General features: G+C 42.0%; 12 protein-coding genes, 2 long non-coding RNA genes and 2 other non-coding genes across 21 annotated transcripts; 8 read left to right on the forward strand and 8 right to left on the reverse strand.

Annotated features, from left to right (window-relative positions):
- Window positions 1–596: 596 nt before the first annotated feature.
- LOC133152317 (immunoglobulin superfamily containing leucine-rich repeat protein 2-like) lies at window positions 597–4,255 on the forward strand. Its single transcript, XM_061275835.1, has 2 exons — window positions 597–725; window positions 1,338–4,255. Exon 2 carries the CDS (start codon window positions 1,347–1,349, stop codon window positions 3,378–3,380), a length of 2,034 nt encoding a protein of 677 aa, XP_061131819.1. The 5' UTR covers window positions 597–725; window positions 1,338–1,346; the 3' UTR covers window positions 3,381–4,255.
- Window positions 4,256–4,600: 345 nt separating this feature from the next.
- On the reverse strand, window positions 4,601–8,655 carry LOC133152359 (receptor for retinol uptake stra6-like). Its single transcript, XM_061275895.1, is given in 17 exon segments — window positions 4,601–4,854; window positions 5,154–5,291; window positions 5,410–5,573; window positions 5,635–5,736; window positions 5,807–5,924; window positions 6,024–6,157; window positions 6,307–6,382; window positions 6,468–6,630; window positions 6,668–6,783; window positions 6,857–6,936; window positions 7,119–7,189; window positions 7,488–7,595; window positions 7,657–7,823; window positions 7,905–8,044; window positions 8,117–8,202; window positions 8,314–8,380; window positions 8,482–8,655. Coding segments are annotated over 17 exon segments (2,085 nt in total). The 5' UTR covers window positions 8,583–8,655.
- Window positions 8,656–9,510: 855 nt separating this feature from the next.
- nr2e3 (nuclear receptor subfamily 2, group E, member 3) lies at window positions 9,511–12,351 on the reverse strand. The gene is made up of 8 exons (XM_061275878.1): window positions 12,114–12,351; window positions 11,700–11,850; window positions 11,352–11,455; window positions 10,982–11,275; window positions 10,676–10,854; window positions 10,332–10,572; window positions 10,001–10,106; window positions 9,511–9,889 (listed from the first exon to the last, which is right to left on the reverse strand). The coding sequence occupies exons 1-8, from the start codon at window positions 12,205–12,207 to the stop codon at window positions 9,757–9,759; spliced, it is 1,302 nt and encodes a 433-aa protein (XP_061131862.1). The 5' UTR covers window positions 12,208–12,351; the 3' UTR covers window positions 9,511–9,756.
- Window positions 12,352–20,964: 8,613 nt separating this feature from the next.
- On the forward strand, window positions 20,965–24,011 carry dhodh (dihydroorotate dehydrogenase). Of its 2 annotated transcripts, XM_061275846.1 has the most exons (10): window positions 21,002–21,082; window positions 21,180–21,387; window positions 21,476–21,688; window positions 21,764–21,963; window positions 22,250–22,332; window positions 22,397–22,584; window positions 22,707–22,820; window positions 22,908–23,061; window positions 23,128–23,287; window positions 23,364–24,011. In XM_061275846.1, the coding sequence occupies exons 2-10, from the start codon at window positions 21,385–21,387 to the stop codon at window positions 23,443–23,445; spliced, it is 1,197 nt and encodes a 398-aa protein (XP_061131830.1). In that variant the 5' UTR covers window positions 21,002–21,082; window positions 21,180–21,384; the 3' UTR covers window positions 23,446–24,011. The 2 variants fall into 2 exon arrangements, with proteins under 2 accessions (XP_061131829.1, XP_061131830.1); XM_061275845.1 differs by lacking the exon at window positions 21,180–21,387 and having other exon boundaries at window positions 20,965–21,082.
- A 72-nt stretch (window positions 24,012–24,083) lies between these two features.
- Window positions 24,084–26,132, forward strand: LOC133152318 (zinc finger protein OZF-like). The gene is made up of 2 exons (XM_061275836.1): window positions 24,084–24,449; window positions 24,611–26,132. The coding sequence occupies exons 1-2, from the start codon at window positions 24,359–24,361 to the stop codon at window positions 25,999–26,001; spliced, it is 1,482 nt and encodes a 493-aa protein (XP_061131820.1). The 5' UTR covers window positions 24,084–24,358; the 3' UTR covers window positions 26,002–26,132.
- A 461-nt stretch (window positions 26,133–26,593) lies between these two features.
- On the reverse strand, window positions 26,594–29,685 carry LOC133152335 (oocyte zinc finger protein XlCOF6.1-like). 2 transcript variants are annotated; one of them, XM_061275866.1, is made up of 2 exons: window positions 29,559–29,685; window positions 26,594–27,794 (listed from the first exon to the last, which is right to left on the reverse strand). In XM_061275866.1, exon 2 carries the CDS (start codon window positions 27,779–27,781, stop codon window positions 26,867–26,869), a length of 915 nt encoding a protein of 304 aa, XP_061131850.1. In that variant the 5' UTR covers window positions 27,782–27,794; window positions 29,559–29,685; the 3' UTR covers window positions 26,594–26,866. The 2 variants fall into 2 exon arrangements, with proteins under 2 accessions (XP_061131850.1, XP_061131849.1); XM_061275865.1 differs by lacking the exon at window positions 29,559–29,685 and adding an exon at window positions 27,959–28,357.
- On the reverse strand, window positions 28,540–30,532 carry LOC133152333 (gastrula zinc finger protein XlCGF8.2DB-like). The gene is made up of 2 exons (XM_061275864.1): window positions 30,221–30,532; window positions 28,540–29,835 (listed from the first exon to the last, which is right to left on the reverse strand). Exon 2 carries the CDS (start codon window positions 29,815–29,817, stop codon window positions 28,861–28,863), a length of 957 nt encoding a protein of 318 aa, XP_061131848.1. The 5' UTR covers window positions 29,818–29,835; window positions 30,221–30,532; the 3' UTR covers window positions 28,540–28,860.
- A 276-nt stretch (window positions 30,533–30,808) lies between these two features.
- On the reverse strand, window positions 30,809–32,876 carry LOC133152324 (zinc finger protein 501-like). Of its 2 annotated transcripts, XM_061275848.1 has the most exons (3): window positions 32,795–32,876; window positions 32,459–32,568; window positions 30,809–32,312 (listed from the first exon to the last, which is right to left on the reverse strand). In XM_061275848.1, the coding sequence occupies exons 1-3, from the start codon at window positions 32,863–32,865 to the stop codon at window positions 31,297–31,299; spliced, it is 1,197 nt and encodes a 398-aa protein (XP_061131832.1). In that variant the 5' UTR covers window positions 32,866–32,876; the 3' UTR covers window positions 30,809–31,296. The 2 variants fall into 2 exon arrangements, with proteins under 2 accessions (XP_061131832.1, XP_061131831.1); XM_061275847.1 differs by having other exon boundaries at window positions 32,459–32,876.
- A 304-nt stretch (window positions 32,877–33,180) lies between these two features.
- LOC133152365 (uncharacterized) lies at window positions 33,181–35,016 on the forward strand. Its single transcript, XR_009714110.1, has 4 exons — window positions 33,181–33,465; window positions 33,779–33,839; window positions 34,131–34,260; window positions 34,703–35,016. It is a non-coding gene; the product is annotated as an uncharacterized LOC133152365 (long non-coding RNA).
- LOC133153348 (small nucleolar RNA SNORA31) lies at window positions 33,929–34,063 on the forward strand. Its single transcript, XR_009714319.1, has one exon. It is a non-coding gene; the product is annotated as a small nucleolar RNA SNORA31 (small nucleolar RNA).
- LOC133153346 (small nucleolar RNA SNORA31) lies at window positions 34,441–34,574 on the forward strand. Its single transcript, XR_009714318.1, has one exon. It is a non-coding gene; the product is annotated as a small nucleolar RNA SNORA31 (small nucleolar RNA).
- On the reverse strand, window positions 34,838–37,798 carry LOC133152340 (general transcription factor IIF subunit 2-like). Of its 2 annotated transcripts, XM_061275871.1 has the most exons (9): window positions 37,633–37,798; window positions 37,228–37,301; window positions 37,092–37,116; window positions 36,853–36,991; window positions 36,243–36,302; window positions 35,897–35,978; window positions 35,646–35,745; window positions 35,320–35,463; window positions 34,838–35,230 (listed from the first exon to the last, which is right to left on the reverse strand). In XM_061275871.1, exons 1-9 carry the CDS (start codon window positions 37,699–37,701, stop codon window positions 35,108–35,110), a joined length of 816 nt encoding a protein of 271 aa, XP_061131855.1. In that variant the 5' UTR covers window positions 37,702–37,798; the 3' UTR covers window positions 34,838–35,107. The 2 variants fall into 2 exon arrangements, with proteins under 2 accessions (XP_061131855.1, XP_061131857.1); XM_061275873.1 differs by lacking the exon at window positions 36,243–36,302.
- Window positions 37,799–38,026: 228 nt separating this feature from the next.
- On the reverse strand, window positions 38,027–40,322 carry gpalpp1 (GPALPP motifs containing 1). Its single transcript, XM_061275858.1, has 7 exons — window positions 40,101–40,322; window positions 39,907–40,021; window positions 39,741–39,830; window positions 39,420–39,663; window positions 39,086–39,250; window positions 38,879–38,980; window positions 38,027–38,792 (listed from the first exon to the last, which is right to left on the reverse strand). Exons 1-7 carry the CDS (start codon window positions 40,177–40,179, stop codon window positions 38,574–38,576), a joined length of 1,014 nt encoding a protein of 337 aa, XP_061131842.1. The 5' UTR covers window positions 40,180–40,322; the 3' UTR covers window positions 38,027–38,573.
- Window positions 40,323–41,562: 1,240 nt separating this feature from the next.
- LOC133152315 (cytochrome P450 27C1) lies at window positions 41,563–47,682 on the forward strand. The gene is made up of 9 exons (XM_061275832.1): window positions 41,563–41,994; window positions 42,562–42,752; window positions 42,918–43,117; window positions 43,196–43,405; window positions 43,646–43,809; window positions 45,920–46,086; window positions 46,203–46,281; window positions 46,475–46,678; window positions 46,754–47,682. Exons 1-9 carry the CDS (start codon window positions 41,701–41,703, stop codon window positions 46,871–46,873), a joined length of 1,629 nt encoding a protein of 542 aa, XP_061131816.1. The 5' UTR covers window positions 41,563–41,700; the 3' UTR covers window positions 46,874–47,682.
- Window positions 42,470–46,333, reverse strand: LOC133152371 (uncharacterized). The gene is made up of 2 exons (XR_009714120.1): window positions 46,053–46,333; window positions 42,470–42,701 (listed from the first exon to the last, which is right to left on the reverse strand). It is a non-coding gene; the product is annotated as an uncharacterized LOC133152371 (long non-coding RNA).
- Window positions 47,683–47,938: 256 nt separating the features above from the next.
- rbm26 (RNA binding motif protein 26) lies at window positions 47,939–54,651 on the forward strand. Of its 2 annotated transcripts, none has more exons than XM_061276953.1 (22): window positions 47,939–48,386; window positions 48,585–48,703; window positions 48,789–48,907; window positions 49,099–49,190; window positions 49,265–49,536; window positions 49,629–49,904; window positions 49,984–50,223; window positions 50,340–50,480; window positions 50,572–50,712; window positions 50,827–50,935; window positions 51,009–51,168; window positions 51,529–51,723; window positions 51,828–51,929; window positions 52,018–52,086; window positions 52,168–52,266; window positions 52,538–52,612; window positions 52,725–52,907; window positions 53,028–53,132; window positions 53,250–53,453; window positions 53,663–53,749; window positions 53,853–53,966; window positions 54,197–54,651. In XM_061276953.1, exons 1-22 carry the CDS (start codon window positions 48,328–48,330, stop codon window positions 54,284–54,286), a joined length of 3,051 nt encoding a protein of 1,016 aa, XP_061132937.1. In that variant the 5' UTR covers window positions 47,939–48,327; the 3' UTR covers window positions 54,287–54,651. The 2 variants fall into 2 exon arrangements, with proteins under 2 accessions (XP_061132937.1, XP_061132938.1); XM_061276954.1 differs by having other exon boundaries at window positions 51,831–51,929.
- The last annotated feature ends 11,481 nt before the right edge of the window (window positions 54,652–66,132 follow it).

Raw genomic sequence — 66,132 nt, forward strand, 5'->3', positions numbered from 1 at the left:
TGTTATTCTTTCCTAATTCAGGCATCGGTTGCACATGATAAAAAAAATGTGTTCAACTACCATGGTTATATATTTTTTAGGTCAAGAGTAGAAAATGACATCAGTTCACCACATTTTAATCATGTGCAATTGATAAGTATTATTTCCACCCCTTCCTCCCTAATGATGCGGTTGTAATACTGGTTTTAATGTGCTGAGGTCACTATTGGTCCTGTGGGAACGCAACAATGGGAGCAAATTGGTCCACTTTCCATTCTTTAGTAACCAAACAATTTTAATTAAAAAAAAATAGCTCACATATTAGGACGGATTTTTTTTCCTTATTATATACGGTGTATATATTGATAGTTAGAATAAAGCATAATATTAATACTTAATAAGCACTCTCGGCACATAAGGAATTATCTCTGACTATGCCAAAATGTAACAATATTAAAAAAATATATAGAACAACTTTTCATCTTTGAGAACATGGAGCGTCGTCACATCTTTTAAACTGATGATGCGGTCGATTTGGCTTTAAGATTTTAGTTTTTTTTGGAGGGGGGGGCGTCGATGTATCTGCCTCGTTGGCGAGGGGGAGGTATGGGGGGGGGGGGGGGTCGAACTGCCGGCAGAAAACAGCAAGACGTGATTTCGTCGTCAGCCTTCCAACTTGGAATATTCAGGTGTTGTCTGGACTGGAAAAAAACGTCTGCAGATTTCGTCTGGACAAACGAAGGCAGGTAAGATGCAAAAACATATTTGCTTCTTCTAATCGACCATTATTAGTCCTTGATCGCCATCGTGACTGTCTCGGAATGCTCATTCATAGTTTGGAGGTTTTCCACCTTGCTGAGGTGAAAAGCAACCGGACGCTCAGGCATGCAGCTGATGCGGAGCCTTTTTTTTTTTTTTTTTTTCAAAACATCTGCCGTGCAGCTGCCTCCCTGCGCAAGGACGCGCATCTGAAGCGGCTATTGCGTCACAACCAGATTCTTCCCGAAATGTTTGTCATTTCACATTTGAAGACACATGCATGAGACTTGCCTTCAAACACTTCTATTGTTTTCCAGTCAGACTATTTTGGACCTTCTCTTTTGTTATGTCCTCCTGGTGTTGGGATAGACATGCCACAATATTGACAGCATACATTGTATAGCTGCACGGGATGCCCTTCTCAATGCCCTGTATGGACCGAATCATCTGTTCTATATATATCCACGTGCAGCAGTGACTCATCGTTCTCATCCTTTCTTCTTAATAGGATGTCACGTTGGCATGAAATGACTCCAAACTAAGCTTGATTAGTCCCGATTCATGTATCGATTGACTAAAAGGTTGTCTTTGTTTTACAGGAGCTGAAAATGGCTGTCCTGCTCTTAACGTTAGTGATTTCCACACTCTTCGCTGCCTCGCTTGGATGTCCGACGGTTTGCGCATGCTCAATCAAATATGGGGATTTGTTTGCCCAATGCGCCAACAAAGACTTGATCGAAATCCCAACAAGCTTGCCTCCTACTGTCAACGTTGTTAGTTTCTCAGCAAACAAGATCCGTTTGGTACCTCACGGCATTTTCCACAATGTCACCCAGATGATGTCGCTATGGATGGGCCACAATGAAATTATCTCCATCGAGCCAGGAAGCCTCACGCCCATGGTTCTTCTCCGTAACTTGGACATCAGCCATAATAAAATCATCAGTTTCCCATGGAGGGATCTGCAGGATCTCACTGGCTTGCAGTTACTTAAGCTGAACCACAACGAGTTGGTCAGTCTGCCCAGAGATGCCTTCATTCATCTCCAGAACTTGAAATCTCTTCGTCTTAACAATAACAAGTTCTTAACTGTAGCTGAGGGGACATTTGATTCTCTGATGTCCTTGTCCCATTTACAGATCTTCAACAATCCTTTTGCATGCACTTGTTCCATCACTTGGTTAAGAGATTGGCTCTCAACAACGACCATCTCCATCACTGAGCAGAATTTGATCACTTGTGCCACTCCAATCACACTTCAAGGAGAAACAATAATAAACGTGCCTGATATAAAATGCCCTCAACCAAAAGTCACAATACGGACCGAACCAAATATCGACGACACGACTTTGTACGAGGGCGATACTTTGGTCTTACATTGCGAGTATGACGGCAATCCAAAACCATTGGTCACGTGGCGTCGACGCGGTCAAGCGCAAGAACTGGACCTGACTTCTACAGAGGATCAATCAAGTGAAAGGTCCTCATTGCCAAATCATTCGGTGCGGATCTTTAATAACGGAACCCTCATCATCTCACACCTCAGCGCAGCGGCTGGAGGCAACTACAGCTGCTCCGCCTCCAATGAATTTGGCACCGCAGTAGATTCCCTTTCCGTCAAAGTGGTACCTTCATCAGAAGAAACATCTGCACAGGACGAGATCACGCCTGGTCTTGACAATGCAACACAACAACCGATGCAGTCCGTGACTGAAATATCTCATTTCGATTCTGTCTCCAACCCGGATTTGCCTACCACGGAAGCCAAACCTCAATCTTTTAAAACGCTAACCGGTGCATCTAAATGTGGACTGAACGCCAAAAAATTGCACATCTCCAGTCATTCCTTGAACGCCAGCGTGCATGACACAAATCATTACATGTTTGACTTTGGCGTCATCGCACTTTGGGTGTCAGAAACCGAGGCGACCATACGACTGAACCCGCTTCTTATCCCTAGACGGGCAAACCGAAGCGTCGTCTTTGTGGCAGCTTCGGAAAGTCACCGGAACGGCACGGGAAATCCCGATGAAAGAATCGCTTCGCCGGGACTCCATTTGTGTGTCACCGCCAACCACAAACACTCACCTGTTCTGTGGTCGCCGGTTAAAGAAGGTCTGGGAACTTACCTCCTCAGCGATTTGCGGCCTGGCACCAACTACTCCCTCTGTTTGACCTACAAGGGGGAAGACTGTGAGGTCCAAGTCCTCTTTGCCACCAAAAAGAAAGTCCCCAATCTGATCATCATCATCTCAGTCAGCATCTGCCTTCTGACTGTGTCCACGGTTCCTCTTCTAGGAGCCATGTGCTTCCACTTGGTGCATAAGTACCGCAGTAAAACCTACAAGTTGATCCTAAAAGCCAGAGACCAGTACCAAATGGAGAGGAGCCGGGCCACCAACATCAACATCCCACCACTGACTGAATCTCCGAAGAATATGAACGCCGAGCGACTGGATGAGGACGACGGGTCCACAGAGAGTCTGGACGGAGAGAAGGAGGCGGATACGGAAGACAGCATCATGACCGAGACTGGCACTTTGTCTCAGTCGAGAGGGAATTTGGACGAATGCGAGGTCGGATCGGACTTCAGCGACAGGCTCCCTTTGGGGGCCGAAGCTGTCAATATCGCAAGCGACTAGAAATACTCGCAACAAGTGCACTTGGTCAAATACTATGCTGCTTTTGTTTCACTTTGTGCCAGTGATGTCAGCGATGTTAGTCTTATGTGAATGTGCTCCAGTCTCAAGTGAGGGACCAAGACATTCGTCAATTTACCAAGCGAGCAACTAGCTAACTAACTCACTCACTCACTCACTCGTTAGACAATCGGCAATAATCGTAGGGTAGATGATGAGATAAGAGACACCTGATTAAAAAAAAAAAAATTGGTGTATTATAATAGCAGTTGTCATTGCTAACTTGCTAAGAGACATCATTCTTTGGGTAGCAATAAAGATTGGAAATTGCAAACATGTAGCAAATAATTAGCTAGCAGGAAAAAAGACAATGTACTATACGTGCTGTGGCGGAGCTACCAAATATTTTCCTTAGGGGGGGCAAGGGGTCGGGTATTATATTCAGTGATTTCATCGCATAACACTTCTCCAATCAGTTCTGTGTTTTGACAATGTCTTCAAACTTAATTTTTTGCTGACATCCACATTTTTTCTGTTTTGTTTTTGATAGAATGTGTCGTCAAATACAAAAACATACTGCGATTTTTTTTTATGAACATAGCTGTAAAACCAACCCCTTCTTGAATCCATTTTTTTTTCTTACTGCCTCTTTTCTATTGTGCATTCTGGCATTTAAAACAGCAGTTGTGTTTCGACGCAAGTTCTTTCACTATCTCGTTGAACATTGATTGCTTTTGAGACACGTGTTAGCTTTATCGTCAATAACCAAGATTCCATCTGCTGCTTACATACTGTGCCGGCCCAACTTAGCGACAAGCTTGCAGATGTGGTTTTGTACTTTGAACTACTTTGTTTTAACATGGCGTGTTTTTCCAAAAGTGGAACTCTGACCTCATTCATCCCGTTGTCATGCTGCAATTGATCAGTCCCGATCAATACATGTGCATGTCAATATGGAACCACCACAGGCCTGCACTAGCAGGACAAAAAATAATAATAAATCAAGATACTAGGTGCATCAAATCGGTTTATTGCAACAATAGACGGAAAAAAAGTACATCAATACTGTAGTATTTCATCTAAATTATGGTTGGCTAAAATGTTTACTTGTACAATGTAACAAAGTATTACAGAGATGTGCATTGCTAGCTTACTTCAACTTGTTGTGACAATAATAACATGTACGGTTTTAGTAAATCGATCTTGATGCTTGTAAGAAATTCTCAATCAGATTTATCTTGCTTCTCACTGGGAAGAACGGGCTCAGCGGACGGCGTCTTGACTGCTTCCCTCTTGCTGCTTGTCTGCTTGCTACGCTTTGGGCTGCCGTTGAGGACGCCCTCCAAACTCTGCGTTGTCTGGAAGTGCTTCCTGGAGCCCAGCAGGGAGGGATTGTTGACCAGCGTGTACACCAGCTGCCAGCGAGAACGAATCCTACGACTGCTGGTCGGCTTGCTTTGCGAGCTCTCCTGGATCCCTGCAAAGTCATTTCGCGTTACATATACCGTATTTTCCGCACTATAAAGCGCACCTAAACACCTCCAATTTTCTCAAAAGCCGACAGTGCGCCTTATAATCAGGTGCGCCTTATATATGGAGCCACTACAGCAGGCGTGTCCAAAGCCCGGCCCGCGGGCCAAATGTATATATCTTATATATGGACAAAGTTTTAAAATGGGCCGATCATTGAAGGTGCGCCTTATAATCCGGTGCGCCTTATAGTGCGGAAAATACGATACTCAATACGGGCATGAATTGCCAATGGTGTCATTTTACCTTCCTCGGCTTCTCGTATTTTCTGGCCCACTCGGCCACCTTCGACGATCAAGTCCAATAGTAGCCCGCAGAAAGCTTTCATCACCGGATGTGTCTGGCTTACCTCCACCTTCAGAAAGTGTGTGTAGTAGTGATATGCTGGGTGGGGTCAAAAGACACATGGGCACTGATCAATGACGTGAATATCTTCAAGCTTTATCTACTAACTGCGCTGTGTTGCTTGTCCTGACTGTTCTTTCTAGTCTTTCTACTTCACCTGGGTCGTAGGATTCGGCAGTACGGTGCAGTAGACTGATGTCGACCCGGCCGAGATGTAAAATGTTATACAACGCCGTGATGACCATTCGCCATATGGCCACTATCAGCCCCACCACGGTGTTGATGAGGAACAGCAGGTACGTCAGAAGGAACAAACTCTCCCTGGAAATTGAGTATGATTTAAAACTGGTCCCTTGAGGATCTCTACAAATGAACGACATACCTGTTATTTAAGTCTCTGGTGCCGGCGTCTTTTTTGACAAAGAAAAATTTGGCAACGACGTGTTGAAGCACCGTGATCAAGGTGATTGTGACCCACGCAGGCCTGAGACATCACACATAGGTGAAAAATGATTTTCAGGATGAAAACAATGCATCAATGTTTGCGGACTGACCAAGCCTTGCCAGCAATCTCAAAGGCCATTAGGTTACGTCCGTGGAAGATGGGGATGATAATAAGGAAGACCAGGAACAAGAAGCAGATGAAAAACACCACAGTCTGGATCACCATACCTGCCAGGATAGCACAAACATGTATATTTTCTCTTTTGCACATTTTTTTTTATGACCAAATAAGTGATTAGTAATTTATTTTTATTTTTTGGGCTTTACCCAGACAGACAATTGCAGCTTGGTATCCAGTCAAGCCCATCCAACAGACAACACCAGATTTCGATGGACGGAGGTTCTTCTGGCTCTTGTAGAGGTTGTAAATGTCTCCCTTGTACAGTCCCCTCAGGTTGGACCTTAAACACAGAGCACAAGGGCCATTTTCATCCACTGAGGCCATTTCACAAACCCATTTATTTACTGGTTCATGAAGCAAATTTGAGGCTTCATTTTCCCATCACTGGATACAATACAATAATTTCTTGGTAGATTAGAAATGTACTACCTGTGAAGCACCATGGTCCTCATGAGCATGACCAGACTGACCATGCAAGACAGGGTCATTGCACAAAGGTAGCAGACTGAAAAAAAACCACACAGGATTGATCAAAACGTAATTCGTCACCTCTAGCAATCGAGATGTAATTTCGTTAGAATGTCCCAAACCTTCCAGCAGCCAAGTATAGAAAGTGACAATTTTGACAACCTCCATTCTATCATCAGAGAGGATAATCCCAAATCCCAGTAAGAGGAAGGCGATGTTCTCATCAATACCGGCACGGACAATATGAAGAGTTGGGACAACCAATACAACTAATAAAAGGGCTGTCTGAAAGACAAAATGCTCGACTGTAAGGCAAACAGACTTTTAATCCCAAGTAACATTATAGAGAAATGTGTCATGATGTTAGCTCACTCACATGGTAGATGGCCACCAAAGCCACAAAGACTGACACAGCCAATTTTAGAGGAAAACGAAACACTGAAAGCGAGATAATAATAAACAAATTAGTTCAATAAAATGTTGCAGTATCTCTGAAGTGAAGGGTGCACACCTTTTTCTGGGATATAAATATAACTCTTAGCCACATCCAGCACTCTCCTCACCAGTGTTGCTTTGTCGGATGAGGACGAACTACACAATTAAAAAATAATAATAATAATTAATCACAGCTTTCCAAGTTTTTAACCAGCAATGTAGTGAATTTAAGGACAGCTGGTTTTATTTGGCCCTTGAAACGTCCATTCTGCCTTCAAATGGCAAAATCACATTTGGATCACTAAAATGCCGAACCAGCAAAAATGGTTTCCATTCACCTGATTGCTGCTGGCTTCTTCTTTTTGAGAAGACCTTTTACATAGTCACTGTAGTAACAGCTATCCAGGTCCTGGAAGAGAAATACTTTAAAACAATATTCTATTATCCTATCACTGTATGCTAGCAAAATTTGATGTTGAAACCATGTATTGATATTCTTAGCACATGTGAGGAAGAAAAAAAACATCAGAGGTCTTGGATAATCCCCTCAAAGATGCAGAGTTATGTTCACAAAAAGCTCTTTATCCTAATCATGAACGTGATGCCTAACGTTGCACAAATACATGTTGTTCAGCTTCGCGTTTTATGTCCCTTCTAGCTCATTGTTAGAAAAAGAGAAGGTGAGATTTGAGCCAAACATTTCTCACCTCTTCAGTCTTTGTTCCTCTGATAAACAGCAAAGCAAAGTGGACGCAAAGATACGCCAGGCAAGCTAGCTGAGGCAAAGCTGCTAGCAAAGAATAGAACTTATACAGCTGGAAAAGAAACAAATTGATCAGATGGTGAACATAAATAAATATACTGAATGCAAATTACCTCTGGAGTCTTTGGGCAGTCCAATTTTTGCCACAACTGGACACCAAAATGGCCGCCGGAGAGTAAAACCCCAAACGCATAACCGGCCTTATGCTGTAGAGTGCTACAAACCATCAGAGGGTAGTAGAGAACCGGATAGTAGAAGATGGCTGTTATCTTCATGAACTCTGAACAAATATGGAGATGAAATCAATGTATCCTTTCTTGTTTCAGGTTTGTCCACTTGAGATTTTGATGTTTCTGGGCACCTTTGATTTCAGCCGGAGTGTCCTTGGAGAAGGGCAACGGATCGGGCGCAATCACCAGCACGGCCAGTTTGCTGAACAGAAGTCCAAAGACTGCCATCGCCACACCTTTGCTCTGTGTCTGGTCCAGGAAGTTGGTTGGACTACGAGATGATACGGCAGCCCATGTCACGTAAACGTTATCGGAATCAGAAATAAACCACTGCGGATCTCACCTCAAGATACTGGACGATCCTCTTGTGAATCCCTGGCAGAGTTTGTTTCTCCTGGTTAGAACTGCCAGAATTAGCAGAATCACCAGCTAGAATCAGGAGGACATGTTAACAGATTCTGGTGTTTCCACTTTGGGTTCACCTTTTTTAGTTTAAATCAGTTGATGAGTAATATTGTCGCCAGATTCGCCATAACTTACAGACGCCGAGAGTATGCATATGTGAAAAATTGCATCATTGGCCGTTGGGTCACACGGTAAAATGACTCTGTGGAAGACATGCAAGCAAAATTGGAACTGATGTTGATCAAAATGTATTATTGGAAAAAATAATTTTCGAACTTGAAGCTCAGGGACGGTGGTACTTACTCTTTGGGAGGTTTTGTAGGCTCTGGGTTATTAGAATACCAGTCTGAATAATCATAATACGAATATTCAAAAGGTTCAGATTCATCCTTGCTGTGGTTCATTGCGCCTGCTTGGTGAAGTCCAATAAAGCTCCCGTTCCGCTTTCAATTCAGCGGGTCGGATCCGTTGATGCGATGTTGCGACCGAATGCATTCCAGTAAGCGTTAAGAATTAAACACAGTAGATTAGCTGCTGCACATGGGGGGCGTGGAAAAACTAGAAGAACATTTTGACCTAAGGTGAACCCTGATTAACCACTTCATCCGTCTCGTCAACGAAACTGACACTGAACTTGCATTTTTTGGCATTAGCTGATTGATAAGGTCGATCATTCATTTATTTTATTTTTTTTCTGGACTTCTTCTATTGGCTCCATTCTCTGATTTTGAGCCCAGGCCACAGCTCCATATAATACATGATTGTTGACAGCAAGGAACTATGTTGAGATGGGTTGAAGAGCTTCATGTCGTGTTTTCCCACAAGCTAATGGCGTTCAAAGGCATTTAGAAACCATTTGGGGTCGCGTCACTGACGGTTTGTTATCTCTTGTTATACTTTTTGACAAAACCAAACCCTATTATATAACACCACCTCAACAACCTATAATATTGTGAATATGTGATTTAGCGTTAAAAGTGGTTAATGTCATTTTCATGCCGCTATGTGGAATTAACTTTCATCCTCGTTCTGCCTGTTATTGACGAGACTAATCCCATCTCGGCTCTAAACAAAGGGAACGTTTGTTTGCCTTGGGAGAAAAGTTTTAACTCTTAAATGACAGATTACATTGATTCTTTTAGACAGTGTGGAAATGGTGCTGTTGTTTATCTGAAAAAATAATTTTGGTGCGGTTGTTGCTTTTCTGTGATGGACTGAGCTATTTGGATTTATAATGAGCGGATATTCTTTTATTTATTTCACAAACCCAACAAAATGGAAAATGATTCTGTTTCTTTATCAAGGCAGGACACATGGATACACACTCACACCAATATTGATTATACAGTCCATCTATCAACCCAGCAAACAAATCATCCATGGAAGAAGAGAACTGAGAAATATTTGCAAACGAGCCGCTTGACACAAAAATAATATACAAGCAAGACGAGACTGAATTACCTGGCGTGGCAAGAGCAAACTGTGACCTTAAATTTAACCTTAAAAGCTTTAACAAAAGCAGCAATCTGCCAATACTGGTAATAAAATGAAGACTGCACACGTTTTTCGCCAACAGAATCAGTTTTTAAACATGTCGCAAAGTAGTTTCTCCATGGGAGTGTTTCCGATGGTTCTGTGAAAGAACAGCAGCTCGATGCGCTCGGAGTTGACGAAACGTAACGACGGCAGAAGTAGCAGCAGCTTTCCAAACCTGAAAAAATAAACAATAGGTATCTTTGCTACACACTTTTGTGACATTCACATTTAATCATTCCATTTTCATGTTTTTTCTATTGTATTAAAAAGAGAGCCAAGATGTTACCTGGCCGCTTGACTGGGGTAGTGCGAGCGGATATGTTGTCCCAGCATTACGTGCGACTGATCCTGAAGGTTCTCCACTTGTTCTGGATCTTTTAGACCACGGGTCTCTGAGGACAACAAGAAGGAGTCGTGTGAGTGAGATGTACTTCTTAAATTCACCGAAATGAGAAATTAGTTTTTGGCTTAAAAAAACAAAAATGAGTAAAAAGCTTTATTTTAGAATTGATTTCTTCATGGTCTTACTTTGAACACCCCATTCAGGAATTTTAATACAAAATTATATTATTTCACCTGGGAAAAAAAAAAATCTATTTACAGCTACAGTTCCTCACCAGGCTTAAAGAGCACAATGGCCTTGAGGCAAGCGAACTCCGTGGGGTCGACGGCGAGTGCCTTAAAGCGGCTGAAGACCTCCTGGAGGAGTCTCAGGTCCAGGCTGGTGTAGCTGGTCTTGCCCTGCATACCCGGGCACAGGTCTGGCAAGGAGAGCAAGGGGCAGCTGTCCAGCGGCAGAGACCACTGGACTGCACACAAGAGGAAGAGCTCGCTCCATGCCTCCTCGAGTAGGATCACCTGAAAGGGTAAAAGCCAGACCGCCGATGATTCACCCTTCCGTTTCAAACTCGCAGAGCATCAAATATTATTTCAGTGAATGTGACAATGTGGGAAGTCACACCTGGTCTCTGAAGGGCAGGTTGGAAAATACTGGCAGGTTCTTGGCCCACTTGACCGATACAAAGAGAAGTCTGGCCGAAGTCTCGTAGATATTTTCTGAGGTGGATGGGTAAAGTGCCATGTGGTACTCCGAAGACGCCCGCTCCGGTTCATTGCTGGTCACGTCAATGTTCTCGTCAACTGGGATAAAGGAGGAGATATTACAGTCTGCTGATGATGACCATGCTGGTATCATTTGAAGTTCTTGGTGCATTTTTAATTCTCACAGAATTGCAACCTAAACAACGTTCCTGTGATTTCTCCTCACCGTCCTCAGGTTCCAGCTTGGCGCAAGTCTCGGCCGTCATGAGGCTGGCCATGAAGCGGTGGTTGTTATGCGGGCTGACGCAGCGTTGCGGGGGCACCGAGGAGGTGATGGCGACGGACGAGGTGATGTGGGGCCACGTGATGACCGAGCCACTTGAGGAGGAGGACGAGGAAGAGGAGGAAGAGGAACAGGTGGGCTCTCGCGTGGTAGCCAGGTGCTCCTTCTCGTGATCCACATCCATGGAGTCCAAACGCACCTGAGCTGTGCTGCGGGGTTGCCGCTCATTCTGCACAGCTATGGAAGAGTTGGTTTGATTGACTTGCAACGTTTCAATGGTCAGGAAGTTCACATGCTCCTCAAACTCATTTACCGTCTTTATTCATGCCCGCCTGCAGGCACTTTTTCAGCCGGCACGCCTGGCACTGGTTGCGATGGGCTTTGTCTACTGGACACATGCCCGTGCCCGCCTGACACCTGCGAACCAAGAACCACATCAGTTTTTGCAAGACGAGAAACATTTTTCTACTTTTCTGAAGATAGCTTTTTGATTTTAAGAAGATGTGGATTATTGCGTTTATATTTGACATAGCCATAGAGGTGTCTAATAATTACAATGAATGATCATTTTATCCCCAAATTATTATAAAAGTTTAATTTACATAAAAGTAAGAACATTTCCAATTTTATTAGCGATAAAAATATTGTTGTGTAATCCTACCTGTAAATGAGTCTCCTCCTCACGCTGCGTTTGAAGAAACCACTGCAGCCGTTACAGGCGTAAATGCCGTAGTGTTTTCCACTGCTGGTGTCTCCGCACACTTTGCAGACCAGAGCTGGGCTGAGGGCTTTGCCGGGGGCCGGGCTCCTGGCTGAGGGTCAAACCCACCAGGAGGTTAGTACAGTTGCATTCATTCAGCGATAAACTGTCATGCACTATGGGACTGCCATCTGTGATGTGACTTGACTCAGTCTAACGAAATATTGCAATACCTTAGTGGATAGTTCTCAACTTAATGAATAACTGGGAACACGTAAGTTAGATCAACTGAAATGAATTCAAATAATGAAATAAAATGAGCCGACAATCCTTGGAGTACACCTGTTGCTTCTAAAGCTGAAATACGGCTCTCACCTCCTCTGCTGTCGTCCATCCCGCCGCTTCCGCTAGACTCGGTGGGCGAACACGACGGAGCCATGGACATCTTTGTCAGGTGAGCCTCCATCATTTTCACAATTTTTGCTTTTTCTTGAACAAAGGGGATATAAATGTCCCCGATCCTGAAACTGTATCTGGTATCCACCAGCGCGGAGGGGGAAAAAAAAGGGGGCCCGCTACAGCTCCCAATGTGCAGATGGCAACCTGAGTCCCCTGCAGAGTCTTTCAACTGGCTGCAGCTTCTGGTGTGGAGATGCAAACTCAAGCTTACGCACAGGTTGTATGTCCGTCACTGTCTGTGGGGGCTCCTCGGTGGCACCTCCTCAAAAGAGAACCGAGGGGCAGGGGGCGGAGGGGAGGGGGGGGTGCCGGGGATTAGCCCCAAGTGCTGTGTAAGCAGCATGCTTATTTGTCATCCTCTTAATCTTTACTGTTCATCTAGTGGATCAATCAGTCACATTGCCCGAATATTGGTGATGCACAAAATGTGATGACCTCTGAAAGTCTCGTCGGTGCATCACTGCTTTTCGGTCCATGCATTAAATCGGGAGGGGACAACCTCACATGATGATATTTACACGTCTCTTCGATTTGAGTGAGACACGTCATATATTTAATCTGTGTGATTGCCTCTAAATGAGTGTTTGCTCAGGGGGTTCCTATTAACTTCCATTTTGCTTTTTTGGATAAAATGCATATCACCTGCTTCCAGGGGGGGGGGGACTCATAAAAATTGGATGTGAATTTACCTCATAGGGATGTTCTTGAGTTGGAATGTGCCCAGTCCAAAGCAACTACTAATTAGCTCATCGGAACTTTTCATGAATGAAATTCCCGGGAGACAATCAATGAATGAATAAGTGTGCGGTCGCCATATTTGTTGACTTTCAAACGATTGATTGGTGCCGCTTCAAATCCCGCTTTCATCGACAGCAAAGCCAACTGTTGACGGGTGGAATCCGTCTGGATTTGTCCAGTTTGTGCTTATTGCTCAAATCACTTATAAAACCTGCATGGGAGAGCAAATTTATTGTCAATGGCAGCGTTTTGCAACAACAACAAGGATGGGAAAGAAACAAAAAATGTCCAAAACAAGGTGGAAAGCAGTTAAGTAGATTAGGGTTTGACCACATTTTGTCTGCCCGAACACTAGTCACAGTCAATAAGAGACTGGGGGGACACAATTAGCTCAAAAGATTAAAAGAGCAGCAAAGACACACTTGTTGAGGGCATCTTTTGCCATATGGTGACTACTCTTTTCATCCTTGGCTGCCACTTTGGTGACCTTTGTAAGATTTACCGGTTAATTAGTCCTCGGAGGTCCGAATTCTAAAGACTTTCTGCTTGGATTCACCTAATCGCACACTGATTACCTGGATATGGAATTATTTACGTTTTGAGGGGAAGGGGAGGGGGTTTATTTTTTGCCCCACTACAATAAATCCGAAAATGTTTTCCCAAAGATGCCGCACGGTAACAAAAATCTATTTTTTGTGCAAGTCTTTTTCTTTGGGGATTATTATAAACAACAGCAGCGACATACACTACCGTTCAAAAGTTTGGGGTCACAAAATTGTTTGTATATATTTATTTAGATAATTATTTATAGATTATATATATAATCTTCTGTGTAGAAAATCTTATAATATATATGTATACTTATATTCATAGATTATATATAATCTTATACAAATATAAGATATAATTTATAATATTTAATTCATAATATTTTATTATAATAATATTTACACTACCGTTCAAAAGTTTGGGGTCACCCAAACAATTTTGTGACCCCAAACTTTTGAACGGTTGTGTACATAATTTCAAATTGTGATGTAACTTTGGATCAAAGTTTCCATAAAACATAGACCATAAAAATAAAAGCCACAACAAAATCACAGTCCATGCGATTAAAAGAGGCCATATTTCCCTCCGGCAGTTTTTCCATCTTCAAAATAGAGTCTCTGGAGTCATATATTATGCAGCAATAATTTACCTAATATTTACTGGCCATGCCTTTTAATATCCTGTTGTCATGAATGATCAAAGAACTGCTTTAATATTCATTAAAACCACCTTTCAAATATTATGAGCTTTGTAATCTTTGTTTGAGGATATCAAATGGGCATTCATAGGATAAATATCTTTATCATAAGCATGATGATGTCATACTGTTGGTGTGCTTATTTAAAAAGTACATTTGCATATTTTTCGGGGGATGATTTTGTTTCTGTGGTCCCAGACAGGTCCTGACACCGTGTGGATAATAATCTGGCGTTTTAGGTGAAGACATGCTTACATGCGCAGGCCATAGATTATGCCAAGACAAATAGATTAGCATGGGAGCAGTCTAATATTAGGATTCAAAGAATGATTAGAGGAGCGGTGTTATGTAATGATGAAAGATTCATAGCCGACTTTGAAAACAACAACAATATACTGGACATCGCTCGCAACTGTTCTGCCTCGCAACAAGAAAAATTCAAATATCTGTCACTTCATTAATTTTTTACATTCCAGGGCATTCCATGGACATTGGTCTTCCCAAAAGACGTTCTCCAATTTAGAGTGTCGCCAGGAGCATGGAGGGAATTCAAGGATGATTGTGTGGAGATGAAGGCGGGGGGGTAAATCTGATCTGACCAGTGCTGACGGCAGCATTGTGACATCCTCGCATCAGCCCCGTCTGTGTGTTTGTGTGTGTGTGTGTTATATAACACTATGATAAATCTTCCTTTGGGATCTGACTGTGAAAACCGAGCCGCTTACCTGTATGTCAGGTGTGTCTGACAGCGGATCTTAATCTTATACATCAATCGGCTCACTGTATGTTGACATGAGCAGACACACGCAGTATTTTTGAATGATGACTATTATTATTACCGTATTTTCCGGCCTATAAGGCGCACCGGACTATAAGGCGCACCTTCAATGAATGGCCCATTTTAAAACTTTATCCTTATATAAGGCGCACCGGACTATAAGGCGCACTGTTGGTTTTTGAGAAAATTTTAGGTTTTTAGGTGCGCCTTATAGGGCGGAAAACACGGTAAATGTATTTCTTGTATTCAAAGAGGAAGGGAAATCCAACTGGGATCTTTTTGTTCACAACAGACAAAATCATAATGATTTAATGATGCTTTATTTGGAAAGCCTCATGTAACATTAAAGTGGCAAATTCAGCAAACTGCCCTTTGAAAAACAACCAAATTTACAATAAAAAAGACATACCTCTTGATAAAATAAGTAACCTTACCGTAATTGGTAAGTAAGGCACTTATTTGAAGCGGACCACAAATTTCTCACTCGGAGGCTATGATTTGACCCAAATTTAAAATTACAGATCTAAAAATAGGAGAGGAAGTATGTCAAAGTCACAATTAGCCTGCCCTGCCATCTTGGCAGCTGGAGAGAAAACGGATGGGTGCAGCGAGTAATAAACGAGGAGGAAAATTGATGTAGCCTCGCTCTGACCTTGAATGGTCACCGGCAAATTTCACAATCGTCACATTTGTCATTGAGGGTCGCCAAAAGGAAAGACAGTATCACGATTGACGCAATTAAGCATCCTGTTGTTTAATAATCCCTGTAACGTTCCGTGGCTCACTTCCAGCTCTGTGCCCCGCCATCATCAAGTGGCCCACAACAGTGCCAGGGGCCAGCATGTCAGTGTTGGCGTTGGAGCCGGGCCCGCCTTTTCGCGACCAACTCTCCCTGTCCTGACCTAGATCTCTGACAGTGAACAGCTGCGTCCTAAAGCGACGTGGTGCTGCCATCAGCAAAACAGCCAGGAGAGATAAATGTCAGATTGGACCTCAGCTGAGCCTCTTGATGCAGCTCAGTGCCCTGTGGTTTGTTTAGACCATTCGCAAACACTTGCCAGTTGACTACTGCTGCTGTTGTGGGATTATTTAAGCTTCTCCTGTTGTTGTCTTTTTTTTTTTTTGTCATCAGAAGAATGTCTGTGTTCACAACTTTTGCCCAACACAAACCCAAATGAGGACAAGCAGTATATAAAATATGGACTGGTATTTTTCTTGCAAGGATAAATTTTCCATGCACAAAAGCTCTGACTGCTTAATAAATGAATTAAAAATTTAAAAAATGAAATGTCATATTCTTAGTTTGTTTAGTTGTGATTTGTTTTTTCTTGTCCCTTCTATCAATGATATGTTTTCCTGGTGTTCACCTGTTTTCATTAGCCCCGCCCCCTTTGCGTCTTCCAATCAGCTCCCTCGGCCGCTTATGTCTTGTCCAGGTATTCCTTGTTATCTCGTCAACTTGTCTATATTAAGCTCCCTTCTTTCTGTTCAGTCTTTGTTTGGCTGTTGTCCTATGTGCTGTGCTGTCTGCTGTTCATGCTAACGTTTGTTTTTTTTGTTTTATTGCTTTATTGCTTCTGTTAAATTTGTCCATGTTTTGCTCTTTTGTTTCATTTATATGACTCCTGCAGCGTTTCCATGCGTTTGGGTCCTCAATCCCGTACACTGCACACGTGTTCTATCATCAGAGTGGTTTCATCCTAATTCAGTTCAGACATTCCTTTGAATGTCAAGTGCTGGCAAAAATTAAAATGATGACCGCTTAACACCACGACAATGGAACAATATCAAAACCAATCTAATTGAATGTACGTCTATATTATTGTTTGCGCCGTCAAAACATCTCTGGGTCGTGTCCTACAAGAAACATTACGTTTGAATTGACACCTATCTACATCATAGCTAAGTAAAACAAACCAATTAAGCACACGTGTGGCAGATGGCGATCACAAGACCTAATTTACCTCGAGCAGCGGCACCACTGTTGCTGCGGCAGATTAACGGCCATGACTTTAGATTAGATTGGGGGCCCTTGTGGAAATGCACAGAAAGCAAGAAGATTACGACCAATGAGGTACCTCAAGCCAAGTGTTATATTTCTCTAAGCTACAGATATGTAGCTGTTTATCTGCTTTGTTTCAACAGATGGGAGCACTTTGGTGGGCAGTATATTGCTAACTAGTGTGTCTTTTAGTAGTTTGGGATTAAGGGGAGGTGGGGGAGTCTTTTGAGGCCACTGTGGTGGAAAATTGTCATTTTTCAGATGCATGTGAGGAAAAAAGACTGGAAATAGCATGAGGAGAGCATGTAAGAAAGCAGAATTATGAATTGATTATTCAAATGAAATGAATAAAAACATTATTGTGCATATTTTTGTTGAAATAATGGTAAATTTACGATGTTTTCCATTCATTCTTTTCTGAACAATAAGAACCACTTGCTTTCAATAGTGCTCTAATACCTCCCTGTACACACACACACACACACACCCTCTGGCTCATCTAGTGACTGCTGACACAGCCATTACTCACCAGTTTAAAGCAGCTCTTTGGCTGTGCAGCTCAGCCGCTTCGTTAAGGTTTTTGGGGAGGGCTTGAGTGCAAAGGGTCAGGCCATTGGGCATCTGGGATTACCACCGGCCAGCCATCTGCCATTCACAAAATAATCAGAGGGAAGAAATCAATTGCCTGGGTAAATATCGTACCCAGTTAAAGACCAGTTAACTTCTTTCATGCTTGTACAATAAATTAGAGCTGATCGATGAGGTGAACGTGTCAAGAAACATTTGAATAACAATGCCTTCTTGCTATTGACACGTCTCAGTACTGCATTTGGTTCTGGTGATCAATATATACTGCATGAGGTACTACAAAACTACTACTTACAAAATAAGGACTACTTTGTCTCAATTAGGAGTCTGAATAAACAAAAATTACATGTGGAGTTCCACAAGGATCCATTCTTGAACCCCTTCTATTTAATTTCTACATGAAGCCCATTGCTCAGATTATCAAACAATATCTCTCATACTTATGTGTTAAATATACTGCCTTGGTGAATAATATTTATTGATGTAGATCTCATGGGGCTAATCCATATCAAAGCAATAAAACCATATGAGATTACATCTCATTAGATTAGGCTCTAAATAGTATTTGGTGCTTTGTTGCAAATACAACACATTGTTAAATAATTACATCAGCCATTATGACAAAAGTATTCACATCCTCTTTTTTTTTTATCTTCTATTCAAACCCAAAACTGCCTTAATCCTGAAAAAAAAAAAGACTTTGGCCTAAAAACAGTCTGTTGACAGACAGCAGCCGATCTGGCTACCCAAAGACAAATAAAATCCCGATTGAAACTGGGAAAGCCGGCGGCCTGTCTGAGGTCATTGCGGTGGTCATTTATTGTCTACTTGGCGAGTGTAATGCTCCAAAGAGGCGTCAGTGAGGGATTAGACACAAGCGGCACATGTCAGGGAGTGAGAGTGTGTGCCCAAGCGTGCTCGTCACTGAGCTCAATCCAAGCGCAGCTCGCTTATCGCAGCAGACAGATTATAATTCCACGCAGGCACATGAAACGCTCACCTGCAATCATGTGATGGCTACAAAGCGAACAACATTGGCGCTGATTAAACAAATGAGATTTTAAAAATAGAAGTCAATAAAGAAGCGTGCCAATTTTGGACGGGAATGGAATCTTCTCAAATTCAAGATGGCCACCAGGGTTACAAGATCTGTCTTTGATTTTAATATTTGTTAATTTATTTGGTTCAGAAATGAATCTATAATCACCTATAATATACACTACCGTTCAAAAGTTTGGGGTCACAAAATTGTTTGGGTGACCCCAAACTTTTGAACGGTTGTGTATATATTTATTTAGATAATTATTTATAGATTATATATATAATCTTCTGTGTAAAAAATCATATAATATATATGTATACTTATATTCATAGATTATATATAATCTTATACAAATATAAGATATAATTTATAATATTTAATTCATAATATTTTATTATAATAATATTTACACTACCGTTCAAAAGTTTGGGGTCACCCAAACAATTTTGTGACCCCAAACCTTTGAACGGTAGTGTATAAGAGAGACTTTTTTTTTTCTGTTGAGGCTCGCAATGAAACTGGGTGAAGTTCACCCTTCACAGTTCCTGAATAATCCCAACCACAATTAAAGTTAAGACAGTCCGCTTCGCCTTCCACCATTTCAGATCCGTGTTGGATTTTAGCAAGCAGTGTCCTCAGCTGGCGAGCAGGTAGGCCGAAGGGCAAGCTGCTGCCATGTAATCGGGGTAGGGAACTTGAGCTGTGTCTCACCAGGTCGGCGTGGCCCCACTATCATCACGTTAGCGTATCTCCTATTGTAACCTACTGTAATTCCCCTGCTCATGATTGATGATGTCGCTGTCTGATTACACCAAGACAAAACACCGCCAAGATCATCTTTCCGCCTTGTATCCAACTCCGCGGACTCCGTGAGGTCCACAGTGGGAGGCTGATGGCTTTCTGTCACATGCACACCAGCAAAGAAACCACACAAACTCGATTTTAAAACAAATCAGGGGGAAAAGATGGGATGGTTATACTTTTGAATTTACTATACACACACAGGTATGATTGTGATTATGGGACACACCATCATGCTTAAGCTCACAGTGCTGCTGTTCCAATCCATGTAGTTGCAAACACAAACATGTAGATATGGTGGGAACATATTTAATAAGATTACAATTGATCAGATCTGATAAGTATAACAAGTGCAATCAATCATTTAGGCGGATGGGTCCGATGCTTTTGAGCCTGTCTTTGGGCTGACAAATCAGGCAGGTAACTTGTGCTCTTTTTCCATTGAAACAGTGAGCCTCACTTCTCTATGAAGTACATGAAGACAGATGCCTCATTATCCATGCCAAGCGGGACAAAACAAGTCCTGCCCCCCCCCCCCTTGCCCCCCAGTAGGCATTTAGTTTCATGTGCACCAACACAAGGCAACCTGCACCAACGCCGAGCCGGGCTCATCTCTGACCTTAGAGTGCAGGTCGCTCACAGAGTCACATGAAACATTGAGTGGATCCAAAGGTCCCCACCAGCAGTGTTAACAGCAGCATTGTCCTTCCTCCCCCCCCTGACTCCACTCACTTGTAACAAGGCACCCCCTCCAGTGGTCAGGGCCACCCCACTGGAGGCACAGATACAGTGACAGACTTGAAATCCATTTATCTGCGCTTTGTGATGTGGACTGAAAATCACAATTTAATATCGAAGCCAACAATTGTTTCTTTTGAAGAAAAAAGTATTGGGGCTCAAGTTTGAATGTTAATTCAATTTAAACGTAGGCATCTCGTTGTGAGAACATTAGACTGGCCATGAATAAAAAGAACCATGCTGAAGCGACCCTCACCTAATTTCGGTCTGTGTGATTTATTTTATTCCCCTCTTTTCAAAGCACAAGGGGGCTTCGTGACATCTGTTTCAAACAATAACTCTGACATCACACACCGCTGACCCCCTACTGTGAAAATACTGTCATACAATAATTATCTGGGATTAGTTGTATTATTGTTAAATGAGAGTCCTTTGGGTAAATAATGAGGCACCTGCTCCCGAATATATGACGTCAGGTCAATATGTTGTAGTTTGGCAGATAAATGCGTAAGTAAACTGGAACATGAATAATACCACAAACATTCAGAGGCATATACTGCCCACTAAGCATTTTCCGGTTTAAAAGACCTATTTTAAACAATATTACTGCGTTTTCATACCTTACTGTAAATGTGTACTTGTAAAAAAAGCCCTTTTTATGAAATTACAATGCCAGCTGCACGTTTGTAACAAATCAATTCGCGTTAAAATCGGTAAATAATTCAATTTGTTATCATGAATATCGGATGGCCGAGGATTGCAGTATCCCAAGCGCGCTCAAGCGTCCGAGGCGCCCTCTAGTGGTTATATTTATATGGTCTTTCAGACGAGGAACAGGGCGGGTGGAAATATCGCGAGATGATGACGCGTCCACGCACGTTTGCGTAACATGATGGTGACTTGTGTCCTTTCATACTGAATAAGAGTGGGACCCATGGCGGCACATTTGAAGGTAAAATGACACTTTATAATATCACAGACATGACGGTAAAGTTCTTAAACCACACTAATTTGCTGGGTTTGTTTTGTTTACTCTTTGTTTCTTGCAGTCATTCGTTAGGTTGGAGTTGCCACTTTGAGTGTCCTGAATTTGATTCTCAGTGATCTTCTCCTTCTTGTTTTCATAAAATAGCAATGAGAAAATGCCAATCAAAATTAGAATGACGAAATTGCTTGCACTCTACTTTGTTCTTCATAACTTGCAAACGACAGGAGAGACAAAATAGCAAGAGTTTATGCATACTGAAGATTATAATGGTATATAATCCAAATCTTGTTAATGTCTCTGTCAACTTGCATGTTTGTGACCTTTGCCTCTTTGTGATCTTTTCTCCTCTTTGTACAGAAGCAGCTAAAAGAGGCAGTGAAGGTCATTAGCTCAGGTAGCTTCCTCTTTGCTTCCTACCTCACAGTGGTGGGAGATGAGCGTTTCTATGCCAACCAGCTGATGCCCCTGCTGCAAAGGCTAGTGGGGGCAGAGACAGCTCACGTGCTAGCCATAAAAATGATTAGTCTGGGTTTAGTTCCTGTCAATCGCTACCAGGACCCCGACTCACTGGTGAGTTGATCTTTTTACCGTCCAAGAGACAAAACTGTATCCTTGAAAACCGTGTGGATGCTCTGATGCGTGCAGGAAATTAACGTCCTGGGCCTGAAGTTCAAAAACCCCGTCGGGATCGCGGCAGGCTTTGATAAGCACGGGGAAGCGGTGGACGGTTTGTACAAGATGGGCTTCGGCTTTGTCGAAGTTGGGACCATCACCCCGAAACCGCAGGATGGCAACCCCAAACCGCGCGTGTTCCGACTGGCAGCAGACCGTGCCGTCATCAACAGGTACGTCATTATTTAGGAACGCCACCGTTATTATTATATTTTTGTTTGAACAGTGACAAAACAATCATGAAGTTTAGAAGTAGGTGTTTAGTGCAACAATGGCACAAAAACCACACGTGCATGTTCCAGCAAAAAGCAAACATTACACGAGTGTCATCAGCATAAGTCAACACAATATGCAGAATCATGTTTGCGAGGCAACTGTCTCAATTGTTGTGTAATGCAGAAAGTTGACATCCCTCATTGCAATTTATTTTAAAATAGGAGATGTTTCATTGTGTTCTAGATACGGTTTCAACAGTTGTGGTATTCTCCAAGCACAGCAGAGGTTGAAGGCCCGAGAGGCAGCTCAACAGGAGCAAACAAAAGGTTTGTTTTATTTGTAATGCTTTTTTAATTTTGCCTCGATGATGCCGATTATTTTTCTTTCTAGCCGGCTTTCCCCTGGGAATTAACCTGGGCAAGAACAAGGAGTCCTGGGATGCAAAGGCAGATTACTTGGAGGGGATGACGGCGATGGCCCCGCTGGCCGACTACCTTGTGGTAAATGTCAGCAGTCCCAATACGCCGGGTCTGCGTGACCTGCAGGGCAAAGCGGAGCTCCGACGGCTCTTGCATACGGTTTGTTGAAACATCCGTTCGTTGCTCGCCTTCATGTAGTCTTATTTTAGAATAGAAATCGAAAACCAGTTTTGTTTCTCCCACCTCTTGTTCTCATGTGCTGCTATGAATGTTTTTTTCAGGTATTGAAAAAGCGAGATGGCATGCAGGGAAGACACAAGCCTCCCGTCCTGGTTAAGATCGCGCCAGACCTCAGCGCTCAGGACAAACGGGACATCGCTGATGTTGTGACTGAGGTCTGACGTTTGAGTTCAAACTAATTTGGATTTGACGTCAGGCCCTCCCAAACACACACGGAGATGTTTTTTTTTTTTTTTCTGTAGCTTGGCGTGGATGGCTTAATGGTATCCAACACCACTGTGTCCCGGCCGGAAGCTCTACAAGATCCTCAAAAGTGTGAGACTGGCGGGCTGAGTGGGCAGCCCCTCAAAGACATGTCCACAAATGTCGTTAGAGAAATGTACAGACTCACCAAAGGTACATTACACGCCTTTATTTTATTTTTTTTTCTCTCCCACTGCAAGTGTGTTAATGTTTTCTTAGGGAAAGTGACAATAGTCGGAATTGGGGGCGTGGCCAGCGGACAGGACGCCATGGATAAAATCCGTGCCGGTGCATCATTGGTTCAGCTTTACACAGCTTTGACCTACCAGGGCCCGCCCGTAGTCACCAAGATAAAGCGGGAATTGGAACAGCTTCTGAAGTGAGACATTTGGACGTTTGTCAGATTTAACAGACTTTTTCCTTCATGTTTGTTGCTTCCCTTCCACTTTTTGCAGGGAACAAGGATTTAGCAGTGTTTCTGAGGCCGTCGGCGCAGATCACAAGGGATCGGACGGAGCCGCTCGCAAAGAAAGCTGATGTCTCCGTCGTTCTTCCAGCTGGGCAGAAGTTCATCTTTTGTTACAGTGTAACAGCGATTAGCAAAACGCTAATACAAACATACTCGACACTACAGACGCCTCAGTTGAGCGTTCTCGTTGTGCAACATGAATGCTAATTAAGGTTCTGCTGCGCTCCTCTTGTGAACAGCATTGATTTATACTGTGTATATTTTATCTTCTAGGTTTATGAAAGAGGTTAACGCTTCATACAAGAACATACACTGGTGCTAAGTTTGTGGTTGGGGGAAAAGAGTCGCTCCAATGAGAACTTTAATAATACACACAAAAGCAAAGTAGTCAAATATGGGATCATCACCCCTCTTCAGATTGTTTTTGCCAAGTTACTTTCATTTTCTTACCCCATTGAACCAACGTGACCCAATGGCCTTTTGTTTTAAGTGTGCTATGAAAAAAAGCTGCAATTATGTCATTTTATTATCAAGAAAAAAAATGTACCCTGGACCCCTGCAAAAAAATGCAAATGTGGTGTAATGTATGAAGTAAACTGATTTCATTTCTAACATATTGAAGCACAGTTAAAAAGTTCAAGTTGCGTGCGTTTATGAAAATCCAATAATTCTGTCCTATTGGAGTTGCCGTAGCTGGCTCCCCCTCCCTTTCTTAAAAAAATGGCCGATTCGTTGCGCATGCGCACTAAGCCACAGTTTGAAGACTCTTCCATCAAATATTTGTTTCAGAAAGGAGGATTGAACAAACTAAAACCTCGACACACAACCTGCATCATCGACCAAAAGAATCATTTTAAATGTCGTGTCCGGGCGTTGAAGCTTCTATGATTAATTTAGCATAACTTGCTCGCGGCTAACAAAGGGACGTGTTTGACAGCAACACATCGACAAAATGCAAAGTGTTCTGATTGTCGCTTGAAAATGTGCGCAAGAAAGACAGCAGAGTGCGACGAGGACCTTTGTGGACCTTCGCGTTTCAAATTGGAGCCTCGAACTGTGCTGTTCAGTGCAGGTTTGTTCTCTGTAACTGTCTGTCAAATATATTCCGACGTTGTTTTTATTGACTGTTTACGTCGGTTCTTGCACAAAAGCATGTCTTCACGTCTATTACTCAAATAGATGATTGAACACGTGGTGAGAAAAGGTTGACTTTTGTTTTCTTGTGTCCTGCAGTCCTCAATGAAGATCTTACTGAGCATCAAATTAAAAAAGAGGAGGAGTCAGAGTGTTCTCAAATGAAAGAGGAGGAGCCAGAGTATGTCCAAATGAAAGCAGAAGAGGGGAAGTCAAAACATCCTCACATTAAAGAAGAGGAGCAGGAGGACGAAATCACAAAGTTCCTTTTGACTGGTGTGAAGAATGAAGCGGGTGACTGCGGAGGAACACAAACACACAACCTCTTCGCTCCACTTTCCGAAGGAGACAACATCACATCTTCTGACACTGATAATCGTGATGATAACGATGACGAACACCCCAAAGGTGATACGACGCGTCGCACGGAAAACAAACAATTGAAATGTTCCCAGTGTGACAAAACGTTTGTCTACAAGTCGTCCTTGAAAAGACACACAAGAATACACACGGGGGAATCTTTTGCCTGCTCACTTTGTGGGAGAAGATTCATTCAAAGAAGCACTTTAATAGCTCACACGAGAAGACACACTGGAGAAAAACCTTTTGCCTGTTCCATTTGCGGGAAAAGCTATTCTCTAAAGCAAAGCTTAATATGTCACACTAGAACACACACTGGGTTAAAACCTTTTGTCTGCTCCGATTGCGGTAAAGAATTTTCGACAAAGGGAGAATTAACAGTTCACACAAGAACGCACACTGGAGAAAAACCATTTGCCTGTTCAGTTTGTAGTAAAACATTTTCGCTAAAGGAAAGCTTAATAATACATACAAGAACACACACTGGGGAAAAACCTTTTGCCTGCTCAGTTTGCGGGAAAAGTTACGCTAGAAAAGGGCGATTAAGCAATCACTTAAAAACACACACTGGGGAAAAACCGTTTGCCTGCTCGGATTGCGGCAAAAGATTCTCTTCAAAGGCATATTTGACAAGACACACAAGAAGACACAATGCGGAAAAATCTTTTGTCTGCTCAGAATGCGGTAAAAGATTTTCTAGAAATGCAGATTTACGGGTTCACGCAAGAACGCACACAGGGGAGAAGCCTTTTACTTGCTCCGTTTGTGAGAAAACGTTTTCTCTAAAGGAAAGCTTAATCAGACACACAAGAACACACACTGGGGAAAAACCTTTTGCCTGCTCAATATGTGGTAAAGGGTTTAGGATGAAGATCGAATTACAAATACACACGAGAACACACACTGGGGAAAAACCGTTTGAATGTTCATTTTGTGGGAGACGATTCAGACAAAAGGGACATTTGAAAGCACACAGGAGAAGACATACTGGAGAAAAACCTTTTGGCTGCTCACTATGTGAACGAGGGTTCACGCTAAAGAAACTTTTAAAAGCACACACATGCGCACTGGCGAAAAACCCTTTGCCTGGGCAGATTGTGTCGCAAAATTCTCTCGAGGGAAAAAAATAATTTTAATCTGATGTTTTTTCTTTGTGTGTGATGTTCTTAATATGCCTTGAGCGTTGAATTGTGGCATTCTCATTCTATTTAATGTCAAATGTTTCATGATGAATAAATAAAAGTGTAATTAAAAATAAAAACATCTTGTCCTAGTGTACTACTTTGAAACCTAATACACCTTTTTTCATAACGTTTTCATTTTCTCAGAAAATAGGCAACTTTTTAAATGAATATGGCATTTAGGAGTAGATGTAAAGATGTTTATTTGGCCTTGGTATGATGAGGGCATTCTTGGAAAGTTTCTGATTCTTGACTCGGAAATTTGAGAACCCTACCTTACAAATGTCAACATGTCGAAAAAAAAAAATTCAAGGCCTGATTTTTTTTGTGGTGCAGTTTACATCACTTACCAGTAAAGTTGAAGGTGCACAACAGTTTCTCACGTCATGGTGCCGGTAATATTCCTTTCACTTACTCAAACAGGCTTCAATAACTATTATGGCATCATGCCATTGAAATCTTCCTCGAGTTTACGTGTAAAGGAAACCATCCCATTGTGTAAGAGTCAAACGTTTGGAAACACAATTTACTTGCACATGCGACGAATGTAAATTTGGTTTTATTGCAGTCCAACCCATTTTGGATACATTAGTCTTCATTGTAAACATGTGAAGACATGCAGTACAACCAATGACGTCATGGACTCCATCACATCATCCCAAACTATGATACATAATCTAAATACTATGCTTGTGAACTTGATTTGAGATGATAGTGTTGTATTTAATGAAGAGCGGAATTAATGTTAAAAAATGAGTATTGTGTCGAATAAAAAATCGGGTGACTCATTAAGAAATGAACTCACAGCAACACATCACATCCCTCCAGTGTGCGTTCGAATGTGTGTTATCAAACTTCCCTTAACAGAGAAACGTTTGTCACAAAAAGGGCAAGTAAACGGTTTTTCCCCAGTGTGCGTTCTCATATGATTTTTTAGGTGCGTCTTTTGAGAGAATTTCGTGCCACAGTCTGAGCATGCAAAAGGTTTCTCACCCGTGTGCGTTCTCATGTGCTGAACCAACGTGGACCGAACGGTAAAACTGGTTTTGCAGACAGCGCATGTAAAAGGTTTCTCTCCTGTGTGTGTCCGTGTGTGAGTTCTCAGATTTTCCCTGCGGGGGAAACTTTTCCCACAAATTGAGCAAGTAAAAGGTTTCTCCCCAGTGTGTGTTCTCTGGTGAACGACCCACGCCGAGCGATCGCAAAATATTTTATCGCAAATCGAGCAGGAAAATGGCTTTTCCCCGGTGTGTGTTCTCGTGTGTGTTGTCAAATGGGCCTTCTCGTAGAATGCTTGGGCGCAGAATGAGCAGACAAATGGTTTTTCCCCCGTGTGATATCTCATGTGCCTTTTCAGATTCTTTTTGTGGCCAAACGTTTTGTCGCACTGAGAACATTTCAAGGGTTTGTTCACGTCTTCTTTGGAGTGTTCATCGTCAGTGTCGGGATAGCGTGACGTTGCGTCGTCGCTATCTAATAGCGGAGTTAGCGGTCTGTCAGCTGTGGATCTTCCGCAGTGATCTGCTGTCAAGCTGCTACTCGGAGGTTCGGTCCCTCTGTTGTGCTCACTTCTGTCTTCGTCATCTTCACTCTTTACGATGACACGGATCACCGGGAAGTCCTGCCCTTGAAGCTGCTCGCCCTCCTGACTGATGAAGCGCTGCTCCTCTTCTTCTTTGACGCTAAAGGGCTGCGGAAAGCAGAGCCCGATTCCGCCACCGTCATCCATTGTGTGTGTGTGGCTGCAAAAGATGGGAAATTTCGAAATTAAAACGACTATTGGTTAAATGTAAAATATTGAAATCGGGGAAGAAAAATCATGTAGGGCAGATAAGGTTAGCACTTAACAATCAAACAAACAAAAACAGAAAGCTACTATATAAGTGAAAGTCAAGATTGCTCAAACCTGCTGCAACACAACTTCCGTCCGGGAGTTGACGTTATCGCTCGTTTGTTCGAGAAAGTTCAGAATGCCTATTTCGCACTTTTAAACATCTACTCTCGTTATTTCAAAGAATTGCACACTCTAATTGATTGCGATTAGCGCTGTGTTGCTAACTTCTGCGTCGCTTTGAAAGCAGATACCAAGCTAAGCTAAACCGGAGATCCTCGAAAGTGATCACATACCAGTTTAAATGGCGCCTGGTAATTGCTAAGTTACGGTCACCCCGTTATGTGATAGAATTGAAAACTAAAATGAGATTATTATTATAACGCAAAACTAAACTAATTCGATGGCAGTTAGGCGTACACTGTGCAACGCATTGGCTACGGCGACCCTGTTTGGACAAACTACTCTTAAAAGGAACGCTTTCATTTTATGTATGTCCGGGTGGCAAAAGGCTGCCCACCCAAAGGTTCCGGTGGATTTATTTTGTATTTTTAATGAAAATAAAAATAATAATCCACAATTTACGGTATTATATCGACTTCAAACGCCAGACGTTTTGACATCATTTTCTCTTTCAAGGAGAAAATACCAAAGACTTCGTGATGCATTTATATTTCGAAAACACAACATTCATTATTATTTGTTTCATATATTATGACAAATTGTGAGTATCTACAACAGTCTCGATACATTTTCATTTCAAGAAAAAGAATGTCATGTCATGTCTTTTCATGTCAAAAGAAAAATCAGGCATATGAAATTTGTTTTCCATAAAGAACACAATGCGGTAAAGAACGATATCCAATACTGCAATATGGTTTCTGTAAGTCACTATGGCGACATGGAAATTTGTAAACCCTTACAATGTAGAGAACACTTTTGAATATAGCTATCACCCAATCTTAATATAGACATTGTTACTTACTGTGTGTTCTCATGTGATTATTCAAAGAGGAATGATAACTAAAGCTTGTTTGACAAATTGAGCAGGTAAAAGGTTTTTCTCCAGTGTGTGATCTTGAGTGCGTCATCAAATTTGTCCTTTGAGTGAACCGTTTGCCACATTCTGAGCAGGCAAAAGGTTTCTCTCCTGTGTGCGTTCTCATGTGCTGAACCAATCCTGACTGAACTCGGAAATTTGCATTGCAGACTGTGCAAGAAAATGGCTTCTCTCCAGTGTGTGTTCTTGAGTGCGTTCTCAAATTTCCCTTTCGGGAGAATCTCTGGCCACACTCTGAGCAGGCAAACGGTTTCTCACCTGTATGTGTTTGCATATGCGTTATCATGGATTCCTTTCGAGAAAATCTTCTTTCGCAGATTGGGCAAGAATAAGGTTTCTCCCCAGTGTGCGTCCTCATGTGTTTGACCAACAATGCACGCACTCGAAAACTTGTGTTACAGATTGAGCAGGGAAAAGGTTTTTCTCCAGTGTGTGTTCTTGTGTGCGCTATCAACGTTGTCATTTCACAAAACCCTTTCCCGCAAAATGAGCATACAAAAGGTTTCTCTCCTGTGTGAATCCTCATGTGTCTTTTCAAATTCCTCTTGTTGACAAACACTTTGTCACATTCAGAACATGTCAAGCGTGTGTCGACAGTGCGACATGTCCCATCACCTTTGGCGTGTTCATCATCACTGTCATCGTTATCTGACATTGGAGCGACGAGGCTGCCAGCTTTGGATCTCTGCTCACAAAGCTCATCTTCATCATCTTCACTCTTTACAATGACACAAATCACCGGGAAGTCCACTGCGGGAAGCTGCTCTCCACCCTGACTAATGCTGTGTTCATCTTCTTCCACTTTAATATGCGATGGCTCCGGCTCCTCGGGCGGAAGCTGGATTTCTACTGCTCTCATCCCTCCGATGTCCATTGATGGTATGATATCAAACTGGAATGATCAGAGAAATGATCACTATCATCAGGAGGATTCATGACTACTAATACTATCTATGGGAAAGGTCACGAGGTACAATAGCAGTGCAAGAGATTTAAAAGCATGCACAGAAGTGAAAGAAGCATCTGACATCGAGTTGAGCAGAGCCACGGACTTTGTGATTGTGACGTGAAACCAAACGGTAGCCAATCAGGGAGCTGTCTGAAACTGGAGAGCAAATAAGACTTTTTGACCTACTAACGTTTTGGGGAAACGGTGTAGATCATCTTCAATTGGGGAAAACGTGTTGATAATCTCCAATTGGAAAAAATCGCTCTTTGCACACGTACTTTTAATGATAGGAGAAATATGAATGTTTGAGTTAGAGAAGTAGGCAAACCTGTTATGTGCAATGCAACTTGAGACTTCCTGAAACTAGATTCCAGTCCGTTTCCGCTCTTTTGGATCGAAAAAGTCCCTCGTCGTACTCTTGGTATGTTTTGCAACTTCCGCGTCTCTTTGTTTACAGAGAGCGAGAAAGAGAAACGTAGGACTGCACCGAGGCTAGTTTCTCCAAAAGAGTAGAGTTACTGACGTTCAAATAGTTACATGAAATATTTTCTGGGTGGACAAAATCAGCGTAGTCATGAACGATTTGACAATAACACCAGTCTTTCTTCTGGTAACCGGATGTGAAGCTGAGTCGTTTCAATCTACGGCAGGCCACTTGGACAAAATTCTTTACTCACAAGCGATGCCTCTGCGAGGAATGAGGGCACATATCGGCGAAGCGGTTTCATTAATTATGTTTTACGTGGTGTGTTTGTGTCACAAATAACATGTTATAATCGTAATATAAATTTTTAATTAGTTACTGTACGGAACAATGCAACCACTCGTTAAAAACTGCAACGGGGGACACCTACTGGTCAGAACGGTGTAGCATTAAAGCGCATGCAAAATACATTCAGCTGGAAAAAAAAACATGTTTATTTTTAATTAGTTCAGTGTTTATTATGGATGTCCAGAAGCGACCCGGCATGTTGTAGACGCGCAACTGTAATTCGTTTAGTTTCGTTTATTTATTATTTATTTAATAACCTAGTAAACGGCACCCCGAGTAGTGTTCAAACTAATTCACTACTACATACACGTCACAATATTGTGCAGTGATTATCAACTGAATCGAGCGCGTCTACAGAAATCACTAATCAGTTCGAATATCAATATGCATTTATTAAATTAGTTTCATTTTTTCCCCTAGTCGAAACATGACATTTGACTACACGCAGATTACACACTATAAAACCCTAAACAAAAAGTTTCACATTTGTGTCCTCGAGTTCAATCTGCGGGCGTTTTGGAAACATTTATTGCAGTTAGAAGGTAGGTTGAAAAATATAATCTCTACATATTGAAATGTTGAGGGATCGATTTATGAAAGAGCCTTCAAGTTTTCCATTCATTTCCAGTCCTTCACTGACTGCTGCTGTTCTCACCAGCACACTTGTGTCTGTCAACTTGAAATTTGTGAGCAAATCTTTTATCACACACACTGCAGCCAAAAACTTTCTCCCCGGTGTGTGTTTTCATGTGCGTTGCCAATGCTGAACGAACCCGGAAATTTTTATTGCACACTGAGCAGGTGTATGGTCTCTCTCCAGTGTGCGTTCTTGTGTGTATGATCAAGCTTCCTTTTTGAGTGAACCTTTTGCCGCAAACGGAGCATTCGAAAGGTTTTTCCCCCGTGTGCGTTCGCATGTGTATCATCATCACCGAGTGCACCCTAAAACTCGTGTTGCACACCGAGCAGGTGAAAGGCTTCTCCCCAGTGTGTGTCCTCGTGTGCGATATCAAATGGCCTTTGTGAGCAAATCTTTTCTCGCAAAATGGGCATGTAAAAGGTTTCTCCCCGGTGTGCGTCCGCATGTGCGTCGCTAGTGCGGAATTATCGCGAAAGCCTTTGGTGCAGAGTGAGCATGTATAAGGTCTTTCTCCTGTGTGTGTTCTCATATGTGCCACTAAACTTGCCCTCTGAGAGAACTTTTTGACACACAGTGAGCAGGCAAAAGGTTTTTCTCCCGTGTGACAGCGCCGATGTCTTTTCAACGTTGAGTTGTCACTAAACGTTTTGTCGCAATCTGTACATTTAAGATGTCCACTGTCCGTCTGACTCCTCGCATCACCTTTAGGCTCATCAGCATCGGGAAGGTGCGGCAGCGCATTATTGTTGTCTGGTAATGAAGCTGAGAGACCTTCTCGTCTCTTTTTGCTTTGAATACGTTGTGAGGAGTGAGGCTTGTCTTCGTCTTCACTCTTTACGTGGACGACAGTCAATGGGAACTTGGCGACGTCAGCTTCCTCCTCTTCTTCTTTAATGCAAGTTTCTTCGAGCTCCTCCCTGGGGCTCCACTCTTGCTCAGGGACAAGATTATCTTTGCTGCAACTTTTTGCAGGTCTACCTTCACCAACGTCCTCCATTGTTTGTGTGTCTGCAGAAAAAGAACCCAATTGGCGCTGAGAGGAAAATTAATCATTCGAATTTATGAGCCAATTTTGCTGATACGTGGTGTGTCTTAAAATAAATCGTGTCAGGTTCTGGAAAAACATATTTCAAAAGTGAAAGAAGTGAACAAACCTGCGCTGTTCAATCCAAACTGAGGCTTGAAACCAGCGTTCAATATTTGACGCTGTCGCTCGTTCTCTGCTTTTGTACGACAAAGCTCCTCCTCGTATTCCGCTATCGTTCTTTGGAAGACGACAAATACTTCGTCAACAGCCGCACTCAGTCGCTGATTCAGCAACGCTCTCAACATTTGCACTTTGCACATTTTTCACACGGCAATCACAACACTTGACACACTCGATCTTTGCTTCCACGTCTCTTTGTTTGCAGCCAACAAGCGAGGCCTATTTGAGGCGAGTTTATCCAAGCAGTAAAAACAACAACGATGTTTTTTTTACATATACATACAAAAGAAACGACGCATTAACCGGTACAACAACCACGCCAGCTTGTTTGGGTGTGTTGATGCTAATGTTCATCCTCAGTCCTTTTTTTCTTGTCCTTTTTTGGCGTTTTACAAACTGGATTAGGACATTACTGCCACCCATTGATTTGCAATGATTACTGCTTTGCCTTGCTAAATTGATAATCGATATTAAAGATAAAAAAAAAAATACACCAAATGCAATTAAAAAAACCGAATATCTTTAATTACTTTGTGTGACTGTACTCAAAAATTTAAAATTTAAATGCGTCAATCACGCCAAGGTGCCGTGTTTAAAGAGGCGGAAAGGAGCACCCGTGACGTCAGATAATAGGTCCGGTGGTACGTCACTTCCTGCGTAGTACCGCAGCCATTTTGTGGATCGAGAAGTACCCGAGCAGAAGCTTCTCCGACGGCGAGCTCCGTTAGCAGCATAGTTTTCGACAAAATAGTTAAAAAAAACAACGCTCTTTACCATGCCGAGGAGCTGCTGCGTCATCGGTTGTTCTGCCAGCAAAGCAATGCAGCCGGAGAAGAAATTTGACACAAAACGTTTTCTTTTATCGGCTCCTCCGCAAATAACGAGTTGGAACCAACCCGTTCCGCGCGACACGTGAAGTTAGAATCGTCGCCATGGGTTCTTCCTTGCTTTATGGTTCGTATCTCCTCTTGCAGTCGCAAGCCTTATATTTAACTGCGTGATCGTGCAATATTGTAGATATTCTAAGTACGGCGCGACAGCTTTGCTGCTAAAGTGATCTGAACCTCCTTCGTGGCCGTCATGGGCTCGTGTGGCTAATGCTAACCCTCGTGTGAAGACTAATTACTCGAGCAAAATTGGAATATTTTCTTAAGTAATGTCAGAATTGCGTTGCGTTTTGGCTTCGTCGGCTTGGCCCAAACTCTAAAAAGTTGTGTATAAAGCAAAGTTGTGAAAATACCAATTTATTTTATGTCTACCCCTCCAGATGTTCACAGGCCATTTGAACACGTGGACACACACTTCTGATGGTGGATGACATTTCGCCTGTAAGTGTCGAATATCATTAAAAACCTGATTATTACAGAATGTCCGTGTTACTCTACTTTGGTATGTTGTAGTATGGTGGGGACCGTAGCTGCATCTTTGACAGCCTGGGCACTCCTGTTGTGAGAGATTCTGGGTTTTATTATTTCAGATGCAATAATAACTGTCCCTGCGCTTTCTGCACACCCGTCTCATGGTGACTCGGATTGAATAAGGGACTACATATGAAATATGACACTGAAAATAATGTGTGTAGCAAACTTGCATGCCAAAATTATCATCTTTTTGCTCAGGGTTAAGCAAGAAGAGAAACAGGATGAACCGCCTCATCTGCTGGCCATGATGGACAAAGTCGACATGCCACTAAGAAGAGCGATCACTCATGTTTGCCTGAGGGAAAACAAATGTTTTAGAAGGCTGCCGGTGAGCTGTACATTGATTTTGTTTGGTGAATTACAAATATACACCTATAAAGTAAAGTTCCCATCGTGTAAATATTTTCCCCTTGATCAAAATGGCAGCGACTCGTTTACATCAGACACTTTGTAATGAAGCCAGGTCGACCAGTTCACGTCAGTGCTGGTTGTGGTCCCATGCGTCGCGATGCATCCACTGATAGACCCGAAACAAGTTGCATTGGTTTCTGGGTTTGCAAAGAGATGCAAAACTAAACTTTCCTCTCGCTTTCTGACTGCTACTCTAACTTGGCAGCGCAGTTTGAATTGGGGAATACATATCAAGCATTGTCTTTGTGTCGCTTGCTTTCTTGCCATCTACAGTCAGTTTGATTTCAATTGGGAAAGAATCTAATATTATATATGAGGTTTATGTAATTGGTTATTCATAGCTTGTGTTTTTCTTTCAGGAGTAAAATGTCTCACGGCAGGACAGTCGACGTTACCTGTGGCAACAAAATCTGCCAGGACTTGGATTCAGTGAAGCTGAAAACTCATTTTGCATTACTGTATCATGGATAATCATTAAAAAAAATCACATGACATTTAATCAAAATCTTATTTATTACAGATGATTTTCATACTGTATTTAGAAAATATTTCAATGGGTGGAGATGAAGGAAATGCTAAGAAAGAAAATCACAAAAATAAGGCATAAAACTATGATGCAGTCTGTCATCATGCTTTTGTAAACACGCTATTAAAACTTATACCCCACACATGATCCACAAATATTTACAGTTTGTTTGACACTAATTTCCAAGTGTTTGCAAATCGAGGTTCCACGGCACACCATCACATCAAACTATCTCGTCCTATTCATCTACTTTTTCCTCGCCTTGATAATGTCGATACTCGGGCTTTAGCTCCCACGTGTTCTTATGCGTCCCTTTCACATTGTAGATGCCGATGTCGCGCAGGATTTCCTTGAGATAAATCTGTGAACGAGTCCGAAAATGTTGCAATCAACATATATACTCTGAAAGCAACATTCGAATAACCCTGTAAACTCAAAGAGCTGTCTCACCACGGGCTGTTTGGTAATGTCCACCAGGTCTTTGATGTTGTAGTATTGGTGCTTCTCAAAAGCAGAAAATAACATGTCCAACACCTGCTGCTTGTCCGCTCTAGCTCTCTTGCCTTCTTCCTTCTTTTTCCTCTCGTACTCAATCTGATAGACATAAAGCAGAGAAAACCTGAATTGTGATCCACAACATGCTGACCAAATAGTAATATGAACGATTAATACAGTAAGAAATTTATACACTTGTTAGCGACATGAGGTATGTCGCTAACAGATTGTACAACATGAATGAGAAGATCTGAAAGCGGACTAATGTGAGCTGTGCTTACGTTGTACGCATGGTCGGCCTTGGGTTTGAAGTTGTTGGTGACCGGTTTTGCTAACTGCTGCGACAGCCGGATCGGCTTGGTGGACTCTTCGATTTGTAACCTGTTTCAAAATAAACATGAGCATTTTTAGGTTTGTGGCAAAAATACAATTGCAGTCTGAGCAAAATATTTCACGGTTCTCAATGCAGTGGTAGACTTGTCAAAATACAATTCTTAAACTTGTCGAAACGAGTTTCGCTTAAGTCTCTCACCTCTTAAGCTTCATATAGCCTTCACTTACAGCCGGCCTGCAATCTGCTCTCTGCACCACAACTCCCTCCAAAGCAATTTTATCTGGAGGGGGGGAAATGCATATCACAATAAGTATTTGTAAAATATTTGCATTATCAAAGCCCGCAAATCGACAGATTCAGAGCAAAATGTTGACTTTCAATCACCCAATAATCCACTTAAGGTACCTCGTATCGAAATATTTAAATCAAGAAGCTACCGTTCTGGTGTTTGCATCTTCCAGGGCACAACCAAAAAAAATGTCGGCATCTTCGGATGACGAGAAACTATCACTTGTGTGTGATTCACCTAACAAGGTGAACTCACCTGGACCAGCCCCTGCCCCCGAACCTGAGCTGCCACCATCAGATCTCTCTTCTGATTGGCCTACAGGGGGGGAGGGAGGGATGGTCAAATAAAAAATAGATATGTGGGGTGGAAAATAGAGGGAGGAGGAGGAATCCACAATCAGAGCCACTCCCAGGGTTTAGTTGCACACTTATCACCGGGGGAAATGAATTCAAGCCAACGCTATTGAACACGTGAGCGCGCGTGCACACCAGCAAAGCAAGAAAGCTCTCACGAGCAGCGAGCAGAGAAAACCTGACCCACCACCACAAACACAACAACCACAAACGACGGCGCTGCCCAAGTTCACACAAGGCACGCTCACTGGCCACAACATCGAGTCAGAGCATTTTTTTTTCTTTGTATCATAATAAAACCTTTCGGATGATTGTTTTGAAAGCGCTCTGACTAACAACACTTGTGCTTGCTTCCGTTTCTCACAAGCAGAACCAAAAAAACGTACAAGTTCTCCAAAATATTGCTCACTAATGTCCAAATCTATTGGTGATCTCTTTCTCAATATTTGAGACAGTAGAACAACCCAGCATTCCCACGTAGAGCTCAAAGATGAGGGGGGAAAAATACTCACCCGATGTCATCTCTGTGAATACTGCCAATGTCTGACCTCCCACCGTCTGCATTGTCAACGGATGTTCCCGAGGTGCAGACACTGTCTTGTCTTCTATCCCATCAATAGTAGTCAACTCTTCATTTAAAGTAAAAGACACCTGTAAGGAATAATGACTAAGATGAAGGTCAACATATTACAGCATAACTAATTACCATAATGGCAGATAGTGCTAGCTGATATACCGTACTAGTTCTTACCTCTGGTTTCCCTAGATTACCTTTCCTTAAAAGAAAAAAAGACAGTGTCAACAAACTGGAATAACAAAATAATGAATGGTAATAAACCATAATAACATAATAATTAATGGTAATAAACCATAATAACAAAACATACTTGGCGATTCTGAGTTTCCCGACTTCGCCTCTTCCTGTGGCTTTTGCCCATTGATGAGAGAGGTACTTGGGCACCTGAAGAATCAGAAGTTTATTTGTTTAAAGGATGTATTTTGGGAAAAGCTCCACCTACCACAATAAACAGTCTTGTATCAAATATGGTCAAACCTTGCTGTTATGCAGAACAACTTCCTCAAATGAGCACAATGGGAACCACGATCACGAAGGAGAATCGTTTAGCTCAATTATTTTTTTTTATCGTTCTCGTTGTGTGTTGCAAAGACAACGATTGAAGTTGATTTTGAAAAAAAAAATACTGCAATCGAAATATTGTAGAAGCGATCGTTAGCCGAGTTAGCTAACCGTTGAGTGTTCATATTTCGAATATTTAAATACGTGTACATACCTTTACAAGCCAAACGCCTGTATTTAGTTTAGCACCGGTTAAATCTACTTCTCCTGCTTTCTCCGTCATTGTAACTTTGTTGTATTTAAAATCTTGCAATGAAGCTTTTTGTTCTAAGTATTTCGCGCATGCGTACTGTAAGACGGTGCCTTAGAAGGTACAAAAATATTGAGGGCGTTTGTCTTTTATATTTCATGCCCATTCGCAGTTGTACATTGTAAATATAATTAGTGATTATAATTTATTTTTACCCCGCTTATGACTATCCAATCATGCACTGAATAGTGAGGTTGACATTTACTCTGACACAAAACACCTTTTTAGGAAAAACATTTAAAAATTGTTACATTACATTAGAAAAGGTTTTACATTAGAGAAGAAAATAATGTGAATCTAATTTCACAATACAATGAACACTTTATTTTCTTACAAAAAATAATAAACAGATAATCTCTGAAACACAACATAAAGAGACGTATTTGGGTCTGTTGCAGATTTTTTTGCGGTAGATATAATTTCACTAGTTCGTGTTTTCCAGAGTTCCCTTGGGCAACAGCATTAGTTCAATGGTAAATTTTCTTATCGAATTAAAAAAATAAAATGTTTTTTATGTATAGTATAAAATGACATTGAAGCGCAGCAATAACATCACGAGCATTTACAGAAGTTACATTGAGTGTACATTACTTTATAACAATATGAAACGATTGTTTACTATTTCTTACTGACAGCAGAAAAAAATAAAACTACATTTACAATGTTTCCATTTTAAGGAATGGCATGGGAAGAAATGTTACTTAGTCATAACATTTTTACACTGACTAGATTAAACTAATCTCCTAGAAAAAAATGCAAACCCCGCCTCTCGGCCCTCATCTTCCAAATAATTGTCCATTTCCGTGTTTTATTTGGTGGACAACATTTGACTATAAACACAGTCTTTAAAGGAACATCTTATCATTGCTGTGGGAGAAGCGCGTGTTCAGTTCCTGAGATTTCTTCAGCAGGCGCTGCTTCTGTGCATCATCGAAGCGATTGACCTTCAGGTCAGTTTCCCGATCAAACGCTCTTCTCTCCACCGGCTTGTCTTCCACCTGCTTTGCTTTCTCCTTCAGGTTCTTCGCATGCAAACTCAGCAGAGACTCTGAGCGTTTCGTTTTCTTTAATAAAGAAAAATAAGGATGATTGTGAACATATTGCTTGTCAAGTAAAGGGTTAGACAGTAAGAAGATTGATTACCACTTACATTATATTTGGACACTTTGTCCGCCATTTCCAAATCCGTTCGAGAGATTTGTGGAGCAGAATCTTTCTCAGTCTCCCCTGTCTTTTTTTTCTCGAGGCGCTCCTATTGTTCAAGAAGAAACTCATAATGATTGTTTTTTTATGACTTTAAATGATGCTGCAAATATCATACCAGATGCCAATAAGCCAATAATGACAATTTTCTTACCCTGGCCTTGCGCTCTGTGTCTGCAGGTGTGTCGGTCCAAATGGAGCGGTCACCCTTCTCCGGACCTGACTTCTTCTTGAAAGTGCGAGCCCCCAAACCGATATGTTGTAGTTCTGGTGGAAGCTCTGTCATCCAAGTGTCTCGGGTTGGCGCCTCTGGAACATCCTAGAAATTATTTAATTATTCCTTATTACACTTGCACCAATGCACATCAGAAAAATCAATTACTAGAGTTTTTTTTTTTTCCTCGACCAACACTTCACACGAAAATAAGAAGGTATGGTAGATGTTAAAAAATACTTATGGAAAAGCTATAAGAAAAGCTTCGACTCACAACTTTAGTCAGCTTGTCTTTCATTATTCGTGCTCTGCGTTCAATGTCCAGAGCCACTGTATTTTGAACTGGACCGTCGGATGGCATGGGTCCAATAATCAAGTCATCCTCCTCCTCGCTACTGAGGGAGTCCGCCTTGTAGCCGGGTGGCAAGGCAGGCCCAGAGAAACCCTCTTCATCCTCGTCGTCATCATTCACTGCACGGCGGAACCCTGGAGGCAAAACTGGTCCCAGCACAGGTGGCCTGCAAGAAAATTTCAACAACTTTTAGCCCAGAACAATGAATGATCCAAATCGTTTGCTTTCCATGCATTCTGTCACCTTTCTGGCGAGCTCTGTTTCTTGCAAAAACCTGGTGGCAATGCTGGTCCAAAGAAGCCATCGTCATCTTCTGCTTTTGTCTTCTCCACTCTGTTCAAATAACAGATGTTATGATTGTGTTTATGTATAGTTCACATTTATGAATAGCATGCACTTATTTACATACTCTGCATGCTTGTCTTCAGACGTCTTGAGTCTTTTGACGATCACTTCTTCATTTTCATCTGACGAGCTGGACTGTTCTCTTCGTTTGTAACCAGGAGGCAAAGCGGGACCAGCAACTAATCACAGATATATGATGGATATGACACTTAAACGTGATTTAGTATCGTAATATTTCGAAATGTAAATTATACTCACAGTCACGTTCATCATCAGAATCGTCCGCGTTTTTAAAGTTGGGGGGCAAAGCAGGTCCTATTGAGTTTTGGGAGGCCATACTGGCAGCGGTTAGCACAAACCACGTTTACTTGTTTTCTAAAATGTGTTTTGTCATTGCGATCCATGGAAAACATTACATTTCGCTCTTCACCCAGGACGACATTTTGAACAGGGCTGCGCATGCTCTGTTGTAGTTCACCCCGATACAGGAAGTAACCTACAAAAATATAATCTAATAATTTGTATTCATTGTGATTATTACGGTTGTAGTTCAGTTACGATCAGGTTACTGTACCTGCTTCGGATACATGTATATTTTTTCGCTCTTTGTTTGAAGTTTGCGCGTGGAAGGAAAACTTTATTTTGAAGGGTACAACCGGAAATTGTATTTTCCATCTTCCCTTCGTTTTTTAATCTCAAACTAATGATTTTTTCATACCTTTTTTGTGAGGATTAGTGGCAGATTAGAAGGTTTTAGAGCCATACAAAAATGTTGACACAACTTTCTGATGATGGAAATTACAATTAATTTGGTTTTAGCTCTCTATTAAGCAAGACCAGCCAATTTCATCATTTTGATTTTAACAGGTGGATTAACCCTGTTTTAGTATTGGGGAAAAAACATTTGAATCTTAGCAGACAAAGGCTGATACATAAAAACGATATACGTAAGTCAAACCGTAACGGTAACACGCAATTTTGTAAAATGCTGTAAAAACACATGCAAAATATTCAATAAAATTCACATACTACTTTTTATACTAGCATTTCATCGGTAGCATTGGCCCTCTTTTTTCATGTTTTTACAAGGTTTATCAAAGTTCCAATTTATTCTTAGCCTATCAATGTTCAAGGTGCGAAATTCTTTGGGTGACAAAAGGCAATGTTTATTTTCACTGGAAGTATAAGGGAACGTTTGGGACGAGATTTGGGGGTTGTACTTTTTGCTTTTAAAGTCAAGAGAATTTGCTCCAATAGAACTTCAAGAATGGCATTTCGCGTCTCGTGCATTGTGCAGCGTGCCAAAGAAGTGAGCGTGGGAAAGTGTCCACCTTCGTCCATTCAAATTTGTTCTCTGTGAATCATGTTTTTGTGTCCTGCCTCCTAACACTTGAGGCCACTTGGTTCGGGAATGAAGTGATGAGAACTATTTGAATTAATATCTGCATAGATGCATCACCGCGCGTAATAATCGTGGTCATGTAATTGACTGTATGTTGGTTTTGTGCGCGTTTGTGTGCATTCGCTGTGTTTGCGGGTTCACGACATGCCGATTGATTGAAGTGACGTAACAGAGTTTTGGGGGGCATGTTGTAATACCTCTCCCCTCCTTTTCTCAAAGAAAGGATGGACCAGAAGTCTTTTTAAGGGGGGGCGTAAGGAAACGCCCACATCCGTATACAGAGGTCTCCCGAAGCAAACATCCAATCCTCGTCTTTCATCGCACAAGGCACCGTTTAAAAGGGTTTCACAACACAAGCGCACCAACTTCACGTAACCGTACCACGGAGGACGAGCACGTGCTCCATGTAAACGCTGCGGAGGTTGATTTTACGCACGGGAGGGAGTCACAAAAAAAATGGCCCTGTTCAGTCATTTTACGGGAACTTGCTGGAAATATTTGCACGGGGACCATCTGAATAAGATGGTGGTCACATTGCGGGCATTGCACAAGTCGGCACCCAGCGAGGCTTTTGGGATCCCCGCGTCAACAGACGAGGACAGCGTCTCCCCGGGTCTCATCACAGCGGCGCAAATCGGAGACAAGAACATCAAAGTTAAGAGTTTGAAAGAGATGCCCGGACCCAGCACGACGTCCAACCTCGTCGAATTTTTCTGGAGGGACGGTTTTAGTAGAATTCATCAAATCCAGGTAAAAATTGATTAAATGCCTCTGGATGGAAGCGCATCACGGCAATTGTCCGTTTTAGTATTCCCAAATCACTGTGCGTAAACCAAAGTAACTTATTTTTTTATCACAATATGCTCATCGTTTAATTTTGAGTGTATGCACCTGATCAAGATTGTATATATTGTAGATTTTTTTTCACCATGGCCCGTGCATTGTTTTGATTTACGCAGCTAGTGATTAATAATCACCCCACCAATCCAGGTACTTGCTCCAGGATTTTTTTCCAGGTTCCAAAATAAACCCCAATTATATTTTAAAATCCATCCATCCATATTCAATACCGCATATCCTTTTCATGGTCGCGGGGGTGCTAATAAAATACTGCAGGATGCAGCACCATCCATCCATGCTCTTCAGAATTGTCTTATTACAATCTTCACAAAAATTCTAAATCGTGTGTGAGACACTCAAATATTTGCACAGGTAGTCCGTGAAGTATTGTTACAGATCATTTATACAACATCTTAAATAAAGAGGAGCAAACGAGAACATCGTCAACATCTGTTAATGGTTGCCGATGTGTGATAGATGGAGCACAGCAAGAAATACGGGAACATTTTTAAATCCCGTTTTGGGCCTCAACTGGTGGTCTCCATCGCCGGTCGTGATCTGGTGGCTGAGGTGCTGAGGGCTGAAGGTGTGGCCCCTCAGAGAGCCAACATGGAGTCCTGGAAAGAGTACAGAGACATGAGGGGACGTTCCACAGGTCTCATCTCCGCGTGAGTAGTTTTTATTTCAATAAAGTGGCATGGCTAATAGATTAGGGGCAGTACATATTGCCGGGTTAAGCAGAAATTAATAATTGTATCGGAACAATTGGCCATCACTCACATCGCTCTCTATTGATTGAAAGTCATTCATACAAAGCATGAAATTTTCTACAGGGAGGGAGAGCATTGGCTGCAAATGCGAAGTGTCCTTAGGCAGCTCATCATGCGCCCCCGGGATGTGGCGGTCTTCTCCGAAGATATTAACAACGTGGTAGATGACCTGATCAAGAGAGTTTGCATTGTGCGTAGTCAGACTGCGGATGGAGTAACTGTGCCCAACGTGAATGACCTCTTCTTCAAATACGCCATGGAAGGTTCGTAAAAGACAACGTCGCTTTGTGATGAGTGGAACGAGCCAGCCATTATGCAATCTTTCTCTTTTGTCTTTGCAGGCATCGCGGCCATTTTGTACGAGTGTCGTTTAGGCTGTCTGGAAAATGAGATCCCCAAAGAAACTCAAGATTACATCAACGCACTGCACCTCATGTTCAGTTCCTTCAAGACTACCATGTATGCCGGAGCCATCCCTAAGTGGCTTCGGCCCATCATCCCAAAACCTTGGGAGGAGTTCTGCTTCTCTTGGGACGGCCTCTTCAAATTCAGTAAGATGGCCGACGTCATTTAACGTTGTACTGTAAATTCGTGCAAAATGTCCAAGGTAGCTACAATTTGAGATTATTTCTAAAAGGCTCTCCTTTTCCCAAACTTCAAAAATGGTGAAATCTTTAGTTTGTGTGACTTCCGTTTCTTACATAACCTGCTCTTTCATTTCTTTTCTTTCTTTCACTACCCTTTCCCCCCCCTCTATTCATCCCACCTTCTCTGTGTGTGTCTGCTCCCAGGCGTTATTCACATTGATAAGAGGCTCAGTGAGATCAAGGCCCAGCTTGAGCGGGGAGAGGAGGTGAAGGGAGGACTGCTCACACACATGCTCGTCACCAAGGAGATGAGCATGGAGGAAATCTACGCCAATGCGACCGAGATGTTACTCGCAGGGGTTGACACGGTGTGTGATCGGCTCTCGAGGAATGCGGCGGTGCGCTGGATGTGTGTTTTAGCAGCCGATGAAGGAATCCCACGTGTGTGTGTGCGTATGTGTGTGTGACTAAGTCCGTGTTAGGTTTCAAGGATGGCGTTTCTGCCGCCTGTGTAGTTGTGCCAGCGTCAGGTCAGGGAAGTCAACGGGTTGTCCCGAAGAACCCTAGCAGACATCTGTGTTTGGATTTTGTGTGCTTCTACATGAAGCCATAGAGCACAGGTGTCAAACTCAAGGCCCGGGGGCCAGATACGGCCCGCCGCATCATTTGATGAGGCCCAAGAAGACAAATTGTGTATCAAATTTGTGTCATTACTAGAATTGCAAATTGTCGTTATTTTTAATATCTTTTTTTTCGTAAATATTTGACCAGTTTTTACTCGTCCGATTTGAAAACGAGTTACCGTAATCTTCGGACTATAAATCGCGTTTTTTTTTCATCGTTTGGGTGGGGGGGCGACTTATACTCAGGAGGGACTTATATACATATATATGTTTTTTTTTCTTCACTTTTTTGGGCCTTTTATGGCTGGTGCGACTTATACTCCGGTGCGACTTATAGTCCGAAAATTACGGTATTTGTCGGTTTGTTTTGTAGCTTTTACTGTATATGATATGAGGTGCTCATACTTTTATTTGGGTTGACAGTCATAACGGCCCTCCGAAAGAAGCTATGACTCCAATGCGGCCCGCCAAAAAAATGTGTTTGACACCCCTACCATAAACACTTGCAGTGATACAATTATTATATCAAGGAATTTTCTTAACATTATTTGATGGATGAAAGAAAAATCATTCATCAGATCTGAGATGTTTTTTTTTTTCTTTCCGATGAATTACATTTATTTTCGAAAAATATGCAACAATACAAATTGAAGTCATCTCTTTTCAACAGCCATTTCTGGAGAACAACTAGGAATGGGAACATCTGCACAGCTACCGCCTAATTTGTTCGCCGTGTACCCTAAGTGTTTTGTGCTCATCTGCGGGCCGCAACATGAAAGGGTGTGTGTTTTTGTTGAACTTGTAGCAACGGCCATGTGCTGGTAGGGGGTGGATTTAGCTGTGCTGTTCCTTTACTCGGCAAACACAGGGGCTGTCAAGACACGTTAGCCACAGTTAGAGTTATGGCACAAACTGGCCAGAGGTGAGCTGGCTTAGTGGGAACGGAGCGGGACAGATTCTCTCTAGCAACCATTCTTTTTAATAGTGGGGGGGGGGGAGTAAAAATGATCCTGGGTGTAAAATGGATGCAGGAAAATCTGAGATTGTGGGGGATGGAGTGAAAGGAAGGTCTTTTAAGAGGAGTTTGGATGAGCCTATGTTATATGATTCCTCTTGGCCTTTGTCGCAGGTGTTGCAAGTGTCCGCCAACTGGTCTCGATGATCAGTAAGGGTGCGAAATGGGGGGGGACATTTTGGAAGGGCCACACTGGAAGGCTCCCAAACAAAAAACAATGGGCTGGATAAAGGTTTGTTTGTTCATTGTTCAGATAGTGATCCCTTACTGATCTCCTGGGTCTATTCACGGTGACTAATACGTAAGCGTCATGAAATACTTGAGTGGGAAAGTCACAAGAAGGCTGAATGGAAAGAGGGAGTGAGATGTGAGTTGGTCATCCGAGGCGAACTGACAGTATGCGGAGATGACACATATGTGAGAGTAAATTTCTTTCTGTTGGAATTTGGGGCAATGTTGTATAATATAAATGATGTCGGGTGTTTTTGTCAGAGGAAACTGTGAATTTAAATCATGACTATTTTATTTCCAGCAGTGGAACAAAATGCATGGCTAGATTTAGCACATCTAATTAAGGTATATGCTTAATAATGGCAAGCGGGCTAAAGGACAAGACTGCAGCTGGTGTCTGCTCAGCACATGGAAAAAAAAGACCCCCCTCACCCCTCACTCAAAAGCCCCCCCACACTCTCTGAACACTTATGCAACGTGATAGAAACTCTTATGTCAGCTCACTCCAGGCACTGCTCACAAAACCCGTTCTCACAAATTTAATAAAACACTCCCCGCTTCAAAACCGATTTCTTAACGTGATGAGCTCTCTGTATATTTCTTTTCCAGACATCCTTCACCCTATCATGGGCTAGCTACCTATTAGCACGGCACCCCCGAATCCAAGAACAAATCCACATGGAGGTGGAGAGGACTTTAGGACCTCGAACTGTCCCCGTAGCCGAAGACGTAACTCGCTTACCTCTAATCAGAGGCCTGGTGAAAGAAACCCTCAGGTGAACATTGCATGCTACAAATAACAGTTATTGTTTGCTTGAATAGGATTATTGTAAAAGCATTAATCTTGAATGGTGCTGATTAACAGTCTTTGTGCGCTCCTCCCTGAGAGCAGGCTTTTTCCAGTTCTCCCAGGCAATGGACGGATTACCCAGGATGACTTGATAGTGGGCGGATACTACATCCCCAAAGGGGTACGTCTTGTGTGGACATTCAACATGTGTGTCTTGTTTGGTGAGCACGTGCTCGAAGAAAATGGAGTCTTTTTTTTTTTTTTCTTTTAATATACAGTGCAGCCAGTTGTAATGCGATCCGGCATTACTCATGCATCTTTGTTGTACCGCTGCAGTACAGTTGTTCTCAATAGCCCATTCTCCATTTTGCTAGACTCAGTTGGCTCTTTGTCACTACTCCACTTCCTTGGACGAGGAGAACTTTGCCGATGCTTTAGACTTCCGTCCGGATCGTTGGATAAGAAAAGATTCCTCGGATCGTGTCGACAACTTTGGCTCCATTCCGTTCGGCTACGGCATCAGGAGCTGCATCGGCAGGAGAATAGCCGAATTAGAAATGCATCTGGTTCTGACGCGGGTAAAAAAATAAACCCGGTGTTGACAAGGAACTATTTAAACGATGCAAATGATTCACTCTTGTCTTGTTTTACAGCTCATCCAAAGGTTTCACATTTGCACGTCTTCTGTCACCGATGAAGTGCAGGCCAAAACTCACGGCCTTCTCTGCCCTGCAAGCCCGATCCACCTGCAGTTTATTGACAGAGAAAACTAGGTGAAAGTTTCTGTCTGTAACATCTACTGTATTGTACATTTTTCATCTATATTTTTTAAATTCTCACAAGACTGCTTTGTGCACATCGTCCAGTGTTTCTACTGAGGTTTTACTCGGGCAGCAAAGGAAGGACACGAATCTTACTGGACCAATGATATAAAGTAAAATACTGTAGCTCATTTTATGTTTTGCCTGTTTTAGATCAAACCACTGTATTTTATTGCTAGAGATGGGACTCCTGTGATTCATTCTGTTATTTGCTATAAAAAATAATGAGTGCAATGCAAACTGTAACCTACATAATCACACTGATGCAGGCACAATTTAACATGCACCGTTTTTTTTTTTCCCCTGGGTTGGACACTGAATGTTGATGGTAAACAGCGAATGTATTGAGAATCAGCAATGTCCATAACAATTTTTTTTTTTTTGCTGACTGTTATATGTGTACTAAACGACTTATTCCAACCAAGTAATGTACCTATGTATTTTAATTCTTTTTTCAAGTGTAAGCAGTGTGCTAGAATGTTTGTGTGCGTGTGAAGAAGAAACAGATATCTAATTGATCAATCCGATATTTGTAAAAGAGTCACGACTGTGAAACAAATAAAATGTAGGTTTGTATTTTTGTATGCGCTGTGAAAGGACAAAACTGTTTGGTGTTTTTTTTATGGATGCATAATTTTAGCTATTTTAGAGGTAATGCATGTAACAAAGAAAGGGATTAGAATTCCCACTTTTTTTTCATGGAAGAAAATAGAACAGATTTATACAGTTGTAACGATCTGATTAATTGTACTTCAATTCTAATTGTAGTTTCAGTAAAACTGGAAATCATAAATATAATAGAATTATGATGTGTGCTATTTTTTTTTCTTATTCATAGTAACCACGGAGAAAATCACGAAACATACCGTTCATACTTGTGTACGTAACTACATTTGTAGTTTATAAATGTATATTATACATTTAATGCATGAACTTAATGACCATGACGATTACAACGCGAAATTATGAAACGTGTTCTTTAGTCACCGCTGCTCTCGCGATAGCTGCTAACGAGATCAAAAGCGGAAGTAAATAGTCGAACAGGCACGCGAGCTACCGCGGAGCGTAAATGAAGTGATATGTTCGGCGTGCAAATCACTTGTATTTTTTAACTGCGCAATTTTAATTGTAATCTTGAGTCGAACTTGTGAAATCGGTTGGCATACAGGTGCACGTGAGTCGTCAATCCGTAACACTCACAGTACGGACGTCCGACAGCACGTTTCGCGGCCTGGGACTTGTGCTAAGTCGACCAGCATTGTTGCCGCTGAGTTGAGCTAACGGCGCGTTTAGCATCTTAGCTTCAACTAAATGCTAAAGTGGCTACTTTACTTAAGCGAATGTTCACTATTCATCTCGGCGTTTAATTAATCGGTGACCCAAAATAAATTCCGGCTGGATCTAAAATGATAATAGAAAATCTGGATGCTTTGAAAACATGGCTGTCTGACACGCTCGAGCCCATGTAAGTAAAAACGTTAGCTGCTAGCTACGACTCAGTTCACGAGTTAAACTCGGTATGAATGAAACTTTCCTTGAAAACACACAATTACGTAGCAACAAAGAGTGGATGGCATGAGTAGTCCCTTTATTTAATAAAAATATCGGTGTTTCCCCCTGAGCGTGTGTTGCGTTTTAAAAGTTGTTTGTTCTACTGTTGTAGCTGCGACGCTGACCCCTCAGCACTCGCCAAGTATGTTGTTGCCCTGGTGAAGAAAGACAAAACTGAAAAAGAACTCAAAGCCTTGTGTATTGACCAGTTGGACGTGTTTCTCCAGAAAGGTACCAATCGATCTTGCAGTCACAAGTTGATTGGACTTTTATTTTTGTATTGATTATTTTCTTGTTCAATCAAATTCAATTCCAGAGACCCAGCAATTTGTAGACAGGCTGTTTGAAGCTATAGTCAACAAAAGCTATCTGCCGCCGACGGAACCACAACCCACCTTGGCCAAAGTTGAGAAAGATGAGTCGAAAAAAGAGGAGGTAACATTTTTTTCCATCATAAAAACGTTCCATCCATTCCTAGTTGTACTACACGATAAGGACACGCATCATAGTTAAACCTCATTTAGCTCTCTTAGATAACTGCTTGTTTGAATTGTACATATTAAAATGGTTACCTTTGTCCAGTACAGCTGCGTATATGGTTTTGCATGCATCGTTTTGTTGTTCAGGCAAACCGAGAAGAAGAACGTGACAAAAAGTTCTCTCGGCGAGTGAATAGCAGCCCTGCAACATCGAGTTCCCGCTACAGTAGGGATAGCAGGTGCGTGTAGCAAATGTCCGTTCTATTTGGCATCATCTTGAAATGTCTGTCACATATATTTTTGTAATCCAAAGGAGAGTAGACGATCGTAAAAGAGATGACCGGTCCAGGAAGAGAGATTACGACCGCAATCCACCCAGAAGGGACTCCTACCGCGATCGCTACAATCGGCGGAGGGGTCGTAGTTACAGCCGTAGCCGAAGTCGGAGTTGGAGCAAGGATCGTACTCGAGACCGAGACAGAGACAGGAACCGAGATAGAGACCGGGACAGAGACAGGGACCGGGATCGAGCCCGAAGCGGAAGTCCCTCTCACAGCAGAACTCGGTCAAGAAGTAGGAGTAGAGGTAAGATTGTTCCGAGTGCACAGCATTCGTGAAAGTCACGCCAAACTATTCAAATATCAACCCTAACTGCTGTAACACCCCTTTGTTTCCAGAGCGGGATCCCGGGAAGTTGAAGTATGATCACGATCGAGTGGACAGGTTGGACGGTTCCGAGAGTTACACCCCGGCTGCTCTTGCTTCCACTGCTACCACTTCCCATTTTCCCGTGCCCACACTGAGCAGCACCATCACGGTCATCGCGCCCACTCATCATCACAGCAACAACACCACTGAAAGCTGGTCGGATTTCCGCCCTGAGCACCCCGTGGATCGCGGCCCTTTCAGAGGACCCCCTCCTCAACCGAGGAAACGCTGCCGTGACTATGACGGTGAGCAAAGCGGAAAAAATGCAGTTGTTAAATCCACGTCGACATTATTTGGGGTAATGATGTCATGTCCGTCCTTCAGAGAAAGGCTTCTGCATGAGAGGAGACATGTGTCTTTTCGACCACGGAAGTGACCCCGTTGTAGTGGAGGACGTTGGTCTGCCCAATATGATGCCCTTCCAACCTCCACCCATCCCAGGCGTGGAGGGCCCTCCGCCCCCAGGCCTTCCGCCTCCACCACTAATGAACCCCTCGTCTGTGAATCTGGGGCCTCCTGTCCCCCCGCCTGGCACATTGCCGCCGAGCCTTCCACCAGTTGCAGGTAAGCTTTCCGTCCTCCTTGGAAAATCCACATTCTGGTGAATAGGCACTTACATTTTGAGTGATGATGGTTTCCCGTCTGTGATAGGGATTGACTTTTCCCCCGTTGCTTTTCAGGACCACCTCCTCCTCTTCCTCCACTTCAACCATCTGGAATGGATGCACCTCCAAACTCCATAACAAGCGCCGTTCCCACAATTGTCACTTCTGGTATACGCTCTTCAGTTCCCCAAAGGCCGACACCACTTTTCCCCTCCGGTAAGAGCAGCTGCGTGTTCGCCGGTAATCGAATGCATTTGTAACCAATTACGTAAATGTCGCTTACGTCGTTGCTTGTCGTAATCGGCAGATACGTACGAGACTGATGTGTACAACCCCGAGGCTCCCAGTATCACTACGGGCACCAGGCCAATGTACCGCCACCGGGTCAATGCCCAGAGGCCCAATCTGATTGGCCTCACGATGGGGGATGTGGACCAGCCGCAGAAAGGTAGGCCTGATCCCATGGCAAACGTGCGAGCAGGCTCATTTGCAAGACACCAATGCGGTGTTTCATACATTCCTTGATTTCTCAATACATAACTTTGGCTTTGTCCTTCCCCAGACAAGGTTCCAAACAACAGTATGAGAATCGTTATGGATTCGGGCCTGAGGAAGAGACCTTCCGGTTTGCATGATGGAAGCATTCTCCACAAGAAACCTTGGTTTGACAGGTGAGAAATTATGAAGTGGAGTCTTGCCAAAAGCAGCCTGGCGTATAGACAAATGTCTCCTTTTGCCTTGTAGACCAAACTACAACAAACCCAACCACCTGGGCTACCACAGAAGAGGTCCCTTCAACTCTCCCAACACCAAGCTGCTCGTTCGGCAAATTCCCTCCGAACTCAACAACATCAGCAAACTGAACGAGCATTTCAGCAAGTTCGGAACCATCGTCAACCTGCAGGTAGGTCACCTTTTCACCGTTGCCGTCCTGTTTGTTTCTTTTGTGACTCCACTATCTGCCTGGTGGTCTAAAGATAAGCAATTCTGTCCATGAGCTAATATGTAACTGTGTGCGTGCTTGGGTATGAGTCTCTCAGTATTCAGCAGGGAGGTTTCCATAATGGCAGCCACTTTTCTCCCAAAAAAAAACAAAAAACAATTTTTTTACAGTGTTGATCTTTGAATTAAGGAAGTTTAAGATGGACGATAAATTTAGTGAGAAATGTATCCACTTCTGGGCTCCTAAAATGCAGACTCCATGTGGTCAAAACATTGAAATGGCCTTATCCCTCAAATCATTTCATGCTCTCCATTTTCCAAGGTGGCTTACCAGAATGACCCCGAAGGTGCATTGATCCAGTTTGCGGCCCCAGATGAGGCCAAGCGGGCCATCCAAAGCACAGAGGCTGTCCTCAACAACCGCTTTATCCGGGTGCATTGGTTCCGGGAGAACGGAAACGACGGACTAGGACAGGGTCTGTCTCACGTGCAGCAGTTGCAATCGCAGTCGGCCATGGTAAACTGTCCCTTTTGATCTCTGAGCTTAATAACCACCAACACAGAGACTAAGAAGCCACAAACGCTTCTCAGAGCATTGATTTAAATCTCTTGAACATTCAGCAGCCTCCGGCGACTTCGTTGAAGCAGTCTGTCAAAGATCGCCTCGGGCCTCTTCTCCCTGCTAACTCTGAGCCTTCGCAGGACTCCAGCGTAGCTTCTCAGGTGTGCTTTTGTGGAAGTGCAACTTGTCCATATATACTATTTGGAATAACATGTAACCCCCCCCCCCCCCGCCCTCAAACTGAACCAGAATCCCACTAAAGTCTCAGTGAAGGAGCGTCTGGGTTTCGTCGCCAAACCTGCGGGTCCCGTTGAGAAGGCAAGTGTCAGCCAATTAGATCTTCACGTTCCCCTTTGCATTGTAGCAACGTTTTTGTGTTCACGTTTGACACAATTTCAGGTGTTTTCAACTTCGGCGGGACTCTCAAAGACGGTATACAATCCCGCGGCCTTAAAAGCGGTCCAAAAAAACACAGAGGACTCTTTGAAGAAGAAACAGGTGAGGGGGGAAATGTTGCAATGGAGTCACAAAACCCTCCACCCAAATTTATCAATGAAATGGTCGACCGAAGATGCCAGTAAAATTCTTGATAAGTGTAGTTATATCTTAGTGAAATTCATAATATTTGTTGTCGTTAAAGTCCGTTGAGAAGATGTTTTATATATATATCGGCTCGTAAAAATAAACAAATTGTGGTGTTGGTTGCGTAATGCAGCTGTACTTTTCAATCGCGTCACTCTTTGATCATGTCCCATAAATCTTTTCCCAGGAAGCCCTAAAGCTACAGCAAGACGTACGGAAGAAAAAGCAGGAAATACTGGAGAAGCACATTGAAACGCAGAAGGTAAGATCATCTCATTGAATGGACTGGCAAAAAAAAATGTTTTCTTGAAATGCGAACAAGTTACTTTGAAATATTTTGCAACCATGTTCATTCATGCCCCTGCTGTCCACAGCTGCTGATCTCCAAACTGGAGAAAAACAAAACAATGAAAGCAGAGGACAAAGCCAAGATCATGGAAACGTTGGGCACCTTAACCAAGAGCATCACCAAACTGCAAGAGGAAATCAAAGGCATCTCAACCAGCAGCATCAGCAGCACTCTAGTGGTACAGCACACAGTCAAGAGCAAGGCCCAGGTAATACTTTGGGAATGCTCAGCATGGACATTCAAGTTTCTTATGTTCATGGGATTTAAGTAACTGGTGTCTTGACTTTTGAAAGATGGCAGAAAGTCATGTTTGTGCTCCCCCCCCCAGGCGCAGAGAGAACTGCTTGATGCAGAGTTAGATCTGTACAAGAAGACTCAAGCTGGAGAGGATACTGCTCTGCTGAAGATCAAATATACCCAACTGCAGATAGAAGTATGCTTTATGGCAGAATGTGTCTTCAAAAAACATTTGAGTGATCAGGAAAGATGAATTGCAATTTGAATAATATATAGTAAATGTTCAATGATCTTGTCCACTGCTTCTGCTTAGGCTGCCAAAAGAGGACTGCTGACACCGGGACGAGGCCGCGGGGTCTCATCTCGAGGACGTGGCGCTCCAAGGGCCCGCGGTAGAGGCGCCAGAGGACGAGGAAGAGGCGCTCCCCTGCACGCAGTTGTGGACCACCGACCTAGAGCGCTGGCGATTTCTGCTTTCACTGAGACAGAGTGTGTCGACCTGCTGCCACATTTTGCTGTAAGTCTGCATATTCTGACATTTGTCTGAGTAATACACTAAATGCCCAGTAGATGGCACTACAGTCCACCATTGCGCCTACTGGTTAGTCCGAGTCATGTGTTGCTGCACAATAATGCGCTGTCAGATAGCAATTTCATTTAATTGGTCTCACAAGTTAATATTGGATCTTGTGAAGTGATTCATGTTCCATGTTGACCATTTTGAAGCAATTTGGAGAAATTGAAGATTGCCAGATTGATGAAAACACCTTGTCTGCAGTCATCACCTACAGGACAAGAGCAGAGGCTGAGCAGGTGAGTCGTCGCCTTCCGCAAAATACTTTGGGCTGTTTTGCCAGCCACTTCCCCTCTTATTTTGTGTTTTTCATCTTGCATGCTTGGTTTTGTCAAATCGCAGGCAGCCATCCACGGCTTCAAGTTGAACAACCGAATTCTACGCCTGGCCTGGCATAAGCCTGCCATGACGCTGAATGCTTCTGATGTACATGAGGCTGAGCCAGAGGAGGATGAGGTTTGTCGTTTCTTTGTGTCTTGCAGATGAACACATTTGTCATAATGTAAGGTCTAGTCTCAGTGCGAGTGTTGTAGTACCATCCCTGACCACAAGAGTCAGTACACAAGAGAGCTCTGATTAGAGCTTATCTGTACACGCTCAAGAAAAATCCACTTTTCTTTTCATCAGGTACCTCTGGATATTAACCTGCTCAAATCAATGGGTTGCTTGTTTTTGTTCTTCTCCAGTACCCAGAAGAGTCACTGAGCGATGAAGCCTTGCTGCAGGACGACGACGAAGAAGAGGACGACAACGAACCTCGCTCTTGGCGCAGATGAAGATGATCCCCGATGTTCTTTCACAGCTGAGTGCAACGATGACCAGATGTCCTGCAATTTATTTATTTTAATGCCTGTTTATAAATCTGACAAGGCACGTTAGCTTGGCGTCACACTGATGTAACTGGCTGAAAAAGAAAAAAAAAAAACATGCAACTTTGATTCATTTTTAATATGTAATTCCAGATGCAACTTTTTTTTTTTTTAATGCTCTTAATGTAGAATTGTTTTTGTTTTCTTTTGTAATATGATAACTGATTTGTCTGGACATGTGACAGCTTGCTGAATTATCAGTTTGAAAAAATACACCCTGTATTACTGTTTAACAAATTGACAGACTATAAAGTTTTTGCAGAATAGTGTTACATTGGTTGTTTGAAAGTTCATATGTAAATATTTTATGTGGAGGTTGAAAAGATTTGTACGAAAGCTTACGTTCTCAGTAATCTGCTTTAATTTTGCATTGTTTAAAAAAAGAAACTTGAAATGGTCAGAAGACACTGCCAAAACGGGGGGGGGGGGCGAAACTACTAGAAGTATGGCAGTTAGACAAACTCTGCTCTTTAAACGCTGTATTGACCATTAAAAAAACAACAACCAAAACTGTTCCCCTAAAGAGTAAACTTCCTGAAAAGTTCCTCCGTCCTGAATTTAAGGTAACCTGCTGTATGTAAAATGATTCCAATCCAAGGTAAGGCACTGTCAAATATTTCAAACATCTCCGCTGTTTGAAATGTGCACTATTCCTAGTTATAAAAAAAAATGTGAAACAAATCCTTAATGTTTATTTTTATTGCAGGTAATCCATTTGAAGGAATTAAGAAACTTCAAATCTTGCTGTTTTATTGAATTAATGTATATTATATATATGTATTTTTCTATGAATTTCCGGGTGTTGTGCTTATTTGGTTCCCGATACAGACGAGTAAAACGCGTCCTCATACCACAGCCTAGAAGATTTAAAATCTTTTGACCCGTCATCAAGAACAACCTCAAGATAAATTTGCTCCAGTTGATTCAAAATCCAAACAACGAAGATAACCACAACTGCTCTTTTACAAGTCCTATTTAAAATGTGAGTCAGTATTCACACAAGATGTGTCCATCACCATGGTCTCCTCCTTACAAATCCAGCAGTGACTTTGTTAGGTGCTCCTCAACTGTGTGAGGTGTCTCAGCACCCACAGAGACAAGCTCCCACAATTCCTCAGCCTTGGATAAGAGAGGACAAATAAGCCAATCAAGGTGGAGCACTTCAAATCTTCCCGGACCACCCTCGGTGCCTGTCTGGCTCGCAGATATAATTGTGAGGAATCAGATTTGCACATGTGCAGTCTTGGCTCTTCATCATTTTAAGGCCTCCACAGCAGCACAGCACCTCCATCTCAGCGAGGGGGTGTTAAAGGCCCCCCTCCCGCCATCCCATTTACCTACTGTGGCTTCACCAAACCTCCACATATGAGACAAAAGAAACATCAAGTTGTAACACAAAACCGAAATTCAACTATGCGAGGGATTCTCATGCTCAAACTTGTCACTTAAAAGTTTGTTTACCGGAATCCGTCGGGGCTCCAGAAGATGCTCATATGGATATGCAACATCTAGGCTAGTGCATATACATAACACACTTTCCAGTGTATTTATTCCGATTACCGTTTTTTTCCATGTATAATGCGCCCCCATGTATAATACGCACCCTAAAAATGGCATGTTGATGCTGGAAAAAAGCCTGTACCTATGTATAATACGCACCCAAATTTTGACTCCTACTTAAGTCGATTAACGTAAAATTATTTCAGAAAAAAGATCATCTTTGGGAACAACTGGATGTTATTCTGCCGGTCAGTATCACTGCGCATGCGCTAGCATACTCAATAGCGGGTAGGGTACGTTGTGACAGCAAACGAGCAGGTGATCTAGCAAGTGTCAGATACGAGAGCATTGTGTTCGTATGGAGTGTGTTTGAAGTGAACAGCAGAGAAGAAAGCGCATCTGTAATGGCGGCCTCCGTATCATATCCGGATTTGGAAAAAATAAAAATGTTTTTTTTGTACCCATGTATAATGCGCACCCCAGATTTTAGGACAATAAATTAGTTAAATTTTGCGCATTATACATGGAAAAAAACGGTAATTTGAATCTCATCTCAGGATTTTTGCAACACAAAAACATCCTTGCATACTAATCACATTTTGACATCATGATCTCAAATTATTGATTGGTCACATTTACAGTAGAAACCACCGGTCCTTTATTCCACCATGTAAGGGCTCCGATATAAAGAAGGTGTTTTCCACATTGACCCCCCCCCCCTCCAAGTTAAATGTCCCCACCGCTACAATGGCACGCCTCTGTGAAGACATTAATATTTGATGTGATCATGGGCTTCCATAAGCAAATTTCACTCTCTAGCAAGTGGAGCCAAAGCATGATTAATTTAGCATTTCTACCCCTTTAAACAACACAGGGCCCCTGGCCACAAAGCCAGGCACACTTTGAAACCAAAGTAGCAGCCCCTAAATCATAATCAGCATCATGTGACTTTGGGGACACATCGATGTTCTCGCACATCCGCACTTGTGTGAAGAAAACCGCGCCTCACGCCCACCGACATCAACGTTAAATTCAGGATGGATTTCTTCGGCCAGCTCAGGTTATCCGCCTGTCTGCCTAGTTGATGGCGAGTTCTGGTCACTTGGCCTCTGTGAAGAACCTGAATTTCAGCCTGCTGGCCTCTGCAGAGATATTCTATTATTTACATTACGGCAGTGTTTTGGAGGCTGAAAATGTAAACAGAGCTGATTTTAAAAAGCGACACAGTAACGCTGAAATACTTTTTCGGTGTGGAATGCAGTTGTATTCAGTGTAAATTAAAAATAATATTTCAAATGGTTCACATATATTGCTCTTAAAAAAAATACAACTTTATTTGGGACAACTTTAAAAAAAAAAAAAAAAAAGCTTGTTCTTTCAATCAAAAATTGTTGACGCAAAGTAGAACTTTTCAGGTTGAGATAAAAAGATTTTTTGGTTTAATTCAAGTCAATTTAATTATTTGAATTTCAAACGACTCGAGATAATCGACTCCAAAAAAGCCACACAGTTGCTACAGTCACGCTGAAATATTTTTTTGGTGTGGAATGCAGTTGTATTCAGTGTAAATTAAAAATAATATTTCAAATGGTTCACATATATTGCTCTTAAAAAAAATACAACTTTATTTGGGACAACTTTAAAAAAAAATAGATAGTAGAACTTTTCAGGTTGATATAAAAAATTTTTTTGGTTTAATTCAAGTCAATTTAATTATTTGAATTTCAAATGACTCGAGATAATCAACTCCAAAAATTAATTTACATAAAATGTTTGCATTTATTTGGACTTTGTGCTGGTCCTGCTTGGGTCCTCGATCAGGTATAGCTGCAAAAGATGCAGTGTCACCGCCAGCTTCCATGACTGTGCTTAGGCTGCACACGAACATGATCGGTGTCCAGTTGAACTCCATGAAAGATAACATGCTTGTGCAGATGCTGGCAGTCAGGCATGCTGCCCCCCTCCCCTCCCCTCCCCTCCCCTCTCACATTGATCGCTCCTGTGATTTGCAGCATGCAATCCGATGCTCCGTGACAGCTTGTAACTGAGGTTAAAGATGGCAATTTAATTATGTGTCAGAGGTCACATTAAATTCTGATCCTTGACCCCTGACTACAGGACCATCTTATTAGGGAGAACCTAGGAACAGTGAAGAGAATGCATGCATGATAATAGTCAGATAATGGAAGAAGCCTACATTCAGAATTTGATGAATTTCAAGCATATTTGTTATGTCAAGTATAAACTTTCTTGAAAGTGTGAAGTCAAATGTTTGCAGAAAAATAAAATAGCTTTAATTAGATGTTTAATGTACACACATTAGAAAAATAAAGTAAAGTGTAGGGGTTTCTTCCGGCCACCAGAAGGCACCGGGCTTTTCCTAACAGTTCACGACCTCTGGTTGTGTCACCCTTTGCAGCATTCGTTTCCTGGTCATGTTTACTCCAGAGTTCCATGTGCACTTTGCATTGGATTGCCAACTTTATCCCTGTGAGTGGTCTTATCTCATTTATTATTAGTTTTATGATTGCTGCTGGTGTTATGTTGATGACGTTGAAGGCTGAAACTTACACGTTTGTTTGTTTGCAGCAGTTCATTTTTGTCATTAAACAGTATTTGACATTGAGGAGCACATTTCTTCAATTGGGATATTTGTAATGAGACCTAACCCACTTTTGTACAAAAATCTGTTTAAATAAATAAATAAATAAATAAATAAATAAATAAATAAATAAATAAATAAATAAATAAATAAATAAATAAATAAATAAATAAATAAATAAATAAATAAATAAATGTGTATATATTTATATATATATATATATATCTTTTTAAAGTTGGTTCAAATTGACCCAATTTCCTGGGTCGGTCCAATTTTCAACATAGCATTTTAAATGGTGTATGTATACAGTAACATATAGACCTGCACAATCTGAGGCTCAGAAAAACTTTTTTTTTTTAATCAAATAATGTTGCATTCAAAAAGAAACACACTCCCTTTGCAATAATCTATTGTTGTTGTCAATCACTGTGGTATATTACCATCAAGTAAAATTTAAGAATATCCAGCCTCTCTTGTAATAATTCAAAAATATTCAAATCAACGTTACAGTGCATCACCTTTTTTGTTGTTATCTATCAGTGGAAGCTCTTTGTGCTTTATGAGCATTTGAGCTAGTACAAGATAGTTGGCATGCTCGGGGCCCAGGATGCAAGGCTCCTCTGGCACGTCTTAAAGCCAGCCACGTATGCAAATGATTAGGCAATTGCAGATATACAAATATGTACCCATGGTCCAGGCGGTCTAATGGCCCCCGCTCTCCTCCTCTTCTGGCTTGCTCAATGGCTCATTAAGATATCCGCTTGGTTTATTATGTGAATAAGTCACGGCTGGCTTGTTATGACCCTCCAGGTTCCTGTTTGTGCTGCAAGATGTGTGGCGCTCAATTAGGCTGCCTGGCTGGCAGAGTTAACCCTTCGCATCATCCGCGTAGTGTATATTGTGGGGGTGGGCCTGGCTGGGTGTTTGAGACAGGGATCAAAAGATCAATCCTAATACAGTGCTACCAAGCTGACCTCTCAGATGTAATAAAGACGCCATCTTTCACCCTTGGGGCCTATTGGGCGCCTCCCACCCCATGAACAAACCTGGTATCTTTAAATTAGCTGACTGCCGTGGCCTGCAGGTAATTGCATTAGTTTATCAATGTTGGCCACAATTTATTACTGACTGTGACCATGCTAGCATCCTGGTGTTAATGTCTACTGTGAGGGGACATGGGAAATAGGGCCTTTGTGTGGCGGGGCTCTTTACAAATAAAAAAGAAGACTTTGAAATAAAACACGTTATTGGTTTTAGCTCCATAGGTCCGGGTTTAATGATTAACCAACGATCATTACATTTTAAAGTACATTACCGTATTTTACACACTATAAGGCGCGCCTAAAAACCTCCAATATTCTCAAAAGCCGACAATAATCAGGTGCGCCTTATATATGGACAAAAATTGAGCCGCTACAGCAGGCGTTTCCAAAGTCCGGCCCGCGGGCCAAATGTATATATCTTATTTATGGACAAAGTTTTAAAATGGGCCATTCATTGAAGGTGCGCCTTATAATCCGGTGCATCTTATATATGGACAAAGTTTTAAAATGGACCATTCATTGAAGGTGCGCCTTATAATCCGGTGCGCCTTATAGTGCGGAAAATACGGTACATACATATTGAAATACGGAAGGAATAACAAAAGGTGGACAGATTCCATTCCAGCAAATTGATCAACTTCAGTTTATTTTATTATTATTATTTTTTTGATTATTTTTATTTTATTTTGTGTCCACCTAAAAAGTAACAGATCAATAAACGCTCCTGTCGCACAAACGAAAACACACGCACAAAAAAAACCATTACAATATTTAAAAGAAAGAAGCAGCTTTCCTTCCGTGTATTATGGTCTGCCGGAGGTAGCCGTCATCATTCTTCGGCCGTCAGAAAGTGTGCAACATGTAGACGAGTAGCAACTTCCACTTGATCAGGCCTTTGCATCTTGACTCACAAAAGTGAACACACCCTCCCTCCTTCCACTTTTGAACCGTTTCTCACACCTTCTTTGTCATTCACTTTTTTCCTCCCGCCATCTTTCACACCGCCTCCCCCATTTTACGCGTTCCGCCATCTCTTGATCGTGCTCCTTGCGCTCCCTGCTGCTTAATTAAAGCATGTATTATTAATGCGGCCATATCTTTGTCCATCCTTCTTCCCCCGCACGTATGACTGCTACATTACATTTAAATTGTTTTGCTGTACTTTCCCTTTTAAAGTCCCCCATGTAATCAGTATTTGCAGAGGCCAGGGAAAATGGCCCAGATTACAAGCTTGTACTCGCAACTTCCTGTTAGATGTGCCGCCTCGCTCACTCCGTAATTAGGCCTGTTTTACAAAGCAAATCAAAATGGCTCCGTTCTGCACGATATGAGCTTAATAAAAAGAACTTGTCAGAGTGTGCAGTCAGTGCCTTAGCCAAACCCCGGGGAAAGAGCCGCAACACTTCAGTGCCTTTTGATAACGACGGGCATTTTCCAGCGGAAGCCATCAAAATGCAGAATTAAAGACTTGTGGGATTCTTAACGTTCCGAGACGCCGTTTCCTGTTGTATGATTTTTATTTTTTCAATATCTCCTTTTGTCACTTTTTGCTTAAGCTTTTTACAGAGTTTATTTACCAAGTGTGTCAAAGAAATTCCCACGACTACGGTTCTATTTTGCTTCGTTTGATTTATTTGCCCAACAAAGGAGCTTACAAGGAAATTATAACAGTTTTCTTTTAAAGGCAGGAAACTCCCGGTTGCTTTGAGGCAGATATAAAAACAATTAAAAAATATTTTGTTTCATGTTAAAAGTCACCATTTTTTCAAAGCAGCTTTATTTACATAGCACATCTGATACACAAGCGTTTACAAACACAACAGTTAATGACATTCAGAAGCAAAGCAGAAAGAAAAACAAAAGCATATTACAAAAACATATGAAAAGAACTCAGAGTGACAACAGTAAAAGAGAAAACTTTAAAAACATTCAAAAAGTGAAGAAAGAACATACGGGGAAAACTGGCAGCGTCGTCCATTTGTGTACAGCATAACAACCGAATGCCGCTTCACCATGTTTACTTTGAAAATGAATTGAATCAAGTTTGCAGATCTCCAAGCCCTGTTTAATACTCAGCAGTGTGTACTTTAGAAGTTGGGAGATTGTAATTTCCGCCATCATCAAAAATTAGTTATTGAAATATATTAAGTCCAGACACTGTTTGCACCACAGAGGCCCTTGCGACAAAATACAAGATACCGTAATTTTCGGACTATAAGTCGCACCAGCCATAAAATGCCCAAAAAAGTGAAAAAAAAACATATATATGTATATAAGTCGCTCCTGAGTATAAGTCGCCCCCCCACCCAAACTATGAAAAAAAAACCGCGACTTATAGTCCGAAAATTACGGTAAGTCAAGACATTTCCCGTCAAAGTCACTTAGTTCTTGCCTCCTCTAACGATCACGACTAATGAAATAGTTTTGGCGCTCGACCATCCCTCACCCGCCGAAACCTTCCGATCCAACATCATCGATTTGGAAAGCTCTCTGTAAAGTGAATGATTTCAAATATACCTTCTTCATTGTCACATGACGGGCGCAGAATGAGATTGGAATTGAGGTCGAATGAGCGTAATAACGATAAATAAAGAGGATAAAGTCGAATCTGGCAGGCGGACAAAGGCTGTCGATAAGATTCAGCAAGTGATTACCAAGAAGTGCCCATGAGTGGCTGTGTGGAGATGTTTGAAAAAGTGTGCTGCGGGAACGACATGGCCCGTTAATGGGACAGATGCTGCGCTTGAGTAATGTGTCGACGAGTAGGTACCACTGAACGACTCGGTAATATTATACAAGAGTGTTTAAATATTTTAATTTGTCAAAGGGGGCCCCTCCCATGTCCTGCATTACCCTGACAACCATCCTTCATCAGCTGAATGAATGCATTATTCATTAGCACTAATTATTTTCACATAACGTCTGCCCTGATATATTTAACCTCCACATTACACCCGGGATAATGGCCTTGTAAAATTGAATTGCAAGAAAGAAGTGGAAAGCTCATTTAAAGAACATAAGAGGGCGGAAGGAAAGCGAGGGAGGCACCGGATGGGATTCGAAAGCAATTGAAGTGGGGAGATGAGAGGAGAAGAGTGTGAAGCACTTTGGGATAAGGAGCCCCAAAGTGACAGGACATTTGTTCCTGTCTCATTTGCATCTTAAGAGAAGGGCCCAGTGGGTCTCCGTGGGGTTGAGGAATCTTGACGCTCGACGTCAAAATTGACTCCCGCTGACCTGACACGTGGCTTCACCCATTAAAGGAGGAAGAAAGTGAATGTGCACGACTCACGTGTTGCTGTCTCCATCTTGTTCTCCACCTCAGCATCCTCCTCCTCACATGTGAGCTGGGAAGTCGCCAAGCTGACGGGCGCTGCCGACATTTGGGGTACGTTCATTTCAGTAACGTTACAAACACTCACCTCCAATCAATGAGGCCTTTTGCTATCTTTGTCTTGTCCGGGCCGAGATTATGCATCCATTTTCCGTGCAGTCAGGTGGTTGATGAGCTGCACCTCATTTGTCACAATGCTCTGGCTTGAGAAAAATATAATTGTTGTTCACAACGGTTATGTCCAATTAGCTACTGATAAAAAAAATATATATATACACTACCGTTCAAAGGTTTGGGGTCACAAAATTGTTTGGGTGACCCCAAACTTTTGAACGGTAGTGTAAATATTATTATAATAAAACATTATGAATTAAATATTAAAAATTATATCTTATATTTGTATAAGATTATATATAATCTATGAATATAAGTATACATATATATTATAAGATTTTTTTTACACAGAAGATTATATATATAATCTATAAATAATTATCTAAATAAATATATACACGACAAAGTTTGGGGTCACCCAAACAATTTTGTGACCCCAAACTTTTGAACGGTAGTGTAAATATTTGGCATTTACAGTTGACTAGCTGGCAAAGTTACATGTATGTCAAATCACCTTTTCCTTTTGAAATGAATTGAAATGATATTAATCCGTTCCAGCCTCCCCCCCAAAATATATTTCAATATATTTTTAACACAACACACACACACAAGCATATTGAAGTGTTGTTTGCCTTTAAGGGGCGTGGCCTCATGAGTGACATCAGGTGCCCCAGTCAGTCTGGTTGGCCATTTATCTCAAATTTAAAGTTCGAGGCTGCTTCTTGTGAGTGTTCTCAATTAGTTTTGTTTCATTTTATTAAAAAAATATATTCATAAATATATTTGACCCCTGGCGGCTCGGTGGCGCACTTGGGTAGCACGTCCGCCTCACAGTTAGGAGGGTGCGGGTTCGATTCCACCTCCGGCCCTCCCTGTGTGGAGTTTGCATGTTCTCCCCGGGCCCGCGTGGGTTTTCTCCGGGCACTCCGGTTTCCTCCCACATCCCAAAAACATGCTTGGTAGGCCGATTGAACACTCCAAATTGTCCCTAGGTGTGAGTGCGAGTGCGAATGGTTGTTTGTCTCTGTGTGCCCTGCGATTGGCTGGCAACCGGTTCAGGGTGTCCCCCGCCTACTGCCCGATGACGGCTGGGATAGGCTCCAGCACGCCCGCGACCCCAGTGGGGACTAAGCGGTACAGAAAATGGATGGATGGATGGATATTTGATCCCGCCTCCCATCAGGCAGTTTTCTGTCGCGGTTGTCTTCCTTAGACTGCTGCAAAACAAGGAGACCAAAATCAGCATCTCCTCTTAGTATGATGCTTTTAGATCAATTTACATGAACTCGTCCAATTTTTGACATATTTTCTGTTGAATCTCATCCGATGTCACAAATGTGTTTAATGTTAAAGACAGGCATCGTACAAATGTAATTATTTTCCGAGTAACCATCGAATCAGAGTGACATTAAATCAGCATTTTGCCCCTTTTGTTGTGTTTGCATGCAGACGAATGCTGCAGAAAGGAGCGTGTTCATCTCCAGGCTATGTGAGCGAGCTACTTTGTATGCTTGATGTTGGGTAATTGCAGTTCATTTCAACTGGGAAAAATAGGATTCTCATGCCGTTTTGTGTCGGAGGCCCAGAAGGCATCGCTCTCTTTGTGCAAAGTATCTGTCTCTCTGACATTTAGATTTGCCTTTTAAAGATGGCATTTTTCAAAAAATGCCATTCCTTCATATGTTTTCTACGGGCGACAAAATTATTCTTTGCCATCCCCGGTCATTGTTGCTATTAAGTGACACATTTATCCAACCTTAAGCTATTTTCCTTGCCTTGGTAATAATGATATTATGTCCAAAAATGCTTCTTTTGGGGCATAATCATTATCAGCACTGCCCAAAGACAATTTTCCGAACCATTCCTCCAACCTCGTGCACGAGGCGACGCGGCTCATCTGCAGACAAGAAAGAAAAAGACAACATAAGTAAATATGTCATAAGAGTTAAAAGTCAAATAAATAAGCTATAATGGCAACAGCTTGACAGGGTTTGATGGCTGCTGAGAGTGTGCTTTTGTCTCACTACGGAGTAATAATGTCTTCCGTGAACGACCGGCATGTTCATCCTTGAACGACTCCTTTGGATGAGTCGAATTTTCCAATTACCGCTCTCCGGTGCCTCACAATCGACCTTTACCTACTCGGAAAATTACCATGCTATCCCTAAATAATTTCCTCAACAAAGATGGTGCTTTGCATTATGAAATATTCACAACTCAATTTTCCCTGCTCTATCAGACTTTGCTGCTCGCCGTAATTACGTAATAATCCATAATGTAATTCATTTTGGGCGCTTCGGGAATTAGAGTCCATGTCCCGGTAAATATGTCAGCCAAAGTGTGATGGTAGCTGCACTGCGGAACAATTTCTTTCTTTCTTTTTTGGGATTATTGGCATCAAGTGGGATTTTAGATGTTCTATCTAAAATTTTATTTGGACCATAACAACACTACCGTGTTTGGGGTCACAAAATTGTTTGGGTGACCCCAAACATTTGAACGGTAGTGTATATATTTATTTAGATAATTATTTATAGATTATATATATAATCTTCTGTGTGAAAAAATCTTATAATATATATGTATACTTATATTCATAGATTATATATACTCTATACAAATATAAGATATAATTTATAATATTTAATTCAGAATGTTTTATTATAATAATATTTACACTACCGTTCAAAAGTTTGGGGTCACCCAAACAATTTTGTGACCCCAAACCTTTGAACACTAGTGTATAATAAAATAATATTTTTATAGTTCCGATGACTTATCAAGAATAAATTAACCTGTTAGTGAGTCAAACTTGGGTCCAAAAAAATTCAAGTTACATATGTGAGACCTTCACTTTCTTTGTGCAACTGTTGCCATGCAGTAGAATTAGTTTGTTATACACGGCGCTACATCACCATAAGATATGTGCGAATATGGGCAGTAAAAAACAATTGGCCATGGCTTTTATTATCAATAAAAGTTAGCGCCGAGTACTTAGATGTTCGCTGTTGAATTATTTTTACTTGGTCTTGTGATTGTGTGTGAAGAAGAGTTACCATTTGTTTAAAAAAAAATATCTTAGTAAAATGAATGGGCCAAATGTCACAGTACTGTGCTTAACAAAAAATAAATAATAAAAAGGAATGAATAGTGGCAACAT

Source organism: Syngnathus typhle, linkage group LG4 (assembly GCF_033458585.1).
Source record: "Syngnathus typhle isolate RoL2023-S1 ecotype Sweden linkage group LG4, RoL_Styp_1.0, whole genome shotgun sequence".
Classification (NCBI taxonomy): Eukaryota; Metazoa; Chordata; class Actinopteri; order Syngnathiformes; family Syngnathidae; genus Syngnathus; species Syngnathus typhle.

Excerpts from the sequence above, each read along its gene's own strand:
- LOC133152317 (XM_061275835.1), top strand. The coding sequence starts at position 1,347 with ATGGCTGTCCTGCTCTTAACGTTAGTGATTTCCACACTCTTCGCTGCC.
- LOC133152333 (XM_061275864.1), bottom strand. The coding sequence starts at position 29,817 with ATGGACATCGGAGGGATGAGAGCAGTAGAAATCCAGCTTCCGCCCGAG.
- LOC133152318 (XM_061275836.1), top strand. The coding sequence starts at position 24,359 with ATGTGCGCAAGAAAGACAGCAGAGTGCGACGAGGACCTTTGTGGACCT. Across the intron at positions 24,450-24,610 it reads AACTGTGCTGTTCAGTGCAG|TCCTCAATGAAGATCTTACT; the intron begins GTTTGTTCTCTG and ends TGTGTCCTGCAG.
- dhodh (XM_061275845.1), top strand. Across the intron at positions 22,585-22,706 it reads TCCGACGGCTCTTGCATACG|GTATTGAAAAAGCGAGATGG; the intron begins GTTTGTTGAAAC and ends TGTTTTTTTCAG. Across the intron at positions 23,062-23,127 it reads AATGTACAGACTCACCAAAG|GGAAAGTGACAATAGTCGGA; the intron begins GTACATTACACG and ends ATGTTTTCTTAG.
- LOC133152324 (XM_061275847.1), bottom strand. The coding sequence starts at position 32,651 with ATGTGCAAAGTGCAAATGTTGAGAGCGTTGCTGAATCAGCGACTGAGT. Across the intron at positions 32,313-32,458 it reads GTTTGGATTGAACAGCGCAG|ACACACAAACAATGGAGGAC; the intron begins GTTTGTTCACTT and ends CTTTTTCTGCAG.
- rbm26 (XM_061276953.1), top strand. The coding sequence starts at position 48,328 with ATGATAATAGAAAATCTGGATGCTTTGAAAACATGGCTGTCTGACACG. Across the intron at positions 49,191-49,264 it reads CGCTACAGTAGGGATAGCAG|GAGAGTAGACGATCGTAAAA; the intron begins GTGCGTGTAGCA and ends TGTAATCCAAAG. Across the intron at positions 52,908-53,027 it reads CAGTCAAGAGCAAGGCCCAG|GCGCAGAGAGAACTGCTTGA; the intron begins GTAATACTTTGG and ends TCCCCCCCCCAG.
- LOC133152315 (XM_061275832.1), top strand. The coding sequence starts at position 41,701 with ATGGCCCTGTTCAGTCATTTTACGGGAACTTGCTGGAAATATTTGCAC. Across the intron at positions 46,087-46,202 it reads CTGGTGAAAGAAACCCTCAG|GCTTTTTCCAGTTCTCCCAG; the intron begins GTGAACATTGCA and ends CCCTGAGAGCAG. Across the intron at positions 46,679-46,753 it reads TGCATCTGGTTCTGACGCGG|CTCATCCAAAGGTTTCACAT; the intron begins GTAAAAAAATAA and ends CTTGTTTTACAG.
- nr2e3 (XM_061275878.1), bottom strand. The coding sequence starts at position 12,207 with ATGATGGAGGCTCACCTGACAAAGATGTCCATGGCTCCGTCGTGTTCG. Across the intron at positions 11,456-11,699 it reads AGGAGGAGACTCATTTACAG|GTGTCAGGCGGGCACGGGCA; the intron begins GTAGGATTACAC and ends CTTGGTTCGCAG. Across the intron at positions 10,855-10,981 it reads CAAGCTGGAACCTGAGGACG|TTGACGAGAACATTGACGTG; the intron begins GTGAGGAGAAAT and ends CCTTTATCCCAG.
- LOC133152340 (XM_061275871.1), bottom strand. The coding sequence starts at position 37,701 with ATGACGGAGAAAGCAGGAGAAGTAGATTTAACCGGTGCTAAACTAAAT. Across the intron at positions 36,303-36,852 it reads ATTCACAGAGATGACATCGG|GCCAATCAGAAGAGAGATCT; the intron begins GTGAGTATTTTT and ends CCCCCCCTGTAG. Across the intron at positions 35,746-35,896 it reads GGCTATATGAAGCTTAAGAG|GTTACAAATCGAAGAGTCCA; the intron begins GTGAGAGACTTA and ends ATTTTGAAACAG.
- gpalpp1 (XM_061275858.1), bottom strand. The coding sequence starts at position 40,179 with ATGGCCTCCCAAAACTCAATAGGACCTGCTTTGCCCCCCAACTTTAAA. Across the intron at positions 39,831-39,906 it reads TCTGAAGACAAGCATGCAGA|AGTGGAGAAGACAAAAGCAG; the intron begins GTATGTAAATAA and ends TTATTTGAACAG. Across the intron at positions 38,793-38,878 it reads ACAAAGTGTCCAAATATAAT|AAAACGAAACGCTCAGAGTC; the intron begins GTAAGTGGTAAT and ends TCTTTATTAAAG.
- LOC133152335 (XM_061275866.1), bottom strand. The coding sequence starts at position 27,781 with ATGGATGACGGTGGCGGAATCGGGCTCTGCTTTCCGCAGCCCTTTAGC.